The following is a 72,089-nucleotide window of genomic DNA, read 5'->3' on the forward strand; positions in this document are numbered from 1 at the left end:
TACTATGATGTTGTTATCACATTAATGTTGACAAATCACTGAATGGAACTCTGAGAACATAGGCTGAAGTGCACCCTTTTAGATGTGATCAATTCTCCTCCGATGACACCATTTCACCATACTAAGCACCTTTGGAAGCCCAGGAAAACCTGAGAGTCTCAGTCAGGGAAAGTTGTAGGTACCTTTATTATGTAGGTTGTGATGGACTGAGAGTCTGTGTACTCCCAAAATTCATGTGTTGAAGCCCTACACCCAATGTGATGGGGTTTGGAGATAGGCCTTTGGGAGATAATTAGTTCATGAGGCTGTGGTCCTGGTCTGATAGGATTGGTGCCCTTATAAAAAGAAACACCAGGGAGCTTTCTCCCTCTCTCTCTCTGTCTCTGCCATGAAAGGGCACAGCAAGGTGGCCGTCTACAAGCCAGGAAGAAATCCCTGACCAAAAACCAAATAAGCTGACACCTTGATCTTGGACCTCTCAGCCTCCAGAACTTTAAGAAAATACATTTCTCGGGGCCAGCCCCATGGCCAAGTGGTTCAGTTCATGTGCTCAGCTTCAGTGGCCCAGGCTTTCACCAATTTGATTCCTGGGCACGGACATGGCACCACTCATCAAGCCATGTTGAGGCAGCATCCCACATGCCACAGCTAGAAAGACCCACAACTAAAAATACACAACTATGTACCGGGGAGCTTTGGGAGAAAAGGGAGAAATAAAATCTTTAAAAAAAAAGAAAAGAAATTCCTGTTGTTTAAGCCACTTAGTCTATGATATTTTGTTATAGCATCTCAAGCGGCCTAATACATAGGTTTTATAGATGTTAAGAATTACATGAATTTCTAGGTTTGCTATTATTAGTCATTATTGCTATCATTTTCTATGTGTCATGCGACCTTCTAAGTGTTTTGCTCATATTCATTCTGTTAATCCTCATAACAATCCCACTCAAAGGCGTCTCATGAGTTTGGTGTCTGGTCTCCATTTTATAGCTGAGGGAACTGAAGCACATGATTAAGTCAACAAAGTATATGATTGGGAGTCAAATGCAGGTGAGTTTGGAAGAAAATTTGGTTGCTAACCATTGAATGCACTAGTATGGCAGGCATTTGGGCATTAGATATGAAATATTATCTGTGGGTAGTGGCCATCCTTAATCCTCATCCTGCTGACTCAGGAAATAGACTTTCTGATGGGGGCATCATTTTCCCTTGAGGTCTTCCTAGAATCTTGTCTTAATTATTGAGGGCTCTAGACACAGGCTGAACTCCTTTTAGACTTCTAATGGGAAATGGTGGCTCCTGCAACCCTAGTCACATGGGAGGACTCTTCCAAAATCAGCCAAATCACCTGAAGGCCTGACTTTGAGTATTGAGTAAGGTCAGCTGTCTAGAACCTTGTGAGCCCAACTCATCTGTCTGATCAGGCTGATGGGTCTGTGTGCATGACAACGCCACCCTTAGGGCACAGCACTTTGGCCCCCAGAATTCCCATATTCTCACTCTCAGCCTACACTTGATCTTGACCAATGACACCCAGGCAATGATGACATCACACCAGAAAGGAACAGGCCAGGCTGTCCCATGGGACAGAAGGAAACTTTCCTCTCTCTTAAAAATTGCTATTCTCAGGTGCTAAGTGGTTCAGTTTCAGAATGAAACCATAAATCTGGCAGCTTCTTTAAAAATCAGGCATGAAAATGTCTGTTACATTTGACTTTAGTTAAATGACTTCAGCTATTTTCTTCCTTTAATATCTGGAGTTCAGCCAACCGCAGGACACTTGTTTTCTGTTCATTTGTAAATTAATATATCTGAAAGCGAAGATTGTCTCTGAAAAAAGAAGATTCACTTTTCTCTAAATGTAATGAAATTATGTTTGGGGAATCCTCTGTTGATGTCCAAGAATCTTTATGAGGCTTTTAAAGTCATTGTTTTCTTCTCACAAATGAGAACTTGCTGATGCCAAGGAGTAATGAACTGGAAAACCACATGGTGACAGTTGGTTCTTAAGCTGGTCCTAGCGCATTAACAAGGCCTGCTGGAGGAGGAAGCTTGTGACTTCCTTACTTCTTGATTTCTCTCTCTTTCCTATTCTTCCCTCTTTTATTCTCCCTCCTTTCTTGCCCCTCCTTTATCCCTTATGTAATAAACACAGGCTTTGGAATAGACTGACCTGGGTACAAATTTCAATCTCCAACTCAACTGTGCATTCAGTTCATGTTACCCGAACGTGACACTTAATCTCACTGAGTCTCAGTTTTCCCATCTCTGAGACAGTGATAATAGATCCATTCTTCACTTCCTTCTTAATTTCCCCCGGGTGCAGCTCTTGTGACTCAAGACAGTGGACAAGACCCTCAGATCCAAGAGTGGGGCCTGAATGGCCACAGTCATTAAAGGTCATCCTGTCCCTCTGGAGAGCAAGGATTTCAGGAACCCAGGCTCCTATCTATCAGAGCTTGGGGCGTGTTGCAGGTTGGCTGTGATGTGGGGCAGTAGACTTGTCACTCTGGCCTTAGAAGCCTGCTGCTGCAGCGATCCTAGAATCCATCATATGATCCTACAGGAGAAGCCACCCTCAGGATGAAGCCGTCACACCGAAAGGAGACAAACAATAGGAGAGAAATGAAGCGTAATTCCATATCACGCTCTATATCCACACTACACCTGGACTTCCTGTATGTGAGATAAATTTCTTTATTCTTTCAGCTAGTTTCTAGGGGATTTTTTTTATATCAAAAAGCACCCTAACCACATATATGTGAAAATCAAATGTGATAATTTACACCTACACAATTAATAGTATACGCTAGGTCTTCAAGAGATGTTCATTAACTTTCTTCCCTCTATTTTGGATTTTACTCTTTTTTCAATGATTCTCTCCTCTTCTTCTCTGTATAACCCAAACATATCTTGGCATTGCAAGGCCCGACAACCCACAGAATTCATGAAGATGTTGCTGGGATTTCCTGGTTTCCAGGAAACAAGAGACCCTCTGAATTTACTCAAAGCATGGAGGATTTAGTATAGAGACATACACGTGCAAAAGAAAAATTAGATTGTGAGCTACTTGTCCAAGCTCTAAAGAGTTTCAAAAATAGCCGGAAAGAACAGGAACCACGGTACATCTAGGCCTCATGATCCAATGCTTTTGCAAAGACTGGGTGCTCTCAGCAGAAGAAACCTGTACACCCATACTCTAATGGGGCCTAGCAATTGTCTTCCTAAAAATTCTACCTATCTCTATTGCCTCTGTCTCATCATCTCCCATTCTGATCCAAAAGGCAAAAGATCTGATGGGTACACGGTTCCAGTTAGGCAAAGCTCTTAGGCTACCAGCCACCCTATAGATTGGCTAGCAATAAGCCACTGTTTCTTTTTTATCTAGTCCTCTTTGGACAGAGTTCCTTGGTCACACAGCATACGACACGGCCCTCTATACTCATTCAAATAACTGTCATTTATCAAATAGGGAAGTATGCCCCTTGTGCTAGATACCGTTCTAAATTCAGGTCATGGATAAAATAATCAAAGAATTTTCCATATAAAATTTTATTAGAAATGAGGAGGGGTTGGCCTGGTGGCACAGCAGTTAGGTTTGCACATTCTGCTTCTGTAGCCCGGGGTTCGCTGATTCGGATCCTGGGTGCAGACTTACACACTGCTTGGCAAACCATGCTGTGGCAGGCATCCCACATATAAAGTGGAGGAAGATGGGCACAGATGTTAGCTCAGGACCAATCTTCCTCAGCAAAAAGAGGAGGATTGGTGGCAGATATTAGCTCAGGGCTAATCTTCCTCAAAAAAAAAAAAAGGAAGAAGAAAAGAAATGAGGATATATGTATAAATAGATTTAAATCAAGTTGTAATAAGAAAAGAAAGCTTAAGGTGAGAGAGTAGAAGTGATGTGTGTGGGAAGAGGGTGGTTACATGGTAGGCGGGAGCACCACTCTGTGCTATGCCTGCGTCAAGATCTGAATGCAATTCCGAGTCAACTACTGGAATATGGGAAGGAAGAGCAGTGCAAATATCCTGGGTCAAGAATGCACTTAATTTGTTGGAGGAACATCCCTTAGGCTAGTGTGGTTGTAATGATATGAGAAGAGGGAGAGGGTTGGAAATATGGACACATGGTAGAATTGGTTCCCCCTTTTCCTCAATAGTAGCCTTAAAGGGTGGCAATTTTCCTTAGAGAAGGTAAAGCTCATGTGGACAGCCTGTGTCTTGGCCTCTGTGGTAAAAGGAACTGAGATCCATGTTTTGGACTTCTGAGTCCCGCAGAGTGGGGTCGCTCACCCTGCTTCTCTCCTGTAGGTCAGATTAATGGATTCAGTACTTTCTTCTTCAATTCCTGGTACTTCCCTATGGCCCTTGTTCCTCTCACTCACCCTTTCCTTCTGAGATGCCTCACTCTGCAGCTGGAAAGAGTCTCCTAGGGCAACCTTAAGACATAGTGTGAGTATCACATTCCTCCTGCGGCCAGAACGTAGCTGCTGGTGGACAGGTGCTTTATCATGTTCCCAAGTGTCATCTCACTGTTTTGACTAACTCCTGGCCTATAACAGGTACTCAGAAAATCTTGGTGACTGACAGTAGCTCTGTGTTCAACATAACTGTGCTTGACCTCCAGCTGAGCCTCTGGTCAGTTCTTGTAGCCCCAGTGTCCTGCAAGTTGAACAACTCTTTATCCTCTCTCCAATGACACAGATCACTCTGATCACTCTCTGGAATTTGGCTAAGTTGAATTCACCAGGATTTCAAGTTTTTAGGAGGTTCTTATAGGATAATAAAACGTTTAGTCTTTTTCCCCAGTTCCTGATTCAGTGCTCCTAAAATCCTCCTGAGTGTCTTTTGTATTCTAAGGATATGACTCCTGCAGGGGGTTGGGGGGGGGGGCGGTGGATGGGGATGACCACAATGGACTAGATAGCTATAGCTTCAAGATGGAAGCTGGTCACCAGAAAGATAATCCATGATTAGAGAGTTGGAACTTTCAGTCTTAATTCTCCACCTCCTCTCGGAGGAGTGGGGGAGCTGGTGATTGAATTACATCACCAATGACCAGTGACTTAATTAATCATGCCTATGTACTAAAACCTCCATAAAAACTTCTAAAGGATAAAGTTTGGGGAGCTGCTGGGTTGGTGAACACATGGATGTGCTGGGAAGGTAGTGCACCCTAAGAGGGCATAGAAACCCTACATTGCTTCCCTGCCGAGTAACTTGTCCTACAGATCTCTTCTATTTGGCTGTTCTTGAGTTGTATCCTTTATAATAAAGCAGTAATCATAAGTGATCTCCTGAGTTCCTCCTTTGAGTTGTTCTAGTGAATTATGGACCCTGAGTAGAGAATTATGGGAAATCTCAAATTTGTAGTTGGCTAGGTAGAAGCGTGGGTTGCCTGGGGATCCCACTTGCAGCTGGCATCTGCAGTGAGGTCAGTCTTGTGAGACTGAGCCCTTGACCTGCAAGGCCTGCATTAACTTTACGTGGTTAGTGTCATAATTGAATTGAATCGTCAGACACCCATTTGGTGTGGGAGAAGTGAAGTATTGATTGTTGAGGTTGGAAAAAACCACACAGTTCCCAAAAGGTGGCCTATTAGCTCAGTGTCCTTAGCTTTCCCTGTGTGAGAGCTTTAGAATTAACTATTGGAAAATTATTAGGGTGACAGTAGAGAGGTATTATCTAAGGAAACCCTATCTCTAGGGATCAAAGGCAGAGCAAAATGGGTCAGTGGCTGGCCTTGGGTTCTGAATTTATGGGTCTGACTTGGGATCTTGGTGTTTGGCTCAAAGCAGGCAGAAGCTAAATCAGCCAGAATTGAGATTCAGCCAAAAGCAATAGACAGTGCTAAGGATCAAAGCCTGTGAAAATAAGAACCAACATGTCTGGCCATGGAGCCATAACAGGTTGCATAATCCAAGGGTCAGGATCCAGGCCAGGACTCATACCAGCAGGCACAGCCTGGGATTGGGTGAGGGGTGGGCGAGGGCAATGGTGCAGAAAGGCCCTGGAGAGCCTTCATCTCCCTTTTGTCTGCTAACTAAGGCCATTGATAATCAGCTTCAGTTAAGGAAACAGGGTCATCAGACAGATCACCTGGTATCCTACTCCACAGGCATGGAGAGAATTAGGATCGTAGGGAAACAGAAGACTGATAGACAGTCAAAGAGAAGTCAAAGATTTCCTGTAGGATGAATACAACCCATTGTTCCTGCTTTCTGAATTAGGTAGACCAAACTGCAGCCAGTTTGCACGTCCATGGCCCACCTCTGAGGATAGTTGCCATGGCTGCATTGGCGTGTATTATTCAGGAGGAGGTTTACCACTTCTCCAGTCTGGTAGTATGGAGTCATCAAAGGAACTCCGTGGCTCTAAGACAGGCTAAGGAAGCAGGTCTGGAGGCAGAAAACTTCTCCCTTAAATTGCAAGGTGGAATAGTGCTGCGGCCAACTAGGCTTATGCTAGAGCAAGACCAACTAAGGTCAAAAGCTGGCTCTGCTATCTGCGTGATTCGTTCTCTAGATTAACAAGAACATCCGCCTGTTAAGAGGCTGCCTCACTGTTAATTACTTAGTCTTTGTCGTTCATCCCTAAATATAGCGAAACTATGAGGGTAAGGAAGCGCTATTGTTGATTTCTGGTATCAATTTCAACTCTATGTGTTAATCCTATCCTTCCATCCACTTGCTCTGCCACTCCACATCCCCAAACATTATCCTTAGCTCATACAGTCTGTTCAGACAGGAGCTTCTCTTTGAGTCTCTGTAAGCTAAGTTGTTATGGATCAGTGAATTCCCTTAAGTACTCAAAGCCCAAGCCTAAGAAGCAGGAACTAAGCAGGGATCTGTGTTAACAAACAGGACAGAATGTTGACTCCGCAGGATGGACCTTGGCTCCTCCAGCGTGTGGAACTGAAGAGTGAAGAGAAGGGAAGTTGCCCAAGGATACAATGTTGGTCAGTTCATTGACAAAGCCTGGAGCAAAAGGCAAGAACCTCAACCCGCTGTTCACTCCGCTTTACCAAGCTGCCTTTCTATTACCGGTGGGTAAACAGAAATTTTTTTCAAGGAAAGGAAAAAAGAATTACTGCATTTTTGGTAGTTTTTGTTGTTATTCAATACTATAATTTTAGCATATAAGTACTTCATAGACGGGGGAAAATGGAAAATCCCATGCCACCCATCATTCATCCTCCCCTAGGTGGTATTTACGTACCCTTGTCAGAGGCAAAAGGTGGCCTATTGAGTCAGAGTCAAAATAAAACCCTTGTCATCTTCTCACTTAGTTGTCACAGAGGAACATTTCTTCAAATGCAGGTTGCATTAGGCAAAAGTGGTTGTGTGTTTGAAATTAAATCACTCAAATATGATTAAAAACAGGATGCGTGAGCTTCCGTTGGGGTCCCTACTTGAATGGAGCGCCATACAAAATCAAGTTGTATTGTATTCTACGGAATGGCTTTGTACTTATGTTCAGAATAACAAGGTCCCGCTGAGAGCCCTTCACGTTTCTGAATGGTGCTTGGAGTTTGTCAAAATTTTTCAGGAAGGGATCTGCACCGCCCTGACTGCATGAACAATAGTTTGAAAAAAAATTAGATTGGTGAATTAAAGTCACTTTTTTCATTCCTCTTCAGCTTTTGTGCTGCAGTTAAATGAGAACCTAGGGAATGTCATACCCGTGCATTTACCTTCTTCTCCGTGTTTGTGCGGGTGTTTAATTTAGCAGGTTATTGTGGGAGGAGGCATTCGGGCTGTGGAGTCATGTGTTGGAGGCCAACTCCCCTGCTCGCCAGCTGTAATACTTTATCTATAAAAGTAGACATGAAAATACCAAACTGAAGAAGATGCTGCCAATGAAGAAGAGATTAATCTTGTGGAAGGTTATGGCACAGAGAAAGGAAATAGATACTGAGCAAATGGAGAATAGGCAGGAGAGAAATAAAAGAATAAATTATAATCTTCTTGGATCAGCTTTCTCGGGCTGCCATAGCAAAAAAGCACAGACAGAGTGGCTTAAACAGCAGAGATCTATTGTTTCACGGTTCTGGAGGCTGGAAGTCCAAGACTAAGGTGTCAGCAGGGTTGGTTTCTTCCGAGGCCTCTCTCTTTGCAGACGGCTGTCCTCTTCTGATTCTTCCCAAGATCTTTTCGATTTATATGTACACCCCTGGCGTTTCTCTGTGTGTTCAAATTTCCTCTTTTAAGGACACCAGTCAGATTGGAGTAGGGCTCATTCTAATGATCTCGTGTAAAGGCAGACACCTCCTCAAAGGCCCTTTCTCTAGTCACATTCTGAGATTGGGGGTTATGACCTCAAGGTATAAATTTTGAAGGGACACAATTCAACTGAACAACAACCCCGTTCTGTTGTTTTTATTTTGGAATTTTATAAATATTTTCTACATTTAAATGTAAAATTAAATAAAAACTTCCCAAAGCAATTCCAGAATGTAAAATGTAAATTACAGAAAAAATTCCAGGGGCCAGCCTGGTGACATAGTGGTTAAGTTCATGTGCTCTGCTTCAGTGGCCTAGGGTTTCTAGGTTTGGATCCCAGGCACAGACCTAGAACCACATTTCAAGCCACACTGTGGCTGCATCCCACATATAACAGAGGAAGGTTGGCACAGAAGATTAGCACAGTGACAATCTTCCTCAAGCAGAAAGAGGAAGACTGGCAACAGATGTTTGCTCAGGGCCAATCTTCCTCAAAAAAAAAAAAATTTCAGTGTTGAAGAAGACGGAGTAAGTCAACTATGGTCTGATAATAACTAAAATCTTTGAAGAGAATGCCAAATGAAACTACCTGAGGATTCTGCAAACTAAATAATAACAAGAGGTTGTAAACTGAAGTAAACACGTGAGTAACTTTCCATTACAAGAATGATATTTGCAGGGTTTTTGTTTTCCCCTCCTTCATCTTCCAGCTTTGATTCAAGAATGGGCCAAATCACCAGATGGGCATGGAAAGAAAAACTCCAGAGAAACCCTCTATTTCTATCCAGAGGACAGAGAAAGTAAACTCCTGCATGTCAGAGAATAAGGGAGAATGTCCCCCTTCCCTTTTTAAAAGTATTACTTTCTCTGAGGGCAACCCTCACAGCAGAACGATACTGTCACCGCGGCAGCAGACCCTCCTCTTTGTTAACAGGGTGCTAAGAAAAGAGACCCATATTGTTTGGAGAGAATCCTTAATTCTTGTATTACCGCTTTGCTCTAAAGATGACCCCATCACATGGAATTAGCCAACAGCCTGGGAAGGCCAAAGTCTAGAGAGATTCCTGTCTTTCTGGCCAGAGGGACCGGGAAAAGTAGCCTCTGGAAACTGGTGTCAAGGAAAGTCTAGAGAGGAGGGATCTTAGAAAGGCCCCTCATTTTCTGTATGAACCTGTATAAGCCCAAGACTCCGTCCTGGGCTGTGCATGGTGGAGCAGAGCCAAAGAAGTGCAGCAAAGGCTTTGGGACATGAAATGAACCATTGACATAATCCCACACTAAGTCCCAGGGGGACATGTGCAGGCAGATGCAAACGGCAGAGCAAAGACTTTGAAAACTGAGCTGACATGAGAACGACCAACCGCAGACAATGAGGAAGAACTTGCATTGTCAGCCTAATCGGGTCGATTGCGTGGTAAAACAAAACAAAAAGTCAACGTTCTCCAGGGGATTACAACAGAACTCCGAGTCTCACAAGACAATATTTAAAATGTCCAGAATACAATCCAAAATTACTTGATATACAAAAGCAAACAATAAAAAGAAAAACCCAGGAAATCTGATCGATCCTAAAGGGCTAAATCAATCATCAGATTCCAACTCCAAGATCCACCGAAGGATGGAATCACCAGAGGAAATCCTTTAAAGAACTTATTAGAAAATTGCCCCTGAAGTAAAAGTGAACACTCTTGAAACAAATGTAAAGATAAAAGTTCTGAACACAGAAATAGAAACAATACAAAGGAACAAAATAGACATTTTGAGTATTTACTTTTTTTAATAGATCTTATTTATTTTATTTTTTTCCCCGGGAAAAAAATTCACCGTGAGCTAACATCTGTTGCCAATCTTCCTCTCTCTTTTATTCCCCCTCCCGAAAGCCCCAGCACATAGTGGTATATTCTAGTTGTAAGTCCTTCTAGTTCTTCTGTGAGCCACGGCCACACCACAGCTACTGACAGATGAGTGGTGTGGCTCCATGCCCGGGAACCAAACCCAGGCTGCCAAAGTGGAGCCTGCACAATTTTAACCAGGAGTCCACAAGCACTGGCTCCAGAATGGACATTTTAGAACTGCGAAATTCCATATTGAAAATAAAAAAACTCATTGAATGGTCTCTGTGTCAGGAATGGAGATGAAATAGGAAAGAACCAGTGTACTTGAAGGTAGATGACTAGAAATTATACAATCTAAAGAACAGAGAGAAAAATTGTTTCAAGTGGGCTGAGCCTCAGAGACCCATGGGAAAGTCCTAAAGCTCTAACTTTATGTCTTTGAAATCCCCGAAGAAAAGAAAGAAATAGGTATGGAAATAAGTTTTTGAAGAAAGAATGACTAAAATCTTCCTAAATTTTGAGACACACATTTATAAATTCAGGAAATTTAGCAAAACCCAAACAAGATAAAATGAAAGAAAACTATGTCCAGAAATGGTTTAAAATGCTGAAAACCGAACATAAATTACCAAAAAACAAAATCTTTAGAGCAGCCAGAGGAAAAAAATTACATATAAAAGAAAAACAATTAAAAATGACTACGGATTTTTCCATCAGAAATCATGGAACAACATTTCAGTTCTGATTTTGAGGGTGCCTGGTTCTATATACTTCATTATGTCACACTCAGAAATAATGCTAGAACCAGAAAACAGCAGAACAACATTCTCAAGTTGTTGAACAAGGACAAAATAGAGACATTGTCATATAAAGGTGAACTAAGACAATTCGTCATCAGCAAATATGCTTTTAAAGAATTGCTAAAGGGAATTGTCTAGAGTGATGAAAAATGATTGCTATTAGAGGGGAACTCGAAACTGCAGAAATGGTAAATATTTGAGTATATATAGTAAAGTGTTTTTATGCGTTTAAATTGTTTAAAATATGAATGAAGGTTGAACGCAAAAATTATAATAGTGTCTGAATGTTATTCCACTTACATAGATGTAACACATATAACAACTTTAAAATAAAGTGGGGAAGGCAAAAGGTTAACTGTGGCTGAAGTACAATCTTAGAGTGCTTGGCAATTATGTTGTTGGCAATAGTGTGGGACTCGTTATTCTGAGAGTATGGTATACGTGTAACGTGAGATCAAACAAATGAGTAATTATTTTGATATTATTGCAAAGTCGTATGTTAGTCACAGCATAGACAAAATAGCAAAGAACCTAAGTAAAAAAAAACAATCTAATAAAGACCAAAAAATAAGTATTTAACTGATAAAAATAAAGATTAAAAAATAATAAAAATAACCAGGTACGCTGGAAAAGAATGGAAAATTTATCACAAGAAAACAAATATAAATTATAAAAGTAAACATTTGAATTTTAAAATCACAGCCCAGGGATAAGTTAAATAGCAGATTTAAATCAGATGAAGGGAGTATGAGCTAGAGGATAGATTATATACGACCTGAGGAATCAACTGTGACAACAGTAGGTGTTTATTGAGCCCGACAAGAAGGACGGGGAGTCACAGCTTCAAATTTCTGGAGAATAGAGTCCACCAAGAATTCCATAACCAGCTAAACTGTCATGCAAGGGTGAGGGTAAAATAAAGACATTTTAAGACATATGAAAATAATGAGAATTTACCAGAAACAGAACCTTATCAGAAACAGAGCAGTGCTAAAAGAATAACTAAAAGATGTATGTCAGAAAGAAAGAATCACACACACACAAATCCAGAAACAATGCGGGACTAAAATTTTGAACAATGATATTTAGAATGAATGTCCTTTTCTTGTTCCAAAAGTGAGGAAGGATATTTTTCCATTTTGACTGTGTTAAATCACAAATGAAAGATGATGTAAGTATGGCAATATAATGATTAAGTGATACCTCATTAGAGGATAAAGAGGAATAGAAAATACTTCGTCAATTCGACAGAAGGATGGAAAGAAAAAGTGGAAATGCATAATAAACAGAATACGTAAAATAAGAAATTGCAAACAAACCCAAATTCATCGGCAGTCATAGTAAATGTAATTGAACTTAACTTGCCAGAGAAAAAGGTAGATTGTCACACTGGACAAGAGAGAGAGAGACATAATCCCTTATTAACGCTGTAAATCAAAGATTGAGAAAATATATATTAGGCAAACACTAAAGGGAAGCTGGTGCAGCTGTTTTAATATAAAAAAATGAAATCCAAAATTATTAAAAAGAACAAAATGCATGAGGAAGGTATTGCAATTCTGAACTTATATATATTCAATTATATATCCTCAAATTATGTAAAAGAAATGACAGAATTGCAATAAAAAGCTGAGGAATCTAACATCATGGCAGGGCATATTATTACACCTCACTCAGTAACTGATGTCTCAGGAGCATAATAATAAAGATCTAGAATATTTAAACAACATAATTACTGAGTGTGATATAATGTAGCATACAAAACTCCATACCCTCAAAATTAGAGATAAAATGTTCATGTTGAACATGAATGGAGAATATACAAATGTTGACCATTTCCTAGATCACAGATCCCAAGTGTTTACCAGGACATGGACCAAAGGAATCTTTCATGTCCTAACAGTTCATTTCCATGTTGGAGCAGACATTTTGGAGAGCAATTTGGCAATAGCTAATAAAACTAGAAAGGCATATAACCTATGCATCAACACTTTGACTTTTAGAAAATTCCTATTCGTTGCACAAAGATTCATGTACCAGAATCATATTGCAGCACTGTTTGCAATTGTGAAAAATTGGAAATACCCTAAATATCCACAAACCAGAGACTAAGTAAATTGAGCTATACATACAGTGTAACATTATCAAGCTGTTAAAATTAATGCACTAGAGCTTTATGAATCAACATGGACTGATCTCAGAAACATCCCAGTCCAAATTCCTTTTCCAAAGCCTTTGGGGGCCACATGTATTTCAGATTTCAACTTTGTTTTAATTTCCAAAAGACGTATGTCTATATTTCGGTAACAACTCCAGCAGAACCCGGGCCACCACTACCAAACCAAACATACTAATATTCCTTTAGAAAAAAACATATGAAGATTGACTAAAGTGGAATAAATCAAGGCCATGAATAGCCTCACATCAATTCTGGTCGTGTTTTGCCACCTAATGGGTTCAGGTTAGGTTAGAATTTGCTGTCAAATACATTATGGAAAAAAATTTTGGTTTTCAGACCTTTTGATCTTTTGGTCTTTAAGTCAAGAGATTCTAGCCTTATACTCAAAGCAAGTTGCAAAAATAAGCACACAGTATGATAGTGTATGCATACATTTTAAAGCATGCTTAACAACACAATATATTTATGGCAACATGTATATTTAGACATTTATAAAAACTATTCAAGGGACTGATAATTGCCAAGCTGAGGAGAGTGTTTACTTCTGGGGAAGAAAGGAAATCAGATCAGTAAACGGGACTGAAAGAATTCAACTGCATTTGTAATGTCTTATTGTTGTTGAAATGAAAAGATGGAGGGAGGAGGTTTTCTTACAAACTATGTCACTAAAATAACAGAAGTATTTAACCCAATGGAAAAAGTGAGAAAGGATACTCCAGGCAGAGAGAAAAGAATATGAAAAGAATGTGAATTCTCTGAAGTGTAGCAGAGGATAACATAGTCAAAGATCACAAGATGTTCCCCATGGCTGGGGAACAGTCTTCTTGTTGGATGGCGGAAGATGTGGGAGATGAGGCTGAAAATGAAAAGGAAGAAGATACCATCCTGAAGGTGATGGAGAGCCAGGAAATAGTGCGATCAAATGTATGACTTCCAATAATCCTACTTGTAACCAAATAATGGCTGGATCATAGAGGTGCAGACTCGAGACAGACAGATACCTATGTGCCTTTGAGTGACAAACTCTGTTGACACACATCCCCCTATTTGCTCTCCCAAAGATTACTCTGAAGTAGGCCAGGGCAAGCACTATTTCCATATTCTGAGAGTAGAAAAATCAAATTGTAAAGGTCACATAATTTGCTCAGAGTTACAAAAAGGGAACAAGAAAATTCAGATCTTCTGATATGATCCATGCAATATTCTGTTTTCTCTCCCAACAGTTGTCATCCCAGCAGGAGGGCAAAGAAATAATGAAGGATGTCTTTGAGATGCGTTTCTTGATCGCAAAGAAAGCTGGTTTCTTTTTTTCCAAAAAAGTGATAGAAAAGATTCAATAGCTAAGAAGTTTAGATAGGAAACTCATGAGATAAGCAAGCTCCTTTTGCAGAGCTTCCCCAGCTGGAAAAACGATGGGAATAGAGTAAAATAGGATCCTGGGTGTGATCCAATCTGACCTCCTTCTTTACACAAAGGGCAAAGCCAGGCTCAGAGGGAAGAAGTGATGAGGCCAAGTTGTATTTAGAATGAGGATGTCTTTATTCCAAGTTCAAGGTTCCTTGCCAATTTTACTTCTTTGTCAGCAGAAGGAGGTTTTAGGTAAAGACCAAATGTTGATGAAATATGGCCTTAACGTTACATAAGAAAATAACATCAGAGGGCTCTGAAGGAAAGGTGGTATCAAGAATAGGAGTGAGGACCCCTACCACAGTTAAGAGATTTAAGATTAGGAACTCATAAAAGAGATTGTTGATGTACACAAGGACAAACAGGAGCTCTGAGTGTGGGTGGAGAGCAGATTCAAATCCAACAGGAGCCTGAAGCGCATTCTCCAGGGCCTTCTTTAAAACAAAGACAAGTTGGAATGTATCTCCCCACTTAAAGATTGAAGACACCTGAAGTATAGATTACATATGCTGGGGATAAAGTACATGCCTTTCTAATTGATTACATTGAATACTTTTTAGATCAATAATGAGCAATTGATGAATCATGAAGCTTTAATCTTCGCTTCCAGTTCTCCCTTTAAGAGCTGAGGAATTGTAAGTTTAATTAACACCAAATGGTCAGGTCAGTGCATCATATTGCAACTGTCTTAGATGCCTAGACTCCTCATAAACTCTATTTCATCAACTTGCAGGCTTAGCAGTGGACCCTCAAAACTGTGCAGGGAAGTAAACTGCTTGGAGACAAGAGATGTATGTTAGTAGCTAATATTTATTATCCATTTTAGGCCAGACACTATGAAATCTAACAGCAGAAGCGTCCACCAAGGAATTCTTGTCTTCTATTTATTCTTCAGGTCTCTGGAGCCTAACTTGCATCCGCCATGTTGGAAGGAAGCAGAGATGGAGCCCAGTCCCAGCCCACAAAGGACTCACAAGCTAGTACACAAGAAAATCATAGAGAAGCAGTCAATGATACAGGAAGGGCAGATGGAGGCCAGCGGGTCCTTATTAAGCATTTTCGTACCAAGTGCCAATTCTCAGCTCCAGTCCAGCACCACATTCTTACTTTGCTTCTTTCCTGCTATTCTCTCTTGTCCAACCTTTGTAGCTGCTTCCTCCCAGGCCTGGCTGTAGCACCGGGCAAAGCACGGGAGTCCTCTCTCCTTTGCTGTCTTCAAGGAGAGCCTCGAAAACTCTTTCCCTCACTTTGAACACACTTACAGTGAACAAAAATGAAGAATATGAGGATGCCACAAAACGATCCCAAAATTTCCCTTACCACAAAAGCAAATTTTCAGAAAAAAAAATTGTTCTTTCCATGAGTCAGCTGTAGCTTCAGTGTCATATTCTAACATCCTTGAGTGTCAGAAAGACCAGCAATCCTGTTCATTTGGAGACCTGAAAAGATAATTTAAGTCACCCATCCCTAATAATGAAGAGATATTAAGCCTTTCCTCCAGGGAGTATTATAAATAATATTCTTTTGTTTATTCAGTTGTAGAAAAACATGCTCAAACCATGAAGTTTTAATATCTGCATCGAGCAAAGGTTATTGCAGAGGCATAATATCGAGTCTATATATGAAACAAACACACTTCTGTGTAGACTCTATTTCTTAGCCTTGAAGAGCCAACTCTCTCCTGTCTCCTGCAAAACTTAATGTTTCTTCTTCTTTTTTCCCCCTGATTTGATTATTTTTTAAATTGCTAATATATTAACTTGCTCACTTTAAAAGAAGTGTTGCTTAAAATCCAGGATGATTGAGATTCTGCACGTCATGTGTTTTGAACGAGGTTGAGATATGAATGCATGATGCTCTGGATTTGTCTGTATGATTTTCATATAATTGCATTTTAAGACTTGGTGAAACCAGCTGCTAAAAGCAACTAAGCTTAAGGATTCCATCTCTGTGGAAATTGTTAACATAACCACAAGGGAAGAAAGAATGTGGGAAGGAGGACTCTGTCTCTTAATTATTCTTCTCTTCTATCCTAGTGGTTATGTTATGGGGAAGAGCAAATCTGAAGATGCCCAGGTGTGGTTTGGAATCAGTTCTCAGGCATTTTTATTTTGGGGCCATTCAGGTCATTCTGAATATTTGTATTGGAGTCTGTCTGCTTATTCCACAGTGCCCCTGTCAACATGGGGAGGGGGGAGCTGAGCTTGGGGAGAGCGAGGGGAGGCAAAATGAGTGAGAGAGGAGGACAGTTTGGGAGAAGCCAAGGCAGCGGAGGCAAGCTATACCCACAACTTGTGCAGGGGGCTGTATCTCAAGGGGGATTGGGGTAAGGTCAGCGCCCCTGAAATCCTGACATGCTGTGTCTTGGTTTCCATGGGCAGAGCTAAGGCCTGGGCTTCAAGGATTGCATATGGGGCTGAAGAACCAAACGCTGAATGTTCACAGGGATGCTCCTCAGTGAAATTACAGGGATAAAGTGGCTTCTCTAGGACTGTGGCCATATGGAATCTCAGATTTCTGGACCTTATGTGAGTTACCACTGGGCCGGCAAGTGAGAAATAGCAAAGCCCCTTCTGGCAGACAGAATAATGCTCACTTCTCAGAGATAACCACATTCTCATCCCAGGACCTGTGAATATGGTACTTTACATGGCAAAGGGGACTTTGCAGGTAAGATTAAGAATCCTGAGGGGCCTGCCCGGTGGCTCAGCGGTTAAGTTTGCACATTCCACTTTGGCGGCCCGGGGTTTGCCAGTTCGGATCCCGGGTGCAGACACGGCACCGCTTGGCATGCCATGCTGTGGTAGGCGTCCCACATAGAAAGTAGAGGAAGATGGGCATGATGTTAGCTCAGGGCCAGTCTTCCTCAGTGAAAAGAGGAGGATTGGCAGTAGTTAGCTCAGGGCTAATCTTCCTCAAAAAAAAAAAAAAAAAAGAATTCTGAGATGGGAAAATGATCCTGGAGGATCCAAGCTAGCCCAAGGTAGGCACAGAGTTTTTAGAAAGGAAGCAGGAAGACCATAGAAAGCAGGTGCTGTGACCACGGAGGCAGAGGGAGAGGAGATGTGATGGTGGAAGCAGGTCAGAGTAACAATGTCAGTGGGGGGGCCACAAGTCAAGGCTTATGGCTGACCTCTAGAAGCTGGAAAGGGCAGGGGACAAATTCTCCCTCAGAATTCCCAGAAAGAATGCAGTGCCAACACCTTCATTTCAGGAATTCTTACCTCCAGAACTATAAGAGAATGAAAGTGTGTTGTTTGGAGCCACTAAGTTGCTGATGACTTGTTATAGCAGCCACAGGACACTCATACCCCCCCCCAACCCCGTCTCAAGATCTTTGTTCTGAAGACCCCTTTCTTCGACCAGGAGGGCTGAGAATTTTCAGCGAGCACAAAGGATTAGCGATTTTTTTTTCTTGTCGTTTCAGCCTCCCTTTCCCTGAAGTTGCTTGGTCTTCAAGTGGCATATCCCGCGTTGAAAGCCCTGCACCCCACAGTTCTGCCTCACACATGTCTCAAGCCTCGAGTAAGATGATTAACTTGATTTCCAAATTAACTGATAACTAGGAAAGGCCCCTAAAAATCCCTGTGTTCTCCTTTTACAATCACCTTGCCTGTGATATCTTTAAGACCCTGTTCTTCCAACTATCAGAGCAGGTTTGCAAAATCTGGACAGCAGAGGTGCTTGCCCACCTCTCCCTGCCATCCGCTGCAATGTGGGGCAGTGTGTGGGGGAAACAGGAGAGAAACCATCCATTTTGGCTTCGTGCTTAACTATCAGCATCTTGGCTGAAAGCCAAAGCATTCAGCTTATAATAATAACTGGCAGCAATCCAGAGCCTTTTAGAAAATAAGACAGAAAGGCAGAAAGGAATTAAGAAGAGAGAAGAGGAGAGAAAAAGAAATCCAAGTGGAAAGAAGAGACTCAAGAAAAGAAGGCCAGCAAAATCATATTGTTGATTTTTCTTAAAAAAAAAAAGGGAAAGAAAAAACACATAGAACATATTTTCTAAAACCATCTGTTTTAATCATACTCCATGGCCTGTAATTAAATTTCAGTGAACATCTTACCTTTCCTGCTTTCTGAAATCAGAATGTAAACATATTCAGCTTTATGGTGAATGTCGTAAAACTGAAACAACAAAGAAAAAAAAAACACCAAAATAATTTGGGCAAGAGCTCTGTTGGCATGACTCACAGACCAGGGTCATATGTCCAACCCTGGTCTTACTAAGCTCAGAAAACACGCCACGCTGATGTAAGAGCAGAGACTGCAGGCGAGAGAGGGAGGGCCTGAGAAGTGGATACCAGGCCGGGGACCGGGAGGAAGTACATATGCATGAATTAAGCATCTCTCTGCCAGACACAGTGCTAGGCACATGAGAGTCAAATGACCCTCGCAACTACTACAGGAGACAAGAATTGTCATCTCCATTTTTCGTTTGAGGGCAGTAAACCTCAAAGGGAAGAATGGCTTTTCTATGTCCCATATGCAACAAATGATGCCGCTGGTGTCTGAGCCCAGAATAAAGCTGATCCTTCACCTGTCCTTTCAGTTGACACTTTGTAGCATCTTTTAACCTCACTTGGTTTTCAAGAAACGTCTTCCCAGGAAATCAAGAAATGGCACACTGAGGTGCTCTGCTATGTTGAGAGGAATTAAAGACCAGCAAACCCAAAGTCTCTATGACTTATAGGGTTGGACATAAAAATAAAATATCCACCTCCCTTTCCCCTTGAAACCCTTAGAACTGTCAACAGTCTGCAATTTCTTAACTGGCTAATGTTATCTGGCAGTGTAGGAGTTTGTCTAAAAGGAGAAAATCATTTCATTGGAGAAATGAAGTTAAACATTCCTCAGGAGGGAGAAAAGAAAGGAAGAAAGAGGGAAGCAGGAGAAAACAGTGCAGTTGAAAGCTATTTGTATTAACAGCCACATTAATAACAAAGACAAATACAATCTTGCCCAAGGATTTGTAATTTCCATTTACGTAAAGGACATCAACCAAGTATTTTATATTCCCGTGTGAAATTTTCTTTGGACTTTAACTTCATAGATTGGTGTAGCTGGACTAGAGTATATAGCCAAGGATGTGGATTAACTGTTACAGTGAAGCTGCAGACACTATATTTGGATCCTGAGGAAAGGTAATAATGAGAAACCATGGTTTGAAGGTAACTTGGAGTTGGAAGTCAGTGGGTCATCTCCTGAAGATCCTCACTCGGGGAGTCAGGGTCTTAAATCCTAGTCTGACATAAGGCAAACACCAGGGAGCAGTTTGGGAAGGCCACGTCTGCTCTCTGGGCCACGTGCTCCTCACCTATTAATGATCATGAAGGGCTAGATCACACTGGGGCACGTGCTGCCCACAGAATCGGGAAGGGTAGACAACAAATCCTTCAGTGCATCGTTCCATATGAGGACAGGTGCCCACATTAAAAATGAGAACTGTCGTTTCCATCTGAAACCTAAGGCTTTGAGATGGCGAAGTTTGGGATAAGCATGACTTTACTGAGCGCCAGCTCCAAGCTGAGTGCTTGATGCAAATCACTTGCAGATTAATTCTCACAACTACCCTGAGAGATAAATACTAATCATTTTTTCAATGTAATGACTGAGGCCCAAAGAGGTTAGACAACTTGTCCAGTTTCAGAGAGATGGTACATATCAGAGCTGAGATTCAGACCCAGAACTGAGTTTAAAGTGTCTATTCTTTGCAATCATAAATCTTACCTCAAATGGGAAAATTGAGTTTTCTCTGCTCTAAGTTGCAGATACAAAAACTAAAGCATATCAAGAGCAGCCAGCTTCAATGAAAGAAGGAGGTACCTGCCGTCTCATCGACTCATGCGAAGATCTCAGGCCCCATTCCCATCCTGCCAGCAGCTCACTGAGGGTCGGGCCCCGGGCATGTCTCTCTCCCATTAGGGCCTGATCTTCTGCTCTGTTCTGTGAAGCACATGACATAGAGATGCTCTAAAATTTTGGTACTCAAGGTGTGTGGTACCTGGGACCTGCAGGATCCACATCACCAGGGAGCTTGCGAGAACTGCAGAATCCCAGGTCCCAGCCCAGACCTCCTGGAGTAGAATCTGCATTTTACCAACATCCCTGAGGAGTCCATGGACACGTTGAAGTTTAAGGAGCTCTGTGATAGTGCTCCTCACACTTTTAATGTCCTAAGGCCTGATTTTATGTCAAGGGCACCAACAGAGGCTAACATAGGAAGGAGAAAAGGCAGGAGAGGGAGATGACAAGAAAAGGAAGAGAAACAGTGAAAAGAGAGACAGATGAGGGAGCAAGAGACAGAAATTTGAGACGTTGGAAAGGCAGAGAAAGAATTCAAAACAAAAAATGGGGGAGGGGGAGAGAGACAGAGTGAAAGCAATAGGAAAGAAAAGAAAAAGACAGGGAAAGAGAAGAAAGAAGAGAGATAATACAGAAGGGAGGTAGACACTTGCCCAGGGCCCCAGGCACTCAACCAGCTGATGTCAAGATGGGAGCCCAGGCGTTCCAAGCGGTGACAGAAGCTGGAGAACAGCGAAGTGCTGGAGGCCGTCCTGAGCTGGTGGTCAAGCCCAGGCAGCCTCCCCAGCCTGTGCTCCAGTGTCCAGCATGGCGACTTTTACAATACCCCTGAACAGCTCATTTGTGTGGCAGAATAATCACTCAAGTCAGTTCTATTGTTAATGAGAAAAATTACCATTACCCATTCCTTCCACATGCACACACCCTTTGCTTGGATGTATCCAGTTATAAATTAGCCATTTTCATTATTAATTTTTCCTGGATGACTCATGCTTCAGGAACTCAGCATCGGCCCAAGTCTGGGAGAGTTCGATTTCTGTGGTCATCTGCTCTCTTGCATTCCGACGTGAGTTAACCCTAAAGAAATGATGGAAGCAGCTGGGATGGAGATCTCCACAAATCACAGTGGAGAGCAGCTCGTTTCTGAAGCCTCACCAGATTCTTGGTTCATCTTCCAGAAGCGGAGTGGGGAGGACGTGGCAGCTGAGATGAGAGTTGTACCTATTTTTCATCTGAGTTTTAGAGGTCAGGGACTCTGGTAGGGAAATGGCCCATGTTAAACCTTCTGGAAGTATCCTGGAAAAAGTTTAGTAGACTTCTTGCTTATTCATTCTTGAACCGGGTCATTTAATCTTCTTTTCAGCTTCAAACCCTGGGAGGATACCAGGAGAAAGAGAAGGACAGGCCTCAGATCGGAGTTCTCTCAGCTGCCTTTAGTCATGAACTTGGACAGAGTTTTGACCCACCCTTTACTCAGGTGTCTAATGGGAAAAGTGATGCTCACCAGCAACCTGGTTGCAAGAATGAGGAATAATTTGAGTCTTAACTAAATTAAAAAAAAAAAAAAACTTTGCAAACTGATTTTTAAAATTGAGTAAACAATGATTAGGGTATTAGAATGTCCTAGAGGAAACGTTGTTAAAAATATTGGAAGTAGTTTTGCCCTATAGAAATGGAGGATTTCTTGTGTCCTAATGCAAGATTCTGGAATATCGGGTTAGCGTGTTTAAAATATTAAAACATAAGGATATGAATAACTTAGAGAAAAACTTCAAAAAGCATTGTTGCTTTAATTTTTAAAACAGTGACTAATCCAGAAAAGCTGAAGATCTGAAGCCTGCTCTGTGCAGCTCTCACTTTGTGTGGGGTCTGATAATGGGTTGTAAGAAGGCTCAAGGCAGAGACTTTAATGACTTACATTAGGAGAGTTTAGTTAAGGTAAAGATCCATATCCGATGCGAGCTGCAAAGACAAAGCATATTGAGGAGATAATGGAGGACAGTGAAGAGAACCTGGCCCCCCCAGAGGGTCCACCTTATATCCTTCCCCACAAGAATCCCACCTTCTCATATTGAAGTTCTCTGATTGTTCCCATATTGTTATGGACTGAATATTTGTGTTCCTCCAAGGTTCCTATGTTGAAACTCTACCTCCCAATGTAACGGCATTTGGAGGTGGGGCGTTTACAAGGTCATGTGGGTGGAGCCCTCATGAATGGGATTCCTGCCCTTATAAAATGGCCCCAAGAGCTTTCACGCTGGAGTGAAGATGCAAGGAGTCTGCAACCGGAAGGGGGCTCTGCCAGCACCCAACCATGCTGACTCCTTGATCGCGGACTTCCAGCCTCCAGAACTATGAGAAATAAATATTTGTTGGTGATAAACCAGCTAGTCTACGGTATTCTGTTACAGCAGCCTGGAGGGGCAGAGACACATACTGAAGCCTACCTCCTTGTTCCGCTTCTCCTGACCTTTGCAATTCTACTTACCACCTTGAAGTGCTTTCATCTTTTCATGCTTGGCAACCTTCAATCCATCCATCAAGAGCCAGCATAAATATCACCTTCTCTGAATGAGGTTGGCTCCTTCCATTCACACCAGATAAATAGAGCTTCTCTGGGGCCAGGGACTGTGTCGGGAGCTGGGGAAAGGCAGAGGCTCCTCAGCAGAGCTCTGAGGGCTCCGTGCCACCGTGAGCACCTCAGGAAAATCCAGGTCATCCCCCAGGGTTCTGTTGGTTAGCTATGATCCCTTTAAAGAGAAAGTATGTCTCCATGTACTTCCTCCAGGGCTGGAACATTGCCTAGCATGTGGTCTGTATTTATTAATATTTATGAAAGTAAGTATTGTATTAATGATCTTCAGATCAGTTGTGTATCTTCAAATCCAGTTGGCTTTGCTTTTGTTTATTTGTTTCCTTATTTGATTTTGTTTGTACCAGGATGGCTGAGCCAGATATCAATTACAGACACCAATTGAGGGGAAAAGGACCACCACCTCTCCCTCAACATTTTTAATCCCAGTACTGTTGTGTACATAAAAATTTATAATGAACTGGAACAAATTTATCTGCTGCCTATATTTTTCAAGATAATATAAATGAGATGGTTTTGGGGTGTGAGACCCTGCACAAGAGGCTCAACCCCCCATCTCTTGGACATCCTATCCATTCAGTTCCAAAAGCCAAATGCTAGCCACAGTTCTTTGGCTGTAAATTGAGAGCTCTCCCCTTGAAGGTTGCAATTCCAGTGGTGTTTTGTGCATGTTATATAGTGTGAGATCCCAGATAGATCGCATTTTCACACTTACCCATCTGCCACCACCTGCCTCTCAAAGAGCCACTCAGTCAGACTCTTTAAAGAGTCCTGGCTGCCTTAAGAATATATTTTGAAAATGAAGTGGGAACAAAAGATGAATGATTCCACTCTCCAGCCCCCTCCAGGCAGGGTCAGAGGCAGAGGAGAGGCCATGAGCTTTAGTCTCAAGTCTGCCCTCTCCTCCCCTCCCCATCATGCTCCCCGCCTGAGGATAATTTGGAAGGGACCCTTTGCTCCCAGCCGTTTGTGGTGGAAGCTATTCAAATGATCTGAGAAAGGAGCCTGGGTGACTTGGGTGCCTCACATGAATTGTCATTTTTTTGTTTCCGTTTGCTTTCAGTAATTACGCCTTTGACATTGCACTATATTCATCATTGACACTGTGCCTGCTTTGTTCTCTAAAATAGGCATGTGATTCAGAGATGTTCTAGGAGGGGACCCAGGTTCCCAAGGAAGAGAAAGGGGACACACAGCTTGCAGAAGGTAATGGGCAGGGAAATGCAAGAGATTCAAGAACCTGCCATTGGCATCCAGCAACAATTGAAGAGTAAACAGGAAGTGCTGTTACTTCTGATTTCCGAGCATCATGTCAGAACATGAGGCAACTCTCATTGGTACCTTTGGCTGAAATTAGCTTTTCTTTGATCCTAAATCAAAATACACAGCCTAATTTGCTATTGTTGTTACCCTTTTATTTTCTTCTTTTTTCTTCTTTCCTCTTTTAGTTCATTTAATGCTAAAACAGAGAAAACTCGAGTCCTCACTAAACAACTGACTGATTGTGGCTCTAGACCTCTATTGCCTTTTTGTCATTTGTTTGGTGTAGGCTCTTAGAAAGAACCCAGGCTTGAGGTTCAGAGGTAGGTTCCAAGCTTCACTGTATCTTCTGCAGAGAAGCTGTGTGACCTGGGACCAGTTGACAGACCTTCCATAGCTTCATTTTATTTGTTCATTAGTAAAATGGAGGTAATAAAACTGACTTCCTAGGATTCTTGAGCTGATTAATGAGAAATCAGTTAAATGTGTTTAGCCCGGTGTCTCTCACAAGGTAACCCTGCAGAAAGTGGATCTTGTTATGATCCACATTCTTTCCACTTAAATAAAAATAAAAAAGCATCTGGCTATAATTTCAACAATCTATTTAATTAAATTTCATGGGAGAGGAGAGGCTAATATGCACGACCTCCTTACCCACCACGGTTCCTCTCTTCTGTGAACTAACAGAAGAGGGACCACCTTCTCTCAGACACCTGGATCCCAGTTAGGCATAGTAGATGCTCAGGCTCATGGACAAACTCCATGGTGTGACCACTGCTCGTGTGATCTCAGACCATCCCTTCCCAGCCATGCTCTGTTCTGCGTTCCCCTGACTCCAATGCCTTCTGACTTCCTGGCCGATTGGTCTACTGGGAGGCACTGTTGGAAGATCATAGGGTGAGAAGAGGAGATAAATGAGAGCATATCTCCCTCTACCCTTCTCTGAGCATCTCCAGCAGTTGTTGTGTCTCTTGCTGGCCCTAGTCTCAGGGGATGGCCTTCCCTCCATGGTCCCCTCCTCTCCTAGGCAGCCTCAGTCTCCATCACATGAATTATCAATTCCTGTATTAAACATCATCCTCTGAGATACCTAGAATAGATTCTGTCTTCTTGACTGGACCCTGAATTTGATCGGAAAGATATATTTTCACTTGAACTTGAACCTGTCCTGAGCCTAGGAAACGCTACAGATGGCCACTTTCTCTCTACCTCTCTCCTAAGCCACAGGATCATCTTTCAGGCCATATGATCACTCTCTTTACATTTTCACTTCATTCTACACATTTGCTTGGGACTTATCCAAGCTGAGAAATGTTCTCATAACTCTAGAGAAATTCAAGATGGAGCCAGAGGCGTGTACTTGACCCAGTTGTTCTAATGAGAGTCAATTCTGGATCTTTTCCTGGATTCTAACGTGACTGGGTTTTCTGAGCTGGTAGGTTGTCTATGCATGGGTTTTGTGTCTCCAGCAGAGCCCATTGCCCCTCTGCATCCTCTGTGAAAGCTGGCCCTTCGTGTGCTGATGTCAGAAATACCAGCGCTCAGCATTGTCGCTCACATCAGAGAGTGAGGGTAAGTATTTAGCACCAGGGCACAGAGTAGAAAGTAGAGCATTAGACACACTGGATTGTTGGTCCAGCTCTGCTGTACCTTGCTCCTTGGCCTTGGCCAAGTCATTGCCCAGTTCTGAAAGAGCAGATTGCTGGAGCAAGAGGAAAGGAAGAAACTTAGGATGCCTGACATGTACCATGGGTTGGTCCCTGGCACTTGTTTGCTGTTGGAGAACAATTGCAGGATTATGTTTGTGACTCAGATTTTCTTGGGGCCACATTTCATTACCACCTCATCCCACTATGGAAATCACAGAATGTAACCTGGGCTTGGGCAAAACCCTTTGTAAGTATTTTCTGACTCAATAACAACCCTGGGCATTTTTATAGTATGCATGATCCCACGGAGTTAATAAAGGTGGAGCCTGTCCCCCTGAAGGGTGAGGGGGTACACTAAAGTCACAGAGTGATTAGAGGAAGGAGGTGAACCCACAGCTGTCTACCTTCAAATTGCAGCATCTTCTTGCTACATCAGCTTCTTGCTGGTGTCCAATCCCAGCTCATAAGCAAGGATACTGGCTGGTTCTTAGAGAGCATTCAGTCAATATTTGCAAAATGTGGACAAAATTATTCAGTGGGAACAAACTCTGAGGCCTCATTTGACCTCATTGCTTTCTATTTGGGGGACTGAGCCAGACTCAGTTTGCAGGGCTCTTTTATTTTAAACAATATTTAGGGCAGGTGGTGCTCCATTGAAAGGCTAGTGGAGCAGTTAAGCATGCCGGCTTTCACTGACTTGAAGGCCCAGTGATGTGGCCTTGGGCAAGTCAATTAACCTCCATATGGTGTCGTTTCCTACACTGTAGATGGGCCTAGTGAGATCTGATCAGATTTGCTGGGAACGTTTAGTGAGTAAATGAGTAAAATAAACATTTAATGAGTAAAGTGCTCGCTATCATAAAAAAAGTAAATGTTATGTAGTATCTCCTATTACTATTTTATAGGATACATATTATTAATAGAATAGTCACAGATATCACCCCTTTCCAGTTATGCAGACACAAAGAATCCAACAATGATCCCCCCAATTTCCTCCTTGCTACAGGAAGGTTCTTTCCAGTTAAGAGAAAGGCTGAGTGGGTCTACATTGTAAGGGCTGAGAGATCTGGCAGAGAAGGGAGGAAGGCAGACAAAGAGCCACATGGAGAAGGGGACAGAAGACAGGATGCTTCTGTCTGTCTGTTGTATGGAGATGCATATACGAAAAGTAACAGTGTAGCAAAGACAGAGGATGAGGACAAGTACTAGCAGACAAAAGACATTATGGAGAATGTTCTGTGGATTATAACTGGATCCCTTTAATAGGTTGCAAGAAAATTGAGGATCAGGGAAATCCTTTTAATTACTTTCAGTTTTTAAACTTCATGGGCGTAATAGAACTCTACTTGTGAACTATGTATCCACAGTCCAAACAGGGTTATAGTCACTACTTGTCGTTGTCATGGCTGGAGCATTTCTAGTAACACTCATTGCACAACCTTGGTTTTGTTCTAGAGATGGAAGACGCCTTACCTCAAACACCAGCAGTTTTCCATTCTTCTTTTGTCCAAACAGAGAACGGACACATCAATTACTGAAAAGAGAAATCCTTCCGGGGCTCCAGATGAATAGCCATTGTCTCATTCAGCCGAGAAAAACAAACAAGCCATTCTAACTCAAGCCCCTCAAAGATTCCTCTGCACTCAGATATTCATGGATGGGTCCTCAGCTGCTGGGTTAGTCATGGCTGGTTGACTTCAGGGATGGGATGGCAAAGTAGGATTTTGAGGAAACACATCTTAGTAAACAACATCTGGATGAAGCAAAGAAGAAACAGGAATGTTGTTGGGCATCGCCTATGCAGTGACAGATTGCATCTTTAATAAGCAGGCTCTTAATTAGAAAAGTAATTTTTAAGAAACACCAATGGAATGTGAGTATTTAACTTTGACCAACACACTTGCATTGAAGTCTAGGCTCTGTCACAAGCTGAGGTTCATGTTTCAAACCTGATGATGCCCGCCATCCGTGAGCTTAGTCTGCACTCGTAAGTGTGTTGAATGCAAGAAGAAAAGAGAATTTTTGCAAGCACTTTAGAGTTTACATCTGCCCACTTCCCCCAGAAGCAGGCTAATCAGGAGACGAAGACAGTGTCTGGGGACTGTGCCCTTTCCCCGCAGGCATGGCGTGTGAAGTTAGAAGGCGGAACACAGCCTTACCCAAAGGAATTCCTAAGTGTTGCCAGAAAAGCATGGCTGAGATCAGTTGTCAATCAAGGGACAAGATGAATTACAGACAGCAAGAAAATGGAACAAAACCCCAGGCCGAGGGGGAACAACAAGAAGCCACAGGTCAGGACAGGAAGCTGGGTGGTAGTCAGGATTCCCTGTGGACATGACAGTGTGCACACAGTAGAGAACTTTATCCTCCCTCAGTCCCTTGGCTAAGCTGGGGCAGAGAAGCTCCATCCAGGCAGTGGTTTCCAACCCTGGTTGGAGAGTAGAATATGCTTTAAAAAAACACTAATGCCAGTACCCTACCCCAGACCAGTTTGATGAGAAAGTCAGTCACTGAGCCCAGACCTCATTTACTTATTTGTTTGTTTATTTTGTTTCCCAGGTGATTCTAATGTGCATCCAGGGTTGAAAACCATCAAATGAAAGTATCTGAGGGTAGCCTGGCATGGACATGGAAAAGCAGCTGTGGGATCAATCAGATCGAATTTGATGCCCCATACTCGTAAAAACTTTGAAAAAGATTTTTTCTTTTAATACGGGGTGAAAAACTTTAGGCAAGTGTACCTGAGCCTTCCTTTCCTCTGTAACACTGAAATAATAATATTGCCTGCTTAAGATTTTTGGATTAATTAGATATCCTATGCAAAATTCTGATACTCTGTCACTCAATCTACTCTCTGGTATAAAATCGCTGCATTAATTCCATAAATACTCATTACACACTAAATATGTGCTTGGATACTCCCAGATGAGTAAGACAAAAACAGTACTCATCTTTTAGGTTAGTGGTTCTCAGACTTAGCATCCACCAGCGTCATCTGGAGGGCTGGTCAAACAAAGACTGCTGGTCCCCAGCCCTGAGTTCCTCCTTCTAAAGGTCTAGGGTGTGACTCTATCCTATCGTTAACTTTTCTAAGTTCCCTGGTGATTCTGAACCTGCTGAGGGGGGCGGGGGGACTTTGAAAAACATTGTCCTAGGAAATGACAGACTGTTAGGAAGAACAGACAGTTGAATCAGTAGTTTTGTAAAATGGGGTAAGTACTGTGAATAGAGTCTAGGGCGGGAGATGGGGGCCTCAGCAGAAAAGAGGAGGCAACCTTGAACCTGCTCTGGGAGTGGATATGTCAGGGAAGGCTTCCTAGGAAAGGGTAAGGATGAGAAGGAGTTGAGGGAGAGAGAAAGAGTCTCCAGGTGGAGGGAATTGACCTCATCAAGAACAAAAGGGAAAAGTATGTTTGGGGTGTGTGGGGATGTAGCTAAGGTTGATGAGTTTGGAGCATGAAGTGTGGGGGGTGAGGGATGCTGAAGGCAGGCAGGTAAGGGGTGAAGCTGGAGAGGGAGCTCAGTGCTTATAAGCCATTTACGCGAAGGGCGATTGGAGGCCGTTGAAGAGTATGAGAGAAGGCACAGGCAAGTCAGGTTTGTGTTATGAAAAGATCTCCATGGCTCCCCCTAGAAAATGGGATGGAAGATGGAGACTGGAGGGTGCATTCACTGTGCTCTGGGAGGGTGCTTGGGCTAAGGCTTGACTCAGACCATTTCTCGTTATTAAATGGGATTGGTCTTGCATGAAAGATGCTGGTCCACAGACAAGGAAACTTGGATACCCAGCGAGAGGTTCCTTCTGAGTCTCAGGACCTCAAAAACATCATGGAGAAGTTCTGAGAGGTTTGAGAGAAGAGCCAGGGACGAAGCTTGGAGAAAGCACAAACTCCAGTGCCATCAGGAAGGTGGTGGTGGGAGTTTCCTGTGCCTGCTGTAACAAATGCCCACAAACTTAGTGGTCTAAAACAATACAGATTTATTTTCTTACAGTTCCGGAGATCAGAGGTCCTAAAATCACGGTGTCATAGCTCCACAGGTCTTCCGGAGGTGCTAGGGAATAATCCGGTCCCCCGTCTTTGCCAGCTTTCAGAGGCTGCCCACATCCCTCGGCTCATGGTCCCCTTCTGGCAATGGCATCATTCTGACTTCCGACCCATGATTCTGATGTCACATCCCCTTCTCTTGTAAGGACTGTTGTGATTGCATTGGGCCCACTGGATAATCCAAGAAAGTCTCTCCATCTGAGACCCTGAATTTAATCACATCTGCAAAATCTCTTTTGCTACCTGAGGTAACATATTTAATTACCAGCTTCAAGAATTAGGAGGTGAATGCATTAGGAGGGCTTTATTCTGCATATCACAGTGGCAAAATGGTATATGAGTGATCGTTTAAGGGCACACCTTGAAACAAAATTGAAGGCAATAAGGGTCAGAATGCTAAAGATTAAGAAGGAAAATTACAAAATGAAATGAAATCCCTTCCATGAGCCAGTTTTGTACCTTTCTCTTTATAATAACTAAGCAGACAAGACAAGTAGAAGTCTCATCTGCAATACTGATTGAATGAGTTTATTTATTCATTTTTTTTAATGTTTTAAAGCCCACCTTCCTTTCCCTCCTTCCCTCTTTCCTTCCATCTCTCCTTCCTTCCTTCCTTCTTTCTCAGACACTTTAACAATGGGCTCTGATTTCAAGACTTTAGAAATAATACACCAATAGCTATGTGACCCTGAGATGACAAATTCATTTCCAATAATATAAATGTTTTTAAAACTCCCTGAATCATCCTCTTACTTGCATTAAAAAAGAAAATAAAATTAGGAACTTTATCTTTTCATTTCTTCTCCATACTAGTCTTTTATTTTTGAAATTTCACTTTCATGTGGCTTTAAAGGACTTACTTTTTTCCATTGGAAATTATCTCCCACATTCACTAATGAGGATTTTTTTAAAAATATTTGTAGGTTGCTTTAGCGAGGTTGTGTACATGTATTTTAAGTCTGGAAACAATTATCTTCATGCAGTGTTTTGAGGAATCCCCATGGTTAAGTTCCATGTGAAGTGTCTTTCCCCTTCTAAAACAATTTTGCTAAAAAAAAAAAATAGGACATTACTTTTTTCCTGTAATCCAGGAGTGCTTTTCGGCATATGATAAGAGTGTGGTAATGGAATAAATCAGGTTATTTTAAATTCTGTAAATTTTGAGGTAAATATGCACACACTTGCATATGTACAATGTCATTCCTTTTTATCAAGACTCCTCTGAGGCTAAAAGTGTTTTATATCTATTTGTGGACAGTTTAGGAATTTCAGTTCTTTACAAGCTATTGGGAAAGCATAGATAGGTGTTGGGAACATAAGGTTATTTGCACAAATGTGTTTCTCAAGTAGGATGCACACACAGAGGAAGTGAATTCCACAGTTAGCCAGGTTACAGGTGAAGAATTGGTGATAGAAAAACATTTGTCTTACATACGAGGTCTTAGAGAATTTACAACCCCCCGAATCTCGCCAAAAAAACAAATAGAAAATCTCAATGGATGTAATCTAGAAAGAAGATATATGAAGTGAAATAGCGGAAGATGAGATATAGCAAAAGACAACAAATAATGGAAGACAAAGAAATATGTGATAATTATTGACAGTAATAAAAAGATAATGCAGTGGAAGCTTTCATATCTACACATTTATGACTGATAAGCCAAAAGAAAGAGTAACAATGTGTCAATATCACAGGTTTTATTTTTATTTAAAATACATTTATTTTTACTTGAAATTTTTGCCTAAAAATGATTCTTTTGTCAACTTTTTGGGTTGAGGCTTTTTAGTTTGTGTATGCCTTTGATGAATGAGGCTCTATATGTTGTTTCTTACACAAATCACACCCACTTTACATTCTTAGTGGGTTTTTTCCTTTTTACTTTAATGTCTTTTAATTAGACTGAGAAATAGTTCATTTGACCAGAACTCTGAGTGTAGGATCTTCCTAATATTTTACAAGTGTTTTCATTCTTTTGTATTTGCCTTACCTACAAGTAATTAGATAGCGTCTTTATGTTACTCACCTTTTTCAAATTATTCTAATCATTCAGTGTGGTTTTCACGGAAACAACGCTCTTTCCTTTTGCACTCAGGTTCCGTTGCTTTGTGTGATATTTAATTAAGCCACATAACTTACACCTGGTGTGATCAGTTTTGGAGACAAACATAGCTGGCGCTTGCTATGCTTCTAGTGCACTTCCTGGGAGCAGAAGAGCAGAGGCCAGTGACCGAGTGGCTTCTCTCAGGGGCTTTGGGCACCAGTCTGTAAATTTCACAAAGAAAATGGAGAGGACGGGTTAATCTGGCAAATGAGTTATATGTAGGTCAGCTGAGAGAACTTCTACTGTCCTAGTGCAGCAGTGGGAGAGCTAGTAATTATTAATAAATTGTAATCGTATGTGTTTAATCATAAGCTGAAGATATCTTTCAGGAAAAAAGCATAGAGACAGGCTAGAGTGAGCGAAAGTGAAAGAAAATTAAGATCTTTGCCTTCTTCAAGTACAAGAAGAGTGCAACGATAAGTTCAGGCTTTTTCAAAAAGAAAAGTTAAATGTGGATGTTAAGATACAAGAGTAGATATACGAAATTTATTAAATGAATCTGTAACTTCTATACCAAAAGAGGAAAAGGGTGTGTTTCTAATACCCAACTGGGAAAAAAAAAACTAATAACAGGATAATAAGAGAAAAAGCAAAATAATATGACTTCCCTATGTCCTAATACACATGAAGTACAATAAATAAAAACAGGTTAGACTCACCTATTAAAAAGGAGAGACTAAGATTTTATTTTTTTAATTTAATCCAACTATCTGACAGTTATGTGTCATAATGGCCTTGTGATTATGTAAGAAATGATTCATATTTTAATTTATATTTTAAAGAAATATCTACTTGACTATACAGAAATAAAATCACATGTCTGAGATTTGCTTTAAATTATTTGAATTAAGACGAAGAGGACTAGATGAAGCAAATATGGTAGTCTTGAGAATTGTTCCATCTGGGTGATGAGACTCGGGAAGTTTATTGTTCTATCACCTACTATTGATATGTTTGCATGTTTTCATTAAGAAAAATCTTGAGGGATTTACCTAAAGTTACGTTCAAAAGGAAATTTATAGCTTTAAAGAATTTATTAAAAGCAAGAAAGATTGAAAATAAATGAGCTGAGTGTTCAACTCCACCACCTTTTCCAGTCAGCTTTACTAAAATTCATTTAAGAGCATAATTTGGTAAGTTTTAAGACAATGCATACCATTGAGTAAACACCGCCAAAACCATATTAAACTTGGAAGACTCAATATTAAAAAGATGTATCTCCCATTTAATCTATAAATTTATAACTTAATGCAATCCAGTCAAAAGTCTAGTAGCATTCTTCAGAATATTGATTTAAAATTTCATATAGATAAGTAAATATGCAAAATAGACAACATAAATTAACAAATTAAAAAAATATGGACGAATTTTGTCTACCAGATATCAAGATGTATTATATGTTATGGAAATGACAGAATCTGTTCGATAAGTGATCAACAGATCATTGGACCATAACGAGTGCAGAAGCAGACAATTGCATATATGGAACTAGCATACGATAGAGGAAGGATGACTGATCAGTGGGTGCAGCAGAAACTCTGCCAGATATTTGCCAGATCATTTCATTTTTCTCCGGGGCACACAGGAAGCCAATATTCCCCATCTCTCCTTGCATCTAAGAATGAGTCAATGAGGTAGAGATGAAAGTGATATATGGCCTTTCCACATCTGGATCTAAAATGGCCCAAGTTGTTATTCACATTTTCTTTAAGCTGTGTGGCTGGAAGTGAAGGACTCCAAGATGGTGGAAGCTCAAGAGGGAATGAACAAGATCTCTGCGACCTTGCATGGGGGAAAGCTTCCAGGGTGAGCATGCTGACCTACATTGAATGGTGAGTAGAAACCGAATTGTGTAAGTCAAAGAGGGACAAGGATTATTATAATAGTTAACAGTTAACCCCTAATTAACATAATAGGGGAAACAACTATTTAATCTGTGGCTTAGGGGAAATGGCTATCCACTATAAAGAAAAAAAGTGTGCAATGTAATCAATACTCTGCTTTCTACCAGAAAGAAAAATAAACTGAAGGAGGAGTAAATACTCAAAGATTAAAAACTACACTTAAAAGTATAGTAGGAGAATGCTTTGTGACTTCGAGTTAAGAAGGCTTTCTTAAACAGAATGTGCAACAAAGTAAAATGAGAATCTTAAAGAAAAATGACATACGAAAATGTAAAAATCCAAAAAGAAATTTATACCAAAAAATTCAATGAACAGAATGCAAGACATAATCAACACTAGAAGAGAAAACATTCACAACTTATAAAACACTAGTGTTATTCAAAATGTGTAAATATGTCTAAAAACTAACGTTGAACAGTCAAACCATGAAAAGGAAAATATGTGAAAGCTATAAGTAGAAGAAATTCAAATGGCCCGTATATTTATGAAAAGATGCTCAGCTTCTCTAATAATCAGGAAATGCAAATTAAACAAGAATGAGATACCATTTATTGCGTGTCAGATTGGCAAAGATTAAATAGTTTGATAAGCCAAGTGTTAGAGAACTCACGTACCCCTGATCTGAATGTAGAGTGTTGGAGACATCTTGGAGCACAATTTAGCATTCCCAGAGACAGCTGTGCAAGCATCAACTACTGAGCAATACCAACTGTAAGCATACGGAGGGGAGCACAGCCAGCTCACGGCAACCCTACAGGGATGGAGCCAGGGGGATAAAAATCCCACATTTAGTGTTTTTCTCAGAAGACTTGATAGCGCTCCATCTCCACTTCCTTTGTTTCTTTTCCTTCTTCCCCAAGCCTCTCTCTCAACTTGTTCTGATTCATGATGAAATTTTTATTTTAGAATCTGAAAAATCAATACTTTCCCACTGTTTCATTCTGATCTGATATTCTTGCATCGCTTTATAATGGAAGAACGAGGGGAGAGAAACGTGGGTTCTTCTTATCTTATGTCTGCTGCTCATTGGCCACGAGAAACTGCGCAAGTCATAGGCCCATTCTGGACCTCAGTTTCTCACCTCTAAAATAGGGGTGATAATACTGACTGCAAATGTCCGTGGGAAGATCACGTGGGATAACCTGATCTCTCTGACATCTGAAGTGGTGCTTCTCAGACTTTAATGTGCATATGAATGCCTGTGAGTCTTGTTAAAGTCACCATTCTGGTTCCTGTACCTGCAATATGGCCTGAGATTCCAACACCCATGATGCTGGGCCCCAACCACACCTCACACAACAAGATGTTAGACATCGAGATATTCGAGATATAAGTGTGGCATCCCAAAAGACATTTAGGAAATTCTAAGGGTAAATAGGTTTCTTTACTGCAGGACTATTATGAAAAGGAAAATATGTGAAAGGATTAGCTCTGATCTATTCACCAGGCACAGGGATCCCTCAGGGAGGTCGACATGTGCATGACAGAACCTGAGAAAAGTTGATCAACAAAATAAATTCTTGACATGGAAAATAGAAACATTCATGATGCAAATCCTTCTTGCCTGGCCAGACTCAGAGAGGCCAGAGCAGAGAGTAACATATTCTCCATGTAGGGAATAGATTTGAATGTTTAATAATCAAACACTTAATTAAAAATAAGTAATCCATAAGAGTGATTAATATTAGGTGGCCAAGTTGGCTGGTTCAACACTCTTGGTATTTACATACAGGATGAAAATCAGAATTTCTTTCTTCTTTCAAAAAATATTTCTTTAAGAAATGAGTCTTATTTTAGAGCAAATATACTTTTTTCTTAACTTGAAGAGAAACGTAATCCCCACACTGGATGCTACTGTTATGCTAGGCTACAAATAAACATCCTTTTAAGGATGTACTTACTTACTCAGTAAATATCAATTTAGGGTCTACTATGCCCCAGTCACTGTGTTGCACACGAGTTATACTGTGTGCATATAACAGCGATGGAGCATCCCACTACCCTCAAGAAACTTACATTCTAGTGGGTCAGACACTTACCTATGACATAAGTAGCAGAGAGTGCAGTCAAGGAAATTAAAAAAGGTGATGGAACAGAGTGACTGGGGAGGGAAGGGGCATGACTAAGGAGGCCTCTCAGAGGAGGTGCTCTTTAAGGGCACACCTGCCGGGTGAGAGGCTGGAGCTTTCCAGGTAGGGGCACACCTGGGGAAAGGCAGCCAGGCGAGAACAGCTTGGTTGGCTAGAGTTTGAAGGAAGAGAGAGGTGAATGGCATTGCATGAAGTTGGAGAATCACACAAGCAGAGACCAATTTCTGTATCCTGCAGCCCTAGTGTGCCATAATGAGGACTTCGGATTTTATTCTTAATTCACTGGGAAGCCACTGCAGTGTTTTCCCTTTTTTAATGATTTACAGATGTAAGAGTTTATCAGGGCTCTCTGAGGAGCTTGGGCCAGTCAGGGCGTGATTGTGGAAGCAGGAAGACCAGTCAGTTGGTGGACTGTAGGCATAGCAAGAGGCGATGGTGGCTTGGACCTCCAGCCAGTGTCATGGCCTTGGAGGTGGCTGGATGTGGGGGGATCGGAGATGTAAGTGTGGTACTGGAACCATCAGGAGTTGCCGAGGAATTGGAGTGCAGTGGGTCGTGAGAGAAAGGAAACAGTCTAGAGACTCCTACCTTCTGGCATCCTCAGGGGCCGGGGGGAAGCGGGGGAGGCATTTACCAATCCAAAGGAGACTAGGAGGAAGAATAGGTTTGTGGAGAAAGAGGATTTATTTTGGACATAGTATTTTTGAGGTTCCTATCATATACCCATGTGGAGAGGTCAAATGTCTAGAGCTTGTTGAAGTCTGGGCTGGTGAGCAATATTGGGGAGCTGCAGGCTTATACATGCTGTTGAAAGCCACAAAGAAGAATGAGAAAACCTGGAGAGAGAATACAGAGAGAAGAAAGAAGAGGGCCCAGGATGGATTGCTGAGGGCTCGCCCTATTTGGAGGTTGAGAAGGAGTATCCCATGAGGCAGGAGGAATGCCAGGAGAGGGTGCCATCAAGAAAGTCAATGGGGATAGAGATTTGCAAAAGGCAGACAGATCAAGCATTGAATATTCCACCCAGGGGCTGAAAAAAGGGCAAGCAGAAGTGTGTCCCAGCCTAGGCTGTGCTGCATGATGAGCGGTGTAAGACAGTCTCTGGCCCCAAAGGACTAACGGTCTAGAGGGGACATTCATGTCAACAGGTGATGAGTTTACACCTGCGAAAGGCTCTCATGAGGCATTTCCAGGGCCTGCTGGCCATTCAGCCCACTCCTGCTTGCTTTCCTCTCTAATCACACTTTGGTGGGTGCCCTGTTATACCTCTATGTCATTCTGCTTCATGTTTTTGATTTTTTGCTTTTTATATCTCCAACATTAGATTGTAAAGTCGCCAGTGCCTATAGGAGCTCCAGCAGAGCAAGCACCTGATGAATGTTTACTGAATAACCAATAAAATATGTGGAAACTCTCACAAAACTTTTAAAAATACCATACACATACTGTTTTTTTACTGTTATTGTGGTTAGTGAGAATTGGGAAATTAACTTCTTACTTGGACCAAGCATTATATCTAAGAAAATACTATGATAGGAAGTAGGTGACAAGCACAACTCACCTGCCCTCAAAAAACCCACAGAATTTGAGGTGGGAAAGAAATGACACACTGAATCTTCCCCTCATCACCTACTTATTCTTTTACTGGTGTTAATTCCTCCTCCAATCTTCCTACCCACCATTCTGATGAAAGAGGGTGGAGAAGAAGGAACGGGTAGAGACAGTGAAAATGGAATGTAGCCGAAGTTAGCCAGGGAACCCACAGGACTGTGCATAAAACTGATAATACTGAGGATAGAGGAGTGGAATTAAAGAGGCCAGGTGAACAGGAACCAGCAACCTTGAACCTCTCCTTCAACGCTGCTTCCAGTCCAGACCTGCTGTCTGGCCAGCCCTTTTGCCAACACACCCTGCTCTCCCTCCCACTGTGCTCAACCCTTCCACTCTCCAGGCAGCAGCTGGAGTGGCCTCAGGTGACCCAGAGCTTCAGGTTGAAATAATACGTTTGACTGTAGAAGGTAAATCCTGCTACTTCTAAAGCACAAAACCAAACGACCCGCACCAAAGAACAGTCCTTGTCACCTCTCCAGGACTCATGAAATCTCTGAGAACCAAAAATGTGCAACTCTGAAGACTGGGAGAATAGCAACCTTTGTTACCACCAACAGAGGCCTAAGTAGGGGCGTGGTCAAGACGATCAGGTGATTTGTTAATTCCATACAAAGTGACCATGGCAAGAGGGGTTCTCAACAGCAATAATAGCAAGGATAAGAATGACTAGAGTTGTTTAAACCACTTTCTTGCATGCTATTCTGTTATATACTTTGGGTAAATCCTCATCATCTTCATCCTACACACTGAAAAACTAAATAAGAAGGAGGAATGAGGGAAATCCATTTAAGGCTTCCCCTAACCTGGTCTGTCCCACTCCAGCCCCATGTCAGGCTCCAGGCACAGACTGTATCCTGGCTTCAGGGTGAGCGTGGATGAGCATCAGTATCTCCTGTGCCGAATACCATTTCTAGAGGAACAGTGTGTGGAAGACATATCTATCCTGGGAGGAAAGGGTGGATTTGAGTGGTTAAACCAAGGAGCCTTAGCAGAGATTGCAATGACAGATGCTAAACATTGACCAGATACCATGGTGAGTTTTCTGTATGGCATACTGAGTTTGGAAGGGAACGGAAACCAAGAAGGGAGCCTTGTGCACAGGCAGGTCAGTGAAATTCCAGCAGCGTGGCTCCTCTGCTTAAAGACCAGGTGCACACCCTTTATGAGAGCCCGGAGTCCGGGTCCCCTTCTGCACTAACCTTCCGGAAGCTCTGCAAGAGCTTCCAAAGCTCTTCTTGTTTTGCTCCTCTTCAGCCTTGCTCATGCTCTGCCCCTCACCCGGCATTCCTCGCCCTCTCAGCCACCTCACCAACTCTTTCTCTTCCTGCTTCTCCATCCAGTTCACGTCCTCCAAAAAGACGCCGGGGAATAGATGCTCAGCTGTTTCGACTTTTCCTCTGCATCAACTTTGAATGGCCTCTAGGGCAGTGTCTGTCCTCACCTCGGTTGTTTCCAAGCACTTCCAGCCTCCAGGTGGTATCCTCATCACCTTTGCGGCCCCAGCCCAGAGCCTGGCACAGGATTCTGCTTTGTGAATGTTTTCGTGCTAATTAGTACAGGAATAAATGAACAGCTGTGATGACCACCGACTTTGTGGGAGCTTCATAGGCCCTAGCCAGGCCCTGCTCTTCTCTCGGATTTCTTTCACATCACGAGATCAGAGGCAATATAGCAACATCATTAAAAACACAGCTTTGGGTATCAAAGATAGCTGGATTGAAAGCCCTGTCTGAATACTTGCCAGCTGAAACTTTTAGTTATTTAACTGATCTAAAGCCTATCTGGAAAATGGATTAGTATGACGGGCAAACGAGGCCATGGGTGTCAATCATTTATCACAAAGCTGTAGTAGTAGTAATAGCTGTAATAGTAGTAGTAGTAGTAACAGTAGTAGTAGTAATAGTTGTAATAATAGTAGTAGTAGAACAGTAGTAGTAGTAGTAATAGTTGTAGTAGTAGTAGTAACAGTAGTAGTAGTAGTAATAGTTGTAATAATAGTAGTAGTAGAACAGTAGCAGTAGTAGTAATAGTAGTAATAGTAGTAATAGTAGTAGTAGTAGTAACAGTAGTAGTAGTAATAGTTGTAATAATAGTAGTAGTAGTAGAACATTAGTAGTAGTAATAGTTGTAATAGTAGTAGTAGTAGTAGACCAGTAGTAGTAGTAGTAATAGTTGTAATAGTAGTAGTAGTAACAGCAGTAGTAGTAGTAATAGTTGTAATAGTAGTAGTAGTAGTAACAGTAGTAGAACAGTAGTAGCAGTAGTAATAGTTGTAATAGTAGTAGTAGTAGTAACAGTAACAGCAGCAGTAGTAATAATAGTTGTAGTAGCAACAGCAGTAATAGTAATAGTAATAGTAGTAGTGTCACATTAGTAACAGCAGCAGCAATAGCCATAGTCATAATAGTAGTAGCAGTAGTAGTCATCACAGTAGTAATAACAGAGGTGGTAATAATAATAGCATTAAAGATAATAGTAATAGCAGCAGTAGGTGCAATAGTGGTTATTAAGTTGATGGTTCAGACACCTCACATACTCTTCTAGCTTGTTTTATTATCTCTAAGCTGCAGACCCAGCCATAGTTTTGAACAACCCAGGACAATACTATGAGACAATCAGATCAACTGACAAATGGAAAAAAAAAGTAAATTTTCTTAAAAGTGCTTCCATTAGTTAATGCCAACCAAAAAATAACCAGATCTAAACTTACACTAGTGTTCGTAAGGTTTTGTACTCAAAAGTTCTAAGAAATCCCGAAGCAGTGCGCTGAGAAGAGAAACCAAACTTCCGATCTCAGAGCGCCGGGATGGCTGGAGGAAGGCGGGTCAGTCTAAGGTAGCTGCCCTACTTAGAACTTAGCAAAGAAAGGAGAGATTGGCTGTCCTGTAGGGCACTGGCTTATCCTCAAAGCTGGACCCAAGAGAACTCAGACCTCAGTGGCATCGGCAGGCTGTGCCTCTCTCTCAGCCTTTCCCACTTGGCTCATGCAAACAGTCTTATGAATCCCTGGTCAAGTGCAAGCCTGCAAAAGCCTGATGAAGAGAGCGAAAGGGAAATGAGAGAAAGGATAGTCCTGGATCAACAGGAACATTAGGATTTCCAGAATACCTCTCTTCCAACCTTAACAATAGTCAGCGAGTGCCCGGCAGTGCAGCTCAGTGTGGCGTTTGTGGTCATCGTTGTCTGTGCCCTGCTCCCACTGGCCAGCGGTTGGGGTTTGGAAAGAGCCTCTGGCATACCAATCTGATGTCATTAAGAGACCTCTGCTTTCTAATGCAGAATGCATTCAAAATTGTTTGTGACAGTGCTGCCTCCACCCCCATAATTATTTAATTCTTCTGGAATGTGGAAAATTGGCATGAGGCACCGGACTAGGAGTCCGCAGCAAGTCAGCTTTCTTGTTCTTGCACAGGACATCTTCCTACCTGGAGTTGCAAGAAGAGGCCAAAAGTCCACGGGAGAAGAGCTTGTTCGTTCTGGTTGGAGCTGAAATCAGACCTGACTGATGGGCCAAGTGCTGGAAAGACTTGTCTTCTTGGGAGGCAGTCAATGGACAGCTACCAAACTAAATGGGTTTGTGATCCTTTCTCTCTGCTTCTCTCTCGCTTTCTTTTTTTTAAGATCCTGAAACTGAAAAGCCAAATCCATTAAACAATTCATACTTTGATTTGCAAAAGACAACAAACATATCCTCTGAGCAAGGGAAGCATGTCTTTTCTTGCATGTGAGTTCAGGAACACTGAGTCTTCCCATTCAGGTCCTTCAAGGTACATCAAGTTGAAGGGTGATCTAATCGGCTTTCAAGGCAAGAGGAGTGTGCAGTGTCCGCATGGTTCTATTCAATAATTTTTCCGCCACTGAGCACACATAGACTGATCATTTAGCCTTGATTCCTACATCTGCACAATGAAGAATTAAAATCCCTGTTCATGGGGCAAACACAGGGAATCAGGACGCTCCCAGCATAAGACTTGACCCTGGGTAGGTGCTCAGAGTAGCTGTTAAAGGAAAAAGTGAGTTTTACTAAGTGAACAAAACAATGAATCACAGAAGTGACAGCAGGAAAGGAAGTAATAACAGAGTTTAGCACTCCCGCTTCACCAGCGAAGAAGTAGACCCACACAGGCGAGGTAGCTGACGCAAGCTCGTACAGCCATGTCACTGCGGAACAAGCGCTAGACTGAGTTCTCCAAAATCCTGGGCTAGTGGTTTTCAACTACAGGCCAATGGATAAAGTTGCTGCCACTAAAAGACAATTGGAAACTCTCCTGTCTCTCTCCCTCTGTTTTACTTTTGATTTTTAGTAGTAGTAGCAATGACAGTACTAAAAGAGTAGCCCTCTTGACCACTCCTCATTTTCCTACAATCCTAGAGAAATAAGGATGTCAGTGGTACCAATGATGATGCTGGTCCAGTGCTGCTTAGAGTACAGTCTGTGGACCAGTAGCCTCAGCATCCCTGTGTAGCCTATCTGACTCTCTGGGGGTGGGACCCAGGAATCTGTATTTTAACAAATTCTCTGGGTGATTCTGACGTATGCTACATTTTGAGGATCACTGATCTAGGGACCATGGCAATCAGATGCCTGATGCATGTAAAGGTACCCAGTGCCCTGAATGGCATGGCTGGGGACCATGGCAGGGGCTGGTCATTGACCACTTACTCTCTTCTCCTTTGTCTGTCCTCCAGTAAAGAGTCTTAGAAAGTCAGGTGTTCTTTATCTTAGTCTTGTCATTACAGGCGGCCATGAAACTGATTTCTCACCAATAAGATGTATGTGGAGATCTACTGGGAGTTTGGGAAAGGTATTTCTTTCCTGATTAGAAAAAGCACATTAAGACGAACTCTGTATCTGTGTCAACTTCTGTTCCTGACTTTAAATGCAGTGTGAGAGGATCTAATGCTTGTTTTTCTGCAGCCATCTTGCAACCAAGAGGAGAAAGTCAAGAGAACTACAAAGATGCCAGCTTAGAACAGCACCATCATTGAAATGTTAAACTACATCAGTACATCCTTGATAGGGAAGAGCAACAATTGTATTTCCAGTTATATATCTATTATTAAAGCTATTGTTTGGCTAAGAAGTTTTGCCTCCACAATAACTGAGTAACTATTATATAATAAAATGGAGTGTAAATTTCTGCACAACTTACATAAAAATGAAATGAAACCAACTTATCGATTGAATGCTGCCACGTAGAGGCAATGATGCAGCAAGAGGAGAAGAGGGAAAGAAACAAAGAACAAGAAGACATGGCCTTGTCACAGTGTGTATTCATCTCCTAGGGTTGCCTTAACAAATTGTCACAAACTGAGTAGCTTAAAATAACAGAAATGCATTCTCTCACAGTTCTGGAGGCCAGAATTCCAAAATCAAGCTGTCAGTAGGGTTGGTTCCCTCTGAAAACTCCAGGGGAGAATATGTTCTATGCCTTTTGTTGTGGGTTGAGCTGTGCCTCCCCCAAAAGTTGTTAAAGTCCTGACACTCAGTACCTGTGAACGTGACCTTATTTGGAATTAAAGCTTTTATAGATGATCAAGTTAAAATGAGGTCATTAGGATAGACCCTAATCCCATATGACTGTGTCCTTATAAAAAGGGAAAATTTGGACACAGAGATAGACCCCATAGAGGGAGGACAACACAAAGACACAGGGACAATGCCATCTATGAGCCAAGGAGCACCTGAGTCTGCCAGAAGCTAGGAAAGGGACCTGGAAGAGATGCTCCCTCACAGCCTTCAAGAGGAACCAACCCTGCTGACAACAAGCCCGCTTCTAGCTTCTGGTGACTTCCAGCAATCCTTGGCATTCTTTGATTTGTAGACACACGACTCCACTCTCTGCCTTCATCTTCACACAGCCTTCTCCTCTGTGTCTCTTTGTCTCAAATCTCCCTCTCTTTTCTCTTATGGGATCACTTGTCATTGGGTTTATGGCCCACTAAATCTAGAATGATTTGATCTCCAGATCCTGAATTCCATCTGCAAGATCCTTTTATAAATAAGGTCCTATTTGCAAGTACCGGGGTTAGGATTGTATATATCTTTTGGGGGGGATATAATTCAACCTATTACAAAGCATTAATATTCTAGCAGGGAAATAAGATTTAATACTTAACAGTGTGATAAATCTGTGAAAGGCAAATAACATACCATCCTGTATACTCAATAACCACAGTGTCAGAAATGGGAAGGGGAAAAAAGTATAATTGTCGTTGCATAATGACATTTCAGTCAATGGCACACCACATATATCATGGTGGTCCCATAAGATTAGCACCAGCTCGCCTAGATGTGTAGTAGGCAACACCATCTAGGTTTGTGTAAGTACACTCCATGATGTTTGCACAACGACACCATTGCCTAAGGACATTTATCAAAACGTGTCCTCATCATTAAGTGACACGTGACTGTAGTTGACCCTGAGCTTTCCCTTTAGCCTAGATCACCCAGAAGGCTTCCAAGAAAAGGTACAAGTTCTCGCCTTACTTCAAGCGATAATTGGCCCTTAGGTTAGGAGAAACATCAGCACAACATGTGGATTTGCTAATTATTCTTCCTTGCTGTGGACAGAGCCAGTTTCAGTTTTTGGTCCCATCCCAAGGATGACATCTCAGTGACAAATTAAATCAATTAAGCTGAGAGCTCTTAGAGGGTGAATAATAGACTGGGATGAGGATACGGGGGTTGTAGGAAAAGCTTCGCTTCTGATTAGCCATAGGAGCTTCAGCAAGACCATGCACTTCTGTGGACTTTCACTCGAACTGTAAAAAGCAGGGTTGGCCTGGCTCGTCTCTCAGATTCCTTCCACACCACGATTCTTTACACACACTCCCTTCGGAATTTGGACAGGAGTTGAGTGGTGGTTTGTTTTTTTTATGCATACGCTCAGTATGGAGATTTATGGAGACGCTTGCTTTTTATACAGCTAAAGAGGGAAACACACACACGCACACACATTATACACAATAGCAGAAAGGGAACCTTTGCCAGCCTAACATACATTTATACAGCAACAGCAGATACAGTGACACCAGACTGCAAGTAGAGAAAGTGACTCTGTCAATATTTACTGAGACGAAAATGGGAACGCAGCCTGTTTTTCCTTCCTTCACTCAACAAACACATGTGGAGGCCTCGGTCTCGGCCCTGGATGCCAGGCACTGGGCCCAGGCACTGAAGAGAGAGCCATGAATAAGACATGGGACCTGCCTCAAGGTGCTCAGGGTCCAGAGAGATGGAAGAAGGCACAACAAGGTGTCATGTGTGATATGACAGGAGAGAGTTCTAGGTGCTCTGACAGCTCTGAGGAGTGACAGCACCAACTCCAGCCCTGGGGGCATTCAGAAAGGCTTCTCAGAGGTGCTTCTGAGCCAAATTCTGAAGGCTGTGTAGGAGGGTGAGGCGTGGGTGGCCTCACTGCTACCTCAAGTTGCAAGGCAATTTGAATTTCTACAGTTTCTCGACCTTTAAGTGAACCACAGTGAAGCGGGAAGCATCTGATGTTTTCCTGTTGGCTGAGTTAAGCCTTTCTGGATCTCTCCCAAGGTGTATGATTATCAATTAATTCCACCAGTTATCTAGTCAAACCGTGGTTCAGACCAATCCACATCGCTCCTCCAAAATGCTCAAGAATGCATCACAGCCCGTAGAATGACATTGGCATCTGAGCCTGCCTGCCAGTCAACGCCCTCTGGTCTTCACTTGACCTTTTCAATGTCATCTCATACCACAAATCGCAATACAACATCACACAACATACCAAATTTTGGAGGTAGCTTCACCTATTTCAGGTGTAGGGGGCACCATAGGTGTTCTAAAATTCATATCTATCAGCCTGATCTGTGTGGTTATGAGTGTTTGTATTCAGGGAGTTTTAGGAGAATGAGCCCCAAGTTATGGAGCCAAAAGATGTTATATCAACACCCCGCTCTGTCACCTGAGGACCTGGCCAGACTCCATTTCCGCATTCGTAAATTGGAGCTGGCAATTCCTGGTCTGGCTACCTTCTGGGAGTGAAATCTAGAGAAGCAACATGGAATCTTGGTGTTACAGCCTTTGTCGTCGAGGTCCGGAGAGTTCAGTGTAAAGTAAGGGGCTTGGCTGTGATGTCAGGAGACCTGAGTTCCAGTGAAGGCTCTCAAACTTCCCTTTTACTCTGTCTCACCTGTCCCAGTCTCTGTATCACATCTAAAAACTCGTGCAGTCTGGCCTACATCTGGGCCCTCAGTGATCTCTCGGGTCCCACAGGCTTCCTGAGGAATTCTGTGAGTCTATCCATTTCTTTGCCGTTAAGGACTGACACTTCCTTGGCATTAGTGACATGAAATCTTTTGAAAGTGTGCACACACTAGAGAAATCGTTGATCACCCTGCCATGCTCTGTGCATGCTGCTGCTCTTGGAGTTGCTGTTTTCTGCTGCCCTATGCTGGGTGTGGTGCTGAAAGGCTGCATTAAATGCCTAGCAGCAAGGACAGCCCCTGTTCAGACTGGAGGTGCTCGTGTGGGTCAGTTTGTTATGCCCGGATGTTATGGGCAGCCGTGGATGGAGACATCACTGTGCTCATCAGGGACCAGGACTTGGAGCCAGAGCCTTGCAGAGGTGTGCCTGGACCCCTTGTTCTCTGGGGCCCAGATCCAGCCCCTCCCGGAGTCAACTTGCGGAAGCCTCATGGAGACTCTCCAGTCCCCACCGTGGAAATTAAATTTCTCTCTGAACACAGGCATTCTCCTAGATCAGACATTTTGAGCAGACTAAACATCTCTGACAATGAGCCCAAAGTTTCATAGCGAAGCAATTTCCCTTGGTAATTTGTTCAGTACTAAATGCTTTTAGTTCTTCTAAGTTCAGCTCTCACTAAATTATTTTCCCAGGACCGTTCATTTTTAACATAATATGGCTAGCGTGCCTACGCTATAATAGGACCTTTGCAACATGAGTGCATATGTTACAATGCCTTATTTTCTGTCATGGAGATTTAATCAAATTCACTAAGTTGGAGGATTATAATATAGATTTTCAATAATATATGTTAAAAGGGTTTTTATATGATGTCTTGCAACCTGTGAATAAAATCAGATGGAGCGTGTGTTGGGTACTTCCAGCAGATGATGAATAAACTGACCCAAGCGAGCCCAGAGATTTCCTCCTTGCACAGATCTTGTAAGCCAGTGTGATCTCTACTGGTTCGTTTGATAAAGTTTCTAAATAGAGGTGCACCTTATCACAGGGCAAAAATGCACATTTTCAACTGGGTTCTCTAAAATCGAAAAGAATATCAAATGAACATTAATTGCAAATGGGCTCCTTACTGGTCCACTTCTCTGTTTACAATATCCGATCCTTTGTGGCTTTCTTGTTTTTTGTTCTTACTTTTTGACAAGTCATTATAATAACTCATTCAGCTTCAAAATACCTATAATTTATATTCATTTATTAACTAAGTGCATAGAAAATGGCCTGGTCCTTGCCTTTCAAATCAAAATGGTATCTGCGCTCATTTTCCAGAATGGCTGTTAGGTTTATACATATTGTACCCCATCATTCTTCCCCCACAACATACATATTTGTGTTCTCTGCCCCTCCTGCTGTTTCTGTCTTTTTCTATATCTTAAATATTAAAGTTATGCAAGGTAATGAGGCAGTTTCATCTTTCTAAGGAGCAGGGAGGGACAAGGGGCTCTGGAGAGATCTGCTAAAAACACACAATATGCAAAGAGGATGACAATATCTTCTCGTATATCTCCTTACTGTAGCCAAATTCAATTGTCCGAGCCTTTTGCAACAGGATGGAGCACAGATTGTCGGAATATCAAGCACAATATTTTTCAAAGTTCAACTATGTAAATGCACACAAGCCCATTTAATAAGTGCATCCTGTTTTGACGTCATTGGAATTACCTCCATCAAGCTATGTAAAATCATCAGATAACCTTTTATTCTTTATTGAAACCTTTTAATTACTGACCCTTCTATTGTCCTTGTCCCCTTATATTGTCACTTTAGAGATTCACAGAACCACCGGGGACAATTCAGTGTTTTGTTATTTGCCACTGCTTGTTAGTCATTTATTAAATATCTACTGAGTTTGTACTCTGTGGCAGGTGCACTGCTCAGCTTCCAACACATCAAAGCCGGGTTGTGACCGTCAGTTCCTTGAGGGTAATGATTTCTTTTCTTCCTGTAGATCCTTGTGCCCAATGGGACTGAGGCTGTGAGAAGTAAAGTCTAGCAAGAAGACCTCCAAGCACAGCTCTGGCTCTGCTCTGGCGTGGCTTGTTTATCAAAGAAGCGAATTAAACTCAATGAAACCCAGTGTTCTCACCTGTGCATTGGGATAAATAATAACACACAGACACTGAACAGAGATGGAAGTAGATTGGATGGCACTGATGACATTTAGAGGGATAGGCACGCGTGAAGTGTTACTATAAATACTTAACAACTGGTCCAAAGACAGTATGTGGATCCATTAACAGTTAGAGAATAATTAAAATAAGAGGGTTTATCCTATTGAAAAATAGGAAATTAATCTCCAGCACCAAAAGGCAGCCTGTTTTGAAGGGAGAGGTACAAACTATGGCATCATTATGTCCTCAATCACAAACCCCACTCGGCTACGTTCTAATTGTGTGCTGATGGCAATAGGAAACAGTCCTTGCACTCAAGGGGTTTACCATTTAGGAAAAGAGTCAGATAAGGTGTTCATCCCCAACCAACCCCAGATGGTAACCTTTATTCTTTGCTCTTTCATTCAATCACTATTTATTAAAAACTTAGTATGTGCCAGGGACTGTTCTAGGCCATAAAGAAATAGTAAATATAAGTCAAAGTCCATGCCTTCGTGTGCCCAGAGTCAGAAAATCAACAAACACACATATATATATAAACTTAAAGATATTAGGAAGGTCACAGCTATGAGGACAAAACGCATGCGGACTAGTGATAGAGATTGACGGTGCTCATGGAAAGCTCTAGGTTGAATGGTCAGGAAAGGTTTTATCAAGGAGGCAACCTTTAAGCTGAAACCTACATGATGAGATAGAGACAGGCATCCACAGAGAGTGGGGGAAAGAGGGCAGAGCGTATACTAGGCAGAGGGGCAGCAAAGCAAATGCTCTAGGGTGGCAAAGAGATGGACATGTTGAGAGAAATAAAAGAACAGCTTAGTCAGAGCTTGGAAGTGGTCAGGCACTAGTGGAACATGATATTGAGGAGTTTGGAAGGAACTGGAAGAGTTGGAGCCCTTTAGTAAGTAGTTATCATCAAAGAAGATTACAAACATAATTTTGCTAGGATTATTCTGAGTTAAAATAAGTCTTAAGATAGGTGGATAGCTCCACGGATGGGACACAGCTTCAGCCAGACTCTACTGGACGGGATAATGTTCACACGTGAAGCAGTTCATCTCGCAAACCTGCTTACTCTGAGTGTATTGGGTATTATTTGAGAACCACGTTTGACTTTAGTCCAAAGTAATCAGCCCCTTCTTTCTCCAGTCCATGTTGTTGTTGACCTGGAAAGGTGCCTTTTCATGTGGACACACAGTAAGTTATCAAGAACATCAGACTACTCACCCCTTCAACAAGGACAGAGATGCTTCCTGGAAGAAAGATGGTAGCTGTCACAGAAGGTCACAGATTTCAGGCTCAGGCAGCCCCGGGTTTAAGTCCCAAGGTTTCCCACTTGTGACGTCAACTTGCAAAAGTACACCAACTTCGGCCAGCCTGGCGTGCTCCCTGGTGAAATGGAGAGCAGACTTTCCTATCAAGTTCAGCCTTCACTGCCATCCCTTCACTTGTCTAATTCCTACTCATCTTTTAAGATTGGACTCAAAGAAATGCCCACCACAACTTTGCCCCCTCCCCTTGCCCCCAAGAATAGCTGTCTTTCCCAGGCTGGGCTAAGTCTCCTTTCCTAGTTCTTGGGGTCTCTGTTATTAGCTTACTTATTATTATTAGGGTAGTATTATTAGGTTACTATTAGGATAGCACTTCCTTATTTATAAGGACATTATTATGAATTTTTGGTGGCTGTAAAGTTTCTTCTTCAGCTTGGTATTCCCTGGCATAGCATAGGAACTAAACATGTTTGCTCAATCAAACTAAAATGAACTTAGAATATCTTGACATGTACATACTTTCAAAAACTGTAATTTGTGCTCAAACTAGTGGTCTAATGTAAGCCAGGAACGAGAATATAGTCATTTTGAGTAGACATCATCGATTTAGTCACTTCTTTTGAATATTGTTTTGTTAAATATATGTCAGTATTTTAATTATAAGGGATTTAATGTACATGAATATTTTAGTGTGCTTTATTTCATTAATAAAAAAGCACTTAGGATTAAATTGTGTAGATTGTACTTTTATTTCTCTAGAATAGATTCATAGCTAGCTGCTCTGGTTTTTCTATTGTTCAGAGTTTTTAATTCATTATGTCTGGGTGTGCAAAAAAAAATCTGTAGTAAATATCTTGTTTGATTGTATCTCCTTAATTGCATGAGATGGTTCCTGCCTGGAACTCTAGGGGTTTGGCGGAAAGAAGGCGTCATTAATGGATTTAATGTAATAAGGGATTTCTCTGTCTGTAAAAAAAATGTCCACACAATACAATCCAACAGACTCAAACTAGGTTTATGTTTCTCCCAGAAATGAGCACCTGTGCGAGATGCCACCAAGAGCACAAGGGTTCGCTGACAGTTTTGCATGGAGGAAAGGGACGAAATGAGTAAACAACTCTAGATAAATGTGGGTCCCTGGAAGTGGGAATGTAAATCTGAACCCTCTCAGTACTGCCTTGCACAGCGCCTTGGTCATAGTAAAATGCTGCCAAATATTTTGTGAAAATACACAGAGAGCACCAACTCACTGGACTCTGGTGTCATTCAGGGCAGAGGCAAATAATCCTGCCCTGCTCCATGGCCATCGTTTCACTTCAGTTAGTGCCACCATTTATTTTCATAAACACGTCTCAGAGATGCTTCTCAGTTCTCTATTCCATAATAAGTCTATACGATAAAGAAGCGCAGACTCCCAGGGGCACACGATCATAAGCAGCGAGAGTTTTTCAGGAGTCCATAGGTACTGGGGAGGTCTGGGCAGTGTGTTGGGCTGGCTTCTCTCAGCTGAGCTTAAGCATAAATCTAGTGTCATCTGGTGCATAGGTCATGGGCTGGCTGTTCCAGATGGTCTCAGCTAGGACAGTGTCTGTACATCACATGGTTTCTCATCCTCAAGTAGGCCGACTAAGCTTGTTCTCCGGCAATGGTAGGGTCTGAGGGAGCAAGAAAGTTCTCAAAACCTCTTAAAGTCTAGACTCATAACTGGCATGTAATCACTTGTGCTCCATTCTACTGGCAGGTCACAGGCCAGTCCAAGTCAAGGGAACGGGAAATAGGTTCCACATCATGATGGAAAGAGAAACAAAGTCACATTGCAGTGGATGCGGAATGAGGCAGGGTGGGGAAATTCAGGGTTTTTGCCATCTAACAAAATCACAAAGAAAAGTTTAGCTTATATTCTTCATTATGTCTTTTGAGGAGAGCAGGGAGGTATATAAAATATTTAGAGAGATTTTCACACAAATTGATGAGAGAAAGTTCAACATCCAAGCATGACTATTTCAGAAGTTCAAGATGTGGAAAAAAGAAGTGTATTTTTAAAATATAACCAAAATAATGCATATTTTGTATATCAAATTTGAAAATTTCTAAGGGGCACAAAGAAGGAAATAAAAACCACTCAATTCCCCCTTCTCAGAGATAAGGATGCTGACATCTTTTTTAATCATGGAAATGTCCGGATATGCACAAAAGCACCCATGTGGCCTTTGCCCATCCTCAACAATAATGGATAATTTGCCATTCTTGTTTCATTCATCCTCCTCCCATTTTTTCTTCTGTTGCAATATTCTAAAGCAAATCTCAGATATCATGTCATTGTACCTGAAATATCTCAGCAGTGCATATTTCTTACAGGTAAGGACAAAGCATTCACACACACGCATACCCAATAGTACCGCCCTTAACAAATTATCATGAATTCCTTGGGACCAGCCTCATGGTCAAGTGGTTAAAGTTCTGTGCGCTCCACTTTGGCAGCCCAGGTTCACAGGTTCAGGTCCCAGGCACAGACCTACTCCACTCACCAACCACACTGTGGAGGCGTCCCACATACAAAAAAATTAGAGGAAGATTGGCACAGATGTTAGCTTAAGGCTAATCTTCTTCAAGCCAAAAAAAAAAAAAAAGGGAAAGATTGGCAACAGATGTTGGCTCAGAGAAAAACTGCCTCAGCAAAAGAAAAGAAAAAAGAATTCCTTAATGATGTCATCAAATAGCTAATTTATGCAATATCTAATCTATGTTCAATCTTTTCCGTTGTCTCAAAAGTATATATTTTTACAGTGGTTTGTTTGAATTCAGAGTCAAGCAAAGTTCACACATTGAATTTGTATCATTATTATTATTTCCTTAGTACAAACAAGAAGCATTTATTCTCAAGGATACACAGATTGGTTGAAGGAGGCTGGGGCTCCATTCAGGCTGGAGCAGTAGGGAAGTTCTGTGTCTACTTGAAGGCCCATGGTCAGCCCAGGGTTGGCTGATCTCTAGAAGGCATATCTGATTCATCTAGATCTGAACAGAATCTGGGCTGAACAAACTGAGCTTTTCCCTCATTTGAAGTAGGATGCAGAAGATGGTATTTGGGTTCTGGGTTTTTCCAGCCGAGTTGTATCAACTCCCAGAGTTTGCTGGAACGTGGGGCAGCCTGTGAGCATCTCCCTCCAGCATCTGTTATCTCATAGGCAAGTCAGCTGGAGAGCGTCCTGCTCCACCACTTCCTTCCACAGGCTGGTCTCCAGGTTTCGGGCCCCGGGGGTTGGATGCTGTGTCTAAAATGGCTTTCTTCTTCCGAACACAGCCCAGTTTTCATGGGGCAAGGTCCAAGCTCAAGCTGACAAGAGGAATTTGCCCTGAAGGAGCAGCTCTGGAGTGGCTCCTAGACTTTTCCTTTCAGCCTGGATTCACTGCTCTAGCCGATGAGACATGCCTGAGAAATTATTTGTGCATGGGTTCCGGTTATGAGTCTAATGACAAAATAAGGCAACAGTGCATCCTGCCAGCTCCGTGCCTCCTGGCATCCTGAGGGTATAAACACCCACCCCCCGGCAGGCACGTAGGCAGTGCCTCTCTGTCCACACCTTGGATGGTCCTGGTGTTCTTTGTTGGGCTGCCAAAGAATGTTACTGTACAATTAGTTCTGTTGGCAGGACCGGTGTCCCAGGCTTCTGTGCTTGCCTACTCTTGGCAGCTTGGAGCTTCCCCTGCTTAGAATGAGCACCGGGAGATCTGGCTCATGAAAGCTCTCAGCTGGGGAGGGAAGTGGACTGAAGTGTGGTAGATGGGTTTGGTCCTTTAGTGACAAAGAGTACGCCATAGTGCAGTAATCTCCTGCTTATCAAGTATTCAAAAGCTGGATTTCCTATTGTATCTTATAATGTTCTCTGAACAGGCTCACAAGAGACTCATCTAATGTACTCATTTGCTACACAATGTATTGAGTACCATTTTGCAAGACATAGGACTGAGCCTGAGACAACCCCTTACCCTCCGAGAGCTCCCCATTGGTGATAAGAGACAGAAGTCATAACTTTCTACAGACAACGATAACAATAGGGATGTTGGTTTATGCAATGGGACCTATGGGAACAGCGAGGAGGGACACATAACCCAGAATGGAAGACACAGAAGAGACACCCAAGGGAAGGGAAATCCTCACTTGAATTTTAACAATGAAGATAAGATATCAAAGCAAGGAAGGAGGGCACAGCAGGACAGTTCAGAGAGAGGGAACAGCAAGTGTGGAGACAGTGAGGGATGAAAATGTAATGCCATCCTCTTTTGAGAACCAGGAGTGGTTTGTCCATGGAGCAGAACCTGGCGGGGGAAGTCTCCAGTGATCACTCTGGAGCTGGAAGGCGGGGGCGGTTCATGGATGACTTCTTACCTCACACCAGCTTTAGACTCTTTCTCTGGGGGCGATGAGTCTATTGAACAAAGGGAAGAAGCAGATTTTCTATTTAAAGTGGGTTAATTTAAATTAACCCCCATTTAATAGATGAGAAAACAGAAAAGCAGAGAGCTTAGAGGGCTTCTGATGTCAAGGCGATATTAAATACAAAAGCCGGATTTGAATATGGATTATCTCAAATAGGAAAGATTATGTAAGCAGAACCTCACAGACAAGATTAAATATGACTGGGTAACCACCAAGTGGTGGAGGAAAGAAAGATCAAATTCATTCGTCAGCAATAAGATAAAAATTTAAACAATGAGGCCCTGTTTAAGTCTATGGAATTAAGTAAAATGATAGAGTTCAATGAAACAAACATTCTTGTGCACTAGTGATGACAATATACTAGGTGCCACCATTCCAGGCAGCAATTTGGCAAAACCATTGAGTCTCAAATATATTTATTCTTTGACTCTCAAGGAAATCACGTGAGATGAGCGGGGGAAAAAGAAAAAAAAAATCTTTGTGTGTAGAAAGTTTACTGCAATGTGATTTTAGAACATGAAGTTGGAAACAATATTTTAAAATAGAGGGGAGTTCAAGAAAGACTTTCATAGCCATTAGATGGAAGAGTTTCCAGCTAGTTTTGATTGTGAAGAGTCTTAATAGGATAATATGGCAACAGACTTATGTATGACATAGGTGACAAATGCAGGATAAAAAAGTAGATATAAAAGAAGTTTGAGGTGATCTCTGGATGAATCGGTACTGGAGCTAAGCCATTTTAATTAATCTATTTGAAAAGAAAGGATGAAAATGTTATAGTTAATAGCGGAGCAAAATAGATTCACTTGGCAATTTATCTTGAAAAATGAAAGTATCATTATGAAAATGAACTTATTACACTTTTTACATATGTGATATAGTTTATAATTGTAAATCCATGTAAGTTTTTGGTGAACAAAGAGTGAAACAAGGCTGATTTGTTTTGCAATTTTTTAAGGAATTCATTGATAGCGTGATGCTTGCAGTAAGCTTCATGTGGTACTTACCTTTTATAAGAAGTTCATAGAGAGGGTCACTTTTTGCAAAGATATTCAGGATTTATATCAATTTTGCCAAAGGCCTCCCTCAACACTTTTTTTACTCAAAACTTGCTCATTGGAAGTGTGTGCCATTCATCCATTCAGCATATATTTCTTGGGTGCCCATGTGTATCAGTGATTTTTCTGTGAGCTGGGGTGAAGGAGTAAATAGCAACAGCAACAACAGCAAATAGACTGAGCTCTCACCCTCAGGAATTTTCTAGACAGGAAAGGAAGGCATTAATTTATCGCATAGACATTGATTGAACATCTACTGTGTTCTGAGACACACTTCCAGGTGCTTGCAACAAGAAAGACAAAGATCTCTGTCGTCATGGAATGTAGGTTCTATCAGGGCTAAAACATACAAACAAATATTGCATAACATATGGCTATGGGGAAGAGCAGAGCAGGGAAAGGCAGTAATGTGCTTGTTGACTAGTCTTCCCCTTTCAGACTCCACTTGTGATTTCAGCAATTCTCCAACATCTTCATCAACTTTAGGAAATCCTACATCTTTGGCAAGATTTGCAACATCATTTTACAAGTGACATGCAGCCTTTTTGCTTTGAATTGATAGATTTTTCCAGGATCTCTCAATTGGTGAGTCAGTGTGAGATTGACCAACAAGGATGGTGACCGGTCATTGTCAAGCTCTTAAATGGGACACATGTTTGAGTGAGGTTATACTTTGATAGTAATGACTCCATTAAACATTTTCGTTTAATGATGGTTTTGTCTTCCGGGCCACCTAGCAGGCACGGGAGATAACATTCTGAATACACTTATGGGGGTCTGTTGTGCATGTGTGTGCATGCAGAAAATCATGACTAAGTAAATCATAACTGTGTCCCTGTTGGATGGAAAGACTAAGAAACTTGTGCTCCATTCAGCTTTGGTTTTTCACTGCAAATGTGCCATATACATTTGAGATATTCAGTGGTAAACAAACGAGAGAAGCCTCATTATGCTCTGAGGGAAGCTCTCCAAAACCCACTGGCTTCCTTCAAGGAGTCTTGATTTGGGTGAAGACAGGCTGTTTTAATTTCCTTAAAGGGAGTCCCAAAAGGTTAAAAAAGCTCCTATTTCCAAAGTGTGGTGATATGTAAGTTCCATCTTCAAAAGGCATCCTGTTCAGTTAACAGAGGAGGAGGAGCAAATCCAGCCACCTCCCTTCCTTGGGGTTTCAGTGCGTCTAAATAGGATGAGCACATTTTCCATGCATCTTCCAGTGGAAGATTTAGACATTTCCATTAAGCCTCAGAGGATTGTTTTGCAACTTTCTATTATTTTTAAATGTATGTATTTCTCTTCCAGGGATTAAGAGGGAAAACATTGCATGATGTCTTAATTGGATTCCTAAATATTAAGGAAAATTAGAATACCCCCAAACTCTGTGATTTTCTTGTTTAAATAAATTACATAATTAACACTTTATACAACTGCAAGGTTTTTTTGTTTGTTTACTGTTAGCTAAGATCTTTACAGAAGTTTCTGTTGTCCTGAGGATGAAGTCCTTTCACCATGGAACCGTGCCGTGCATTTTCAGATGGCATTTTCACGACCAGACCCACTACTTCACTCCGTGCTCCAGCCATAACCAGCAAGTACTGTCTTGCCCCTGGAAGTGTCTGGAGGGTCCACCCTCCATCTGTGTGCAGTTAAGTTTTTCTCTATTCTCATAATTCTCTTCTACTTGCTCTGCTCTTTCTTCATGGTCCCATTCAAATGTGACTTTCCTGATGTCATTTTGCTTATCCTTTGCTATCTAAGAATCTCCTCCGGGCCCTCCTCTCTGCCTCTAGGGCACTTTGTATGGATTACAAGGAGCCGATCAGGGGACTGGTGATGTCCCTGGACTCCAGGACTGATGGCTGCATTCAAAGCCCAGCTGCGAATCTGACTGACTGACTTAGACTCTCTGTACCTCAATGTCCTCATCTGTAAAATGCAGGCAATAATAGTTCCTATCTCACTGGATTGGTGGTGTGAATATAAAACACGTTGACATGTGTAAAGTGCCCATTCTTGGCACAAAATAAGGTCTACCAAAGTGTTTGATCTTAAAAACAAATAAGTCTGGTGCTAGCCCACAGAATTTCAAATGGAATTTTTTTTCTCCGCATGCACACAAAGAAGGAATCGGTAAGCCCCAGTGGAAGTCCTGCTTTTGAATGTGGCTGCAGTAGGTGTAAGGATGCTGATAGCCTACATGTAAATAGGTGTGAAATGTTGTTACAACTGAGAGCAGCCACGGACAAGGTGGTTCCATCCAGGTGCTTCCCAGGACACGCTTCTTCTCGACGAGCAATGGAAACCCTTTTCTAGCCTGGACCCCAATCGTGAAATGACTATTCTCATCAACAGGAGTAGATCAAAGGCATCCCATTGCAGCAACACCCAAGCTTGAGCTCCCTTCAGTTGGTGGGCAGGGCTGATGTTCCGAGAGAAGAGATAGGATTCTCATTTATCAGGGGGAAGCAGAACCTCATTCTTGTTCTCTTTCATTACATACCCAAAGTCCAGCAGGGTATTATTTTTACATAATAACTTCAGTAAATAAATGCATCGACAACCTGAGATCACACAGAAAAAAGCCAGTTAATTTACCAACGTCGACAGTGGCAGCAGACAAGAGGTGATGACCATATAAGACAATTACCAGATAACACAGCCTTCATTATTTCATATACAATAAAGAGTTTTGGAAAATGTAGAAATGGCTGAATTTTGCATTGTGACTCTGAAACAATGTAGGAGAAATACCAATAAAACTTTAGAGCAGAGGCCGCAGGAAAGACTGATGGAGGGCAAGGAAGAAAGAGAAGAGATTTGGGGAACAAGAAGAGATGTGGGGAGCAAGAAGAGAGAATGCTATAGAGCCAATCAAAGATGAGCTCTGAGTGCAAATTATTAACAAAAGGCATTGATGAGGAAGACCACGACTTGGAAGAGAAGGGGTGTGCCCATGAGTCCCTCAGTGCTGGAGGATACCACTGCACAGCAGGCAGGCTTCTCAGCCCGTCTGACCAAACATGCCATTCATCATCAAAAGTTAATTTTCTGTTTTGGTTGGCCTCTACGGTGATCTCCAGTGAGCCCCAGAGGCAGAGTTTTTGCAGCCTCTGCTCACGCCTCCTGAGACCTACATTTAATCATAGACTAAAGGTTGCTCTTCTGGGAGGTCAATCACTAGGCTAACGATCGCACATGAGGAGAACAGCACAAGCCTTGTTTTTGCAGTGAAATATATGAAAAAATAAATAAAATGCATTAATATTTTACCAACAACCATTAAGATCTACTAGAATAGACGATATTACCCTAGTAATAAAAGCAATCACAGCATTATTTCAACAACAATAAAAACAATTGCCCTCATGCTCTGCTGGATTTCTCCATGTCAGGTACTATGATGGCCACCATATAACTAACATGTGGGGGGGCCGTTTGTCTAGGACAGCTCCCCTCTTTCTGCCTGCTCGTGCCTTTTAGACACTCTTGCCAGCTGGCGAGGAATTTCCGGCCTTCGGCTACCCTTTCCCGCAGCAGAACCCTGGGTGGTCACTCCCTGGCCCTTACTGCAGCCAGGGCCCAGACTTACCCTTGGTCCTGCTGATGTGCTCACGGGATGCTCTGATGGCTAATTTTGTATATCAGCTTCACTGGATCGCAGGATGCCCAGATATTTGTCTAAACATTATTTCTGGGTGTGTCTGAGAGGGCATTTCCTGATGGAATTAGAATTTGAACCAGGAGATTCAACACAGCAGGTGGCCCTTCCCAGCCTGGATGGACAGCACCCAATCTGTCGAGGCCTGAATGGAACACACAGATGGAGGAAGGAAGAATTTTCTCCTTTCCTGCCTGAGTCTTTGAGCTGGGACATTGATCTTCTCTTGCCTTGGACTCCAGGCTCTCAAGCCCCTGGACTCACACTGAATTATACCACCAGCTTTCCTGGGTCTCCAGCTCGCAGAGGGCGGTTCATGGTGCTTCTCAGAATCCACAGTCAGGTAAGCCAATTCCTTGTAATAAATCTCTTCCTATATATTCAAGAGAACCTATTTCTTCTGTTTCTCTGGGGAACCCTGGCTAACACAGATGCTGAGATGGGAAGTGAGAGACATGCAGAAGGGAGCGTTACATCCACTGCGTTCTGCCAGCAAGGCTGCTGGCTGACGCTCGGCTTTCAGAGAAAACAGCTGTTCCAAGGCCGGGCGTCTGGTGCAGAAGTGGTCTCTTGGTGGCTGCACTAGCAAGCCCAGTGGGGCCTGGTTCCCGGCCACTATGCAGCATCACCATCAGAGCCAGCAGTGACCTTTTCCCATCGGGCCGGTTCTGGGAACTTAAACAGGACCTGGGTCTGCAGACTTCCCAACTGTTGTGCCAGGTGCCCAATAGCTTTTCTCTTGTTCGTATTTTTTAAATTGTGATAAAATATACAATTTAAATTTACTATCTTAACCATTTTTAAGCATCTAATTCAGTGGCCCTAAGTATATCATGCTGTGGTGTGCCATCACTACCGTCCATCTCCAGAATTCTTTTCATTCTGCAAACCTGAGATTCTGTACTCATCAAACCCTGATGGTCCATTCCACCCTCCCCACAGCCCCTGGCAACCATCAGTCTACTTTCTGTCTCTACAGATTTGACTGCTCTAAGGACTTCATGTGAATGGAATCATACAGTACTGGTCTTTTTGTGACTGGCTTATCTCATTTAGCATAATATCCTCAAAGTTCATGCATGTTGTAGCTTTTGTCAGAATTTCCAGACGGCTGAATAATATTCTGCTGCATGGATCTGCTACATTTTGTTTATCCATTCGTCCATTGACTACATTCTGCTTTGTACTGTGTGTGTACAACAATGCTCAAGTCTACCATAGTGGAAAATATTTGTGATGGTTAATTTTATATGTCAACTTGACTGAGCAATTAGGTGTCCAGATATTTGGTCAAACATTATTCTGGATGTTTCTATGAGGGTGTCTTTGGATGAGATTAACATTTAAATTCAGAGACTGACTACCACAGATTGCCCTCCCAACTGTGGGTGGGTCTCACCTAATCAGCTGAAGGCCTGCATAGAACAAAAAGGCTGACCCACCCTTGACTAAGAGAGGATTCCTCCTGCCTTTGATCTAGGACGTTGGCTTTTTCCTGCCTTTGGACTTAAACTGAGCCATCAGGTCTTCCTGGATCTCAAGCCTGCTGTCCTTTGGACAGGAGTTGTACCATCAGGTCCACTGGTTCTTAGGCCTGAAGATTCAGACGGGACCTACACCATCTGCTTTCCTGGCTCTCAGACTCCGCAGATCTTGGGACTTGCCCACCTTCATAATCATGTGAGGCAATTCCCCTTTATACATATATACACACACACCGTGTGTACGTATATATATATATATACTCATATATACACATACATACACACCTTGTTTTATTGTGCTTCACAGATGTTGTGATGAGGGCAAGACTCTCCTCCAGTAAAAAGACTATGACTCACTGAAGGCTCAGATGATGGTTAACATTTTTTGGAAATTAAGTATTTTTTAATTAAGTATGTCCATTGTTTTTTGGACATAATGCTATTGCACACTTAACAGACTACATTATAGCATGAACATAACTTTTACACGCACTGGGAAACCAAAAAATTTGCGTGACTCACTTTATTGCGATATTTGCTTTCTTGCCGTGGTCTGAAACCAAACCCACAGTATCTCTGGAGAGCACCCGTATACGGCTACTATATAGCTGTATCCAGCCTGTATAGATCCAGCCCTGACGGTCTGGCAGTTAAGATCCGGAGCTCTCACCACCAGGGCCTGCCTTCATCTCCCGGTCAGGGAACCACACCACTGTCTCTCATTGTCATACTGGGGTGGCTGTGTGCTGCTGTGATGCTGAAAGCTACGCCACTAGTATTTCAAATACGAGCAGGCTCACCCACAGTGGACAGGTTTCAGCAGAGCTTCCAGACTAGACAGACTAGGAAGAAGAACCTGGCCACCCACTTCCAAAAAAATTGGCCACAAAAACCCTGTGAGCAGCAGCGGAGCGCTGCCTGATAGAGAGCCAGAAGGGGAGAGGATGGCACAGAAAGAACAGACAGGTTCTGCTCTGCTCTCCACAGGGTCGCTAGGAGTCAGAATCCACTCAACAGCACTAACAACAAATGCCTGTATGTATATATACATATTAATGTTAATTATGTAATATTTAATCATGTTCTTTTATTTTATTATTTACCATATTACGGATACACAATCTTCATCGGTTCTGCTCCTCTAGAGAACTGTAATACAACCTCCCCCCGTGTGGTTCCATCGCAGCACTTTTGCCAGCCTCATGAACTCTTAAAGTAAAGAACCAGTGAGGTGGAGGAACTGAAGCTATGTGGAAGGCTACCTCCTTGCGAGGTGGTATTGCCAAGATTCTGGGGAGCATCTCTCCTTAGAAACTCTTGGCGTATGACTTTGCTGGGGCTCCCATAACAAAGCAACACAGACTGGGTGGCGAAAACCACAGAAATGTATTGTCTCACAGCTCCGGGGGACAGAAGTCTGAGATCAAGGTGTCCGCAGGCTTGATGCCTTCTGACGGCGAAGAGGGAGTCTGCTCCATGACTTTCCTAGATTCTGGTGCCTTGCTGGCAATCTTAGGCATTCCTCAGCTTGTAGAAACATTACCGCGAGCTCTAGCTTCATCTGCATGTGGCATTCGCCCTGGGTGCTTCTCTGTGTCCAAACTTCTCCCTTTTATAAGGACACAAGCCTCATAGGATGAGAGCCCACCCTACTCCAGTATGACTCATCCCAACTTAATTAATTACATCTGCAATGACCCTAGTCCCAAATAAGATCACATTCTGAAGCACCAGGGGTTAGGACTCCAAGGTCTGAATTTTTAGGGGACACAATTCAACCTACGACACTTTGGTGAGTGTTATTTCTGAGCACGTGACACTTAGCTATCTGGGCAAAGTCACATCCGCTTGCACTTAAAGAATGTCTCCCCCAGCCTGCCAGCTGCAGACATGACCTCGGCAAGGCCTGGAAGTAACACAAGCTCCTTCTTCCCGTTCCCTAGCCTGGCCCGGGGGTGGATGCAATACGGCACATGCATTATTGATGGACCCCAGGCCTGCCAAGCTTTCCGACTGTGTGTGTGTGTGTGTGTGTGTGTGTGTTTGAGACAGAGAGAGAAGGGCAGACAAAAGGTGTGGACAAGGATGGCACCTCTCCCTGCTAAGGGTTCTGCTTTCATTAAGAACGTGTTCTGCCTGTTTTCCGAGGGTACCCTTGAGAGTGTCTGTGAAGCAGTGGAGTGTGGAGGTGGCTTTGAACTCCAGTGAATACATACAAAACAAAGAGAGTTCAAGTACTTAGTGATCTGCTTTCAGACACCCAATTCAGCAGCGTCCTTCACACCCCCTCCCTTGGCCCTAAATCACCTGGATGCTGCTTGGTGGCTCCAAGTCTTCACATTTCTCTCTCGCTGCCACCCACCCCCTCCTTTCTTCCCCTTAATGTTCACAGGTCCTCCTGGAAGACTCAACCACTTACAGTTGTTGAGCGATTAAATATTTATAATCAGGGCAATGAGTGAGGTGTTGAATAATAAATGCTAAGGTTGAAGCAGCCTTAGATAATTTCTGCAGATTTCTTCATCCATGGCCTCTTTGATTCCAAGGGAAAAAAAAATGCTTTAATTAACGTTTTTTTGGGGGGGTGGGGAGTGCATCTGTGACAGTTGATAGGCCTTTATCGCTGTTTTGTTCATGAACCACTGCCCTGCCAAGGGCTCATTCTGTCAGCCCTCTAGCCCCACAGACATGTAGACACCACATGGTGAGTCGGATCTTCCCTTATTTGTTTCTGCATACTGGAGGGGAATGCAATTTTTTTAACTCAAATCCCTAGACTATAAAGTCATTGTAGCCACTTTGGGATATGGGATAAAGTTTTTGAGGCTCGCTAGAAACAGGAATGGACCCTCCTCTTCATGGACCTACATCAAGCAGGTACTCTAACCTTTTACACACTATTGCATTTAGTTCTCACCACAGTTCTATATGGAAGCTACTTGTATTATGCTGACTTTCGTAGTTGAGCAAACCAAGACACAAAGAGCTGAAGTCATTTGCTAAAGGCACACAGCTGGTAGATGTTGGCTCTTGAATTAGGGCAGGTATCATTCCAGGGAAGAGAGATAAGAGAAGGATCAGAGATGGTCTTTGTCCTGGTGGAAAGCTCAGAGCTAGAGGGAAGAGAGGTCTGAGCACAGAGCAAAAAGAGCGAACCACTGTGATGCAGGTGAATGAAAAGAAAGTCTGAACAGAAGAGCAAGTGGCCAGCTCTGTACGGATGGGTCTGGGCCAACTTCAGAAAGGAGAAGACATGCGAGCTGGAACCCAAAAATTATGTAGAAGTTTACCTGAGGATGAGCTTGGCGACCAACCAAGTCTTCCATCTTCTGAGTCGCTCTGACCTGTCTGTTTGAAATCCCGTCAGAGGGAGCATGGTAAAGAATGCTGCGGCCAAACCATCTTTTCCTTTTGGATGAACATTCTAGCACTGTAGGCTAAAAGCACCAAATCAGAGGGTATTTGAAGATGTTCATTTTGACCAGTAGAAAACTTTTATTACCTGCTATATACTAATTGTTTGTATCTCCCTCAAAATTCATATGTTGAATCCTAATTCCTGATGCGATGCTTTTAAAAGGTGGAGCCTTTGGGAGATGATTAGGTCGCGAGGTCAAAGCCCTCATGAATAGGATCCATGTCCTTATAAAAGAGACCTCAGACAGCTCCCTTGTCCTATCCACCCTGTGAAGACACAGTGAAAAGATGGCAGCGGGCCAGCAAGTGGGCCCTCACCAGACACGGAATCTGTGGGCCCCTTGATCTTAGACTTCCAGCCTCCAGAACTATGATAAATAAATTCCTATTGTTTATAAGCCACCCAGTCTATGGCATTTTGTTATAGAGGCCCAAACGGACTAAGACATTACCCAATCTATAGAGTGATAATGCCAGAAATAATTCAATTTTTTTTTAAGTAGGGGCATTCTCCCTATAGAAAAGGATGCCAGAAAAATATTATCTCTTCTCTAATGCAAAAGGAAAATTGAATTCATAACTGGAGCCAAAGACTTAGTACACATATTTGCATGTCTGCTTTTGTGTCTATTCTGATTTAAAAGAAGCCACTTTTTCACAACATGAAGCCATAGCTTATAGCCTGATTTCATCGTGTTCATAAATGGGTCCATAACCCACCACAGGCCGTATTCTATCAGGTTTTCAACAATCTCATGTTCTTCTCTTTTCCCGTCTCCCCTTGGGGACATTGGCACAAGTTTTGGGAAGCTGGGACATTATCGTGGGTAATTAATAGGGGGCCACCTACAGGGATACTGACTTCTAAATCCTCAACATTTTATTCATCGTTGGGACTAGGAAGTTATTCCTTTAGGCATTAAAAAACTTTTCTTCTAGCTCCCTTGATGCAGAAGATCACAAAGTTATTCTCTTGAATGTCAGTGATTATTTTCTTAGCAGAAGGAGAGCATAAATTCATATGAGAACACCTGTGAAGTGCTCCCCCAGGCAGAGCCCTTTCTCAGAAGCATCTTATCCGTTAGCACATTCAATTTCTCCAGCGCGTTTTAAAGGCAAGAAACTCAGATCTCAGAAAAAGTTCAGTGACAAGCCCAAGGTCACAACGATGGAAATGATAAAGTCAAGATTCAACCTCTGGCTTCTGAGTCCAAATGTTTCCTGATTCTGAGATCCTTGTATGCCATTGATGGACTTACGTAAACAAAGGATAAAAGTTTCCACAAGAACTTGAATGTTTCTTTTTAAAAGTCTAGGCATGAAAACTCCTATTTCTCTAGAGAAGTACTTCTCTAAACTTATCTCTGTAGAATGTTAATTTCATGATGAATTTATGAAAAAAAGGATTCTCTCAAATGAGTTTGGGTAATGCTGGCTTACACCAAGTTAGGTTAATTTCTTTGCTGGTGGCATTCATAGAGCTTTGAGTATACGGAAGTGCATTGTGGATTTCCAGGAGAATTTTCAGTGTTAAATTTGTCTAACAAATAATTATTATGTGCGGGTCAGTGATGGGGGCACTGGGATAAATGGTGACTATGGTAGATGCTGTGCCACACCCCACAACAGTTTCTCCCAGGGCAGAGCAGCACTGAACAAGTCATTACACATCGGCTCACTTCTCATTGCTGTTCTAATTGCCTTTTACTTCTGCTCCCTCGATGAATTTCTGCCCCAGAACATCTATGGGCACTCAGGTCAATTATTTGTTATTTTTCACAGTTACTGAGATTTTAACCTCTTGGAGGCCACGTGACTACTTCTTACACCTGCTCAACTCCTAAGTACTTATTGCAGGAGCTTGCAAAGCATAGACTATACAGGTCTATTAAATTTATTTGGTGGCAATTTAGAATAATGGTAAGGCATAGGTTTGGATACTGGTGTTGCCACTTGCTAGCTATATCAGACACATTATTTAATTTGTTTGAATCTCAGTTTCCACTACTATAAAATGTGGATAAAATATACATTTAATAGTGCCTTTTGGGAGTGACTAACTTGCGCCTGGTATACAGTAAACAAAACTCTCCTTAATAAGCCCCCTGAACGTCCCGGCTCAAAATTGCAACCCATGCCATCCCCAGCACCTCCAAACCCCCAACGCTGCCCTACTGTTTTAGCCCAGTGCCTATCATCTTTTGACATACAATATGATTTATTTCATCATTATGTCTATTGTTTATTGTCCGCCTCCCCCGTTAACACGTTAGCTCCAAGAGGCAGAGAACTCTGTATCTTTGGTTCACTGGTGTATCCCAGGGATCAAGACAAGAGCCAGGCACAAAGGAGGTACTCAAAGACACGTGCTGAAGTAACTGTCACGAAGAGGAATTGCCCATCCCATCAAGCATGGAGTGAGCTCTTACCTCACAGGGGCATCACCCCAGGCACCCAGGATGTGCAGTAAAATGCCAGAGTAGAGAAAAGCTGTGAGCCAATATTTCCAAGGCCCCTAGGAACCTCCTAGAGTGAGAACTGACAGTGCTGACCTGCCCCACTCCTATTAGATAGATCCTATTGAGCCTACATTATTGAGAAAACTGAGACTCAGAAAGATTATAGAAGCTGCCCACATCCATCTACTGAGTCATGACCCAGGTCTTGGATGTTAAAAGCCGTGCCAGGCCATGCCATCTTGAGTGTTGATGAAATGGTAACAGTAAGCAGACGTGGCACAGAAGAGTGAAGAATGGATAGTGACAAGAGACCACCTATGTGATCACTGGGAAAATGTTTTAAAAACAGTGCTGGGTTGCCTCTGATGATGGCCATGCTTCCTTTTATCAGGGGCTTTTTTCACACAGGCTCTTGGGATTTGACTGTGTTAGTTAACCTGTAGGAGATAATAAACCCAAGACATCGCACATAAAAAAATCAATACCCAGGTCAAGGCTACAGCCGGCGAGGGAAGCGCCATTCTTTTCAAGCACAGTTTGCTGGCTACACAGTACTATTTCTAAAGCCTTGTTCTTGCCCTTGGGTGTCCAGAGCAATAGCCCACACTTCTGGCTCACAGCGAGGCAAGACGAGCAGTGGGGAAGGGCTCTGTGTTACCCCGGTCTCTGTTTTATCCTCTTCCAAACAGGGAAAGAGAATAATTGCTAAGTCACTGAAGGCTGCAGAGATTTATCACCAGTTGCCAAAGCTTGCTGATGAGTTCAAGACATCCTGATCCTAACAGAGGCCACTGCAGAGCATTAAGCAGGAAGCCCAGGAAGGTAGGATGAGCGCAGGGCGGGAGCCGGCACCAGGTAAAGATGAAAAATGCCTCTCTGGGAGATCAATCCTTCCTGTAGTCCACTGCTAAAGTAATAAAAGGTTTATGATTCATTTCTTCCTTGATAATGGAGGAGACAATTAGTAATTACTGGATTTATGGTATTTGTTGTGTTAACTCAACCAATAAAGTATCCAGCAAAATTGTGCTTTGAGGCACCCTTGTAGAATAATACGATGAAAGCTTAAAGAAGAAAGCAGACGCACCCCACATCACAACATTTGTAGGCTGGAGGGGGATTTGATGATGACCATCTAAGACATAAAGATTCGAAGTGTTTTCACCCCTCTTTCCCCCGTTTTACTCTTTCTAGAATTAATTCAAAGAAGTAGGATGCAGCATCTGGTGCTGCAACTTTGCCTTAATTTGCTTTCTCAGGAACACCTCGGCCCTCTTCCGCAGCACCATGAACCACCCTTCTGGGCCTCTGGGATTTGAATTGTACATGGATTTGTGTCACTTTTTCATTGATGTGTCTCCCACCTTGGGCTACCTCTGACCTGAGGTCAGGGACCGGCCCTTGGGCCCTTCCAGTCTCCCCAGCACCGAGCTCAGTGTAAGGCACATCAGTGTCAATTGGGGGATATTTGTGGAATAAAATGGATGTCTTAAAAAGACTCAGTAAATAAAGTTGCCATCTTCACAGTGAGAAAAGGTTCTACATCTTCAGAAATGCTCAGGATGAATGCTTAAATTCAATGAGTATGACCATGGGTGTGTCGTTTAGGGAGAACTCTAAATATCTGACAATAAAATTATTTAGACAGACGACAGTGAATATCAGGCCACATTAAAAATACAACCTACGAACACTGTAGAAATACAGTCAAAAATCTTACAAATGATAGCAAATGGTTAAAGCGGAGAACAACAATGTAGACTTGGAATATGGACGCACCTATATTAAAACAAAATGCGTAGCCCAAGTGCCTGCGATACAGTAGATGCTTAATAAATATTTATGGAATAAATGTGAAAAAATACAGAAAAATAAAAACTTGTATTAAGATGGCAAGAATGTATGCGTGTCTGAATTTAATTAACATTTATATTGTAAATACACGTTAATTACAATAAAATACCTAAATGATTGGCACTTTGGTTGGATATTTCATTACCTGTCTCCCATCTTCCTTTCCAACTATAGTTAAATTTTGGATTCGCTCACTTGAGAAGGTTACCTTGTATAATCTGGTAGAAGGAAATTGAAAATTCTTGTCTGTTGTTGTATACTTTGGTTCTGATGACTTCACAGTTCAGCCATTCACCGTCCCCATGTGGAGAAGAACATTTTAGCATGATGTCACTGCATATTTCCCTCCCAGCTTTGCAGCACAGTGGGCCTCGAGAGTCCACTAAGTTGGAGTCTGGTGAACCCCACATCCAACATTTCAGGTCCTTCCCTTGAGACACAGGTGAGAAACATAAACTCAACTCAGAGTCAAGTAACTTTCCCAAGGTCAAACCACCATGATGACACCCTTAGGGCATATACATTTTTGCTTTCATTAAACCTGGAGATTTCAAATTTTTCAAAGTCACACTGAAGTCACCCTTTGAATGGCTGGTACACTGTTTCAAAGTAAAAATTATAAGCATTATGTTTGAAAACTCATGAGAATGGGATAAAGAGAGGTAAACAAGAAACTTAAGCTGATTTACTGAATGTCAGACTGACCCGAGATGATGGTGATATATTCCCCGTTCTGATTTACATGGCTCAAGATTGCTGTTTAAACAATCAGCTTCCACCGGCCTTGGTTCATGTCCTCCGAGGCCCATGAACTTGGCTGTTAAAGTCATTATGCAGTAACTGCGGCCCGTAGGCGAATTCGTGTTGGGCAACAATAGAGAAAGACATTAACAAACGTATCTATCAAAAACCTAGTCTACTCAGGACCAAAGCGTCAATAAAACGTTGATCTCTTAGTAGGTTGTTGTCCCAATGTGGATCCAAGAAAGTAACGTTGGACATAAGCTCAGAAGACTTAGGTTTTATACATTAAGAGGCTTTACTTCTTAGTAGCCATGGGATTCTGGGGCCCATTGCTATGAATCTGTAAGTCTCAGTTTACTCATCATTAAACGAAGATAACAATGACATCTACGCTGTCTGTGGTATAAGTGGAGGCTGTAAGATTTTCACCACGTGGAAACGATTATTTTCATGACTTCATATCCATTAGTAGCAGCTAGAATTTTAAATCTCATTTTGCAAGGAAGAACATAAAGATCACAGAAGAAGTTCAAACATAGCACCACTTAAGCCAATGAAAAAGGGAAACATTTGGTTATTCTCAGACCAACTCCAGTGGCGCTGCTTGGCGATGCATGGCTACATTGAATCTTGGTGTTTCGGTGGTAACCTTTGATTATGAGACTGAGCAATTGGAATAAAGGAGAAAAAGGGATGAATTTGATGCTCACAGCCAGGGAAACAGGAAAGATGGACATCGAAGGGAACCACAACTTGAGCACAAGCGTGACTTCATTTTAGTTCTTACAACACTGCTGGGAGGCAGATGTAAGATGGAGAAACAAAGGGAGTTAATCTGGCTTTCCAAAGTCGCACCCCTAGCAAAGTACAAACATAGATTTTGACCCAGATCTTTCTGTCTTCAAACTTTGTGTCTTTCTCTTTCAGCCCCACAAGTGAATGCTTGAATCTATTTCAGCAGTCGCTATGATGCTGTCTTTTCAACTCTGTCATGGAGGTCCTAGCTGCACTATGGACTTCCAGACTCCTCTGTCCTAATGTTATAAGACTCCAGGGTTGCTCAGCTACCTGCCCCTCAACTGGAGTGAAGCTCAGCTCAACCTGGAATGATTGTCTCACATTCTCCTTTGATTATTACAGAGGGTAAGAAAGCGCTTTTTAAAGGAAAGTCATTTTAAATGAAAATCACTTCATTCATTTAAATGAAGTGATGGCTATGAATGTGAGCTTTGGGATTAGGAACACTCAGTCTGAATCCCTCTTTTGCTTTTCCTGAGCAAGTTCTTTAGACCCCCATGAGCTACAATTATCCCATCTAAAATGATGATTTAAAAGCGTGGGATAGGGAGAATAGGGGATGCTTGTGCACTGTTAGTGGGAGTGTAAATTCAGGCCACCAGTATGGAAAACAGCATGGTAGTTGCTCAAAAAATTAAAAATACAATTACCATATAATCCAGCAGTTCCACTTCTGAGTGTCTATTGAAAGGAAGTGAACTCATTCTCTCAAAAAGATATCTGCACCACCATGTTCACTGCAGTATTATTAACAACAGCCAAGAAATGGAAACAAACTAAGAACCATCAGCCAATGAATGGATAAAGAAGTTGAGGTATATACATATAATGGAATATTATTCGGCAACAAGAAAGGAAATTCTGCTCTTTGCGACAACATAGATGGACCTTGAGGGCATTATGCTAAGTGAAATAAGTCAGACAGAGAAAGATAAATACTGCATGATCTCACTTATCCATGTTATCTAAAAAAAGAAGACAAATTCATAGAAACAGAGAATAAATTGGTGGTTGCCAGAAGCAGGGGGTGGAGGGTGGTGGCAAAAAGGGTGAAGGTGGTCAAAAGGTAAAACTGGGGCCAGCTCCGTGGCTGAGTGGTTAAAGTTCTGGATGCCCCACTTCTGTGTTCCGTGTTCATGGGCTTGGATCCCGGGTGCAGGCTTATTCCACTCATCAGCCACACTGTGGAGGCATCCCACATACCAAAAATAGAGAAAGATTGGCAGAAATGTTGGCTCAGGGCAAAACTTCCTCACCAAAAAAGACAAAGAGTAAAATAAGAAAAATAGAAAATGTTTAAATGGTTCTTGGCACATAATCTGTTTTGTTTTTTTAAGGTATGCTTTTTTTTTCTTCTTTTGGTGAGAAAGATTGGCCCTGAGCTAACATCTGTTGCCAATCTTTCTCTTCTTTTTTGCCTCCCCAATTCCCCGGTACATAGTTGCATATTCTGGTTATAGGTCCTTCTAGTTCTGCTTTGTGGGACGCCGCCTCAGCATGGCTTGATGAGTGGTGCTGGGTCAACGCCCAGGATCCAAACCATTGAACCCTGGACTGCTAAAGGGGAGCATGTAAACTTAACCACTTAGTCACCAGGCCAGCACCCATAATCTTTATTTTTTTATCTAATATTAGAGATGACTTTAGACACTAGGCTACTAAATCTTTACTTTTCTGCAACATCAGAGGCCTGATTTGAATAAAATGCTTTTTTCTTTTTTTTTGCAAGAGAATTAGTACAGTAGATTAACACATATCTATGTCTTTATTGTTGTTCAGTTGAGGAAAAATAGCACAAAATGTTCAGGTGGCTTTGTAAAATGTGTCTTTCCAAATAGTCTGTCACAGAAGTGGATTTGCACCCAGCACCAGACATCCCATGGTCCTCCAGCTGAGCTAGGCCAACGTGAAGCCCTGGAAGCCTAAGGATGCCCCAAGCCAGTCGTGTTTGCCTCCAGCCCTTACAGCCCTTTGGGGACACTGTCTCTGCTGCCTGACCCCAGGCCCCAAGCAATCACTTTCACTTTGCTGGCATAAATACGGTTCCCGGGAAATTACAGTCAAGGCTAGAGAAGTCGTGGAGGGGAGAAGTTAAAAGCCAGTTTTCCCTCCTTTGAAATTTTTATGCGCTGAAATGTGAAATTCACTGTTAGTAAAGTAACACTTTTAGGAGGCCTCCAGCATCAGAACGTCCTAAAAATAGTCCAGGATCAGGTAAGTGTGAACGCCCTGCCGCCAGACCTCCAGCGCCTCCGCGCAGAAGTCTACACATCTCTTCTCATGTTCACCAACACTCCCCGCCCCTTGGGAAGAGGGCCACGTTGGCTTCTTCCTCATTCAGAGCTGCGGACCAGGTGATCCCAAAGCACACAACACCTTGGCAGAGGACCTGGAAATGGGCTCCAGGAAGCCCGTGTCGGGTTGCCTCCCTGACTGCGTAAAAATAACTCTCTCCCCTGAGCCTCGTATGTAAAGAAAGTAGTTCGAATGATGGATTTTCATGTCGTTTTTCAAATCCAAATGAGAAAAACATCCCCGGTTCAATTGGGGGTGTGTGTGTGTGTGTTTGTGTGTGTGTGTGTGGACAGTGGCAATGAGGCAAATGCAAACTGAGGAGTAGAAATTGATCCAGCAGACATGATCCTCTTGGCTGTGGTGTCCCCATCACTAGACAATTTAAAAGATGAGGGCTTGCTCCAATCACAAAAGTAGAATATGATAAAATCAGGAATAAAAGTAAATTACAATTTATAAACCCAGTTGTATATGACCCAAAGCTCCGTGCTCTAACCAATGTGCCATTGCTAAGTTCTTTGAATCATAATATTTTAGAGCTATAGGGGGCTTCGGGGGCTTGTCACCAAGGTCATCTGGTCCAACCCTGCAGAAATTCCCTTTTCAGTGTCCCTGTGTCTAAAGTCTGCCTGAGGTCCTCTAGGGCTGGGGACACCGACTCCATAGGATAGCTAACTGCTAACCCATCCCTCCTACTCTGCACCCAAACCCATCTCCTTATTCTGCCATCCTGAGTCACACAGTATATATTTC

General features: G+C 42.3%; 1 long non-coding RNA gene across 1 annotated transcript; it reads right to left on the reverse strand.

Annotated features, from left to right (window-relative positions):
- Positions 1–20,923: 20,923 nt before the first annotated feature.
- On the reverse strand, positions 20,924–32,060 carry LOC139045791 (uncharacterized). The gene is made up of 5 exons (XR_011504890.1): positions 31,827–32,060; positions 27,230–30,850; positions 22,743–22,894; positions 22,173–22,216; positions 20,924–21,626 (listed from the first exon to the last, which is right to left on the reverse strand). It is a non-coding gene; the product is annotated as an uncharacterized lncRNA (long non-coding RNA).
- Positions 32,061–72,089: the final 40,029 nt, after the last annotated feature.

This window comes from Equus asinus, chromosome 7 (genome assembly GCF_041296235.1).
Source record: "Equus asinus isolate D_3611 breed Donkey chromosome 7, EquAss-T2T_v2, whole genome shotgun sequence".
NCBI lineage: Eukaryota > Metazoa > Chordata > Mammalia > Perissodactyla > Equidae > Equus > Equus asinus.